The 72089-nt window shown below is 40.9% G+C and overlaps 4 protein-coding genes across 4 annotated transcripts in view; 3 read left to right on the top strand and 1 right to left on the bottom strand.

The window, feature by feature from the left end:
• The window catches only part of yipf6 (Yip1 domain family, member 6), a 4519-nt gene extending 1747 nt beyond the window's left edge, over nt 1-2772 (bottom strand). The window contains exons 1-2 of the mRNA XM_079215786.1: nt 2286-2772; nt 1-472 (exon numbers count right to left, since the gene is read on the bottom strand). The exon at nt 1-472 is cut by the window's left edge and continues 1747 nt beyond it. Of these exons, the coding sequence (XP_079071912.1) occupies nt 125-472; nt 2286-2633 (696 nt within the window). The 5' untranslated portion in view covers nt 2634-2772 and the 3' untranslated portion in view covers nt 1-124. The remainder of the gene's footprint in view (nt 473-2285) is intronic.
• A 381-nt stretch (nt 2773-3153) lies between these two features.
• snapc1b (small nuclear RNA activating complex, polypeptide 1b) lies at nt 3154-7743 on the top strand. The gene is made up of 10 exons (XM_079232716.1): nt 3154-3389; nt 3698-3857; nt 3947-4087; nt 5023-5127; nt 5219-5374; nt 5494-5547; nt 5680-5742; nt 6260-6398; nt 6509-6580; nt 6830-7743. Exons 1-10 carry the CDS (start codon nt 3259-3261, stop codon nt 6862-6864), a joined length of 1056 nt encoding a protein of 351 aa, XP_079088842.1. The 5' UTR covers nt 3154-3258; the 3' UTR covers nt 6865-7743.
• An 11848-nt stretch (nt 7744-19591) lies between these two features.
• On the top strand, nt 19592-47943 carry syt16 (synaptotagmin XVI; the record flags this gene model as incomplete). The annotated part of the gene is made up of 7 exons (XM_079223666.1): nt 19592-19997; nt 21081-21326; nt 36647-36871; nt 40158-40399; nt 46450-46914; nt 46988-47177; nt 47630-47943. The coding sequence occupies 7 exons, from the start codon at nt 19592-19594 to the stop codon at nt 47941-47943; spliced, it is 2088 nt and encodes a 695-aa protein (XP_079079792.1).
• Nucleotides 47944-66624: 18681 nt separating this feature from the next.
• sgpp1b (sphingosine-1-phosphate phosphatase 1b) overlaps nt 66625-72089 on the top strand; it is a 23378-nt gene continuing 17913 nt past the window's right edge. The window contains exon 1 of the mRNA XM_079225958.1: nt 66625-67055. Coding sequence (XP_079082084.1) covers nt 66762-67055 — 294 coding nt within the window. The 5' untranslated portion in view covers nt 66625-66761. The remainder of the gene's footprint in view (nt 67056-72089) is intronic.

Consider the following 72089-nt stretch of genomic DNA (forward strand, 5'->3'; position numbering starts at 1 on the left):
TTCGTCTTCGTTCCAAGGCAGAAACCGGTGTTTGTCTGAGTTCTTTCACTCCACAAAAACAAAACAAAAAGAAACCTCCCTCATCTTTTGTCCGTTGAACAAATACTTTCCTTTTGTTTCTCTTCTACTGTGACGGCGAGAACGTCAGGACCATCCACCCGATCACGAAGTAGAAGAGGAACACCGGGTACACCACCAGCGCCTTGCGGTTGGCCGGCTGGCTGTCGGCAAGGAAGGCCGTGGAGGCGAAGGTGGACCAGCCGAAGGATGCCGTCACCACCACCAGCCGCACGGCGAAACTGACGGCCCCTGAGCCGGCGACGAGGACGATCCGGCACACGGCCATGGCCGCCGTCAGAGGCAGGATGCAGTACCCCAACACACACAGGCTCTGGAAGAAGGAGATGGTGCCGCCCAGCAGCTTGGAGTTAAGGGTGATGATGATGGAGCCGAACCAGACGATGACGAAGACCTGCACGGAAAATACATTTATTTCGACATGTTAGTGAGGATTCAGAGGAGAGATTCATTTATATTTTATAAGAGATGTATGCAACAATTTAGACAATCAAATAATCGTTTCAATTTGCTTTTAAAGAGGAAATGCAAAACCTTCTTTGAATCCTGCTTCTTAACTGTCGAGGATTTTTCTTTTCTATATCTTATGCGATAATAAATCAGTAAACTATCGGACTTTGAGCTGTTGGTCGAATAAAAACCAGCAATCTGAAGATGTTATCTCCAGGTTTAGAAACTGTTTTAGTTTTCTGAATCTTTAAACCAAAGAGAGATTAATAATTATCAAGGAAAAATAGTCATGAGCTGGAAACACCTTAGTTCATCTTAGTGCTGTTACTGTCTGATGAAAATAAACAAACAAAACAAACATTGCCAGTGAATGTGGGAGAAATCTCAGGCACAAATATCTACTGAAGTATTTTAACCAGGTGGTGATCCAGTCTTATACTCTATAGCATATAGAACATAAAGTAGTTAAAATGACGTACTTACAATTAAGTATGGTTACCACACTGTGAGAATACTAAACTAGAAGTAAAACGTAGCCTACAATATTAACGTTGCCTCTGAGATTAGTTAGTGGAGTAGAAGTATAAAGTAGCATAGCATACTCATAAAGTACAAGTAAATTGTACTCAACTAAAGTACTTGAGTAAAGACATGTAGTTGCTTTCAACCACTGATAAATTATATATATATACACACACACACACATACTGTGATGCTAGTTATGTATAGGGTTGGGTACCGAGAACCAACACGTCCGGTACCTACCGGACCGAAAAGCAACGCAGATTTCGGTGCTTCCTTCCGGTGCCTGAGCCGATTTAAATACTTTTTTTTTACACTACTCTGTAAATTTACACGGTATATAGATACTAAAAAGGTAGCGCGGTGCCCGCACGCTAAAAACGATTATTAAAATAGCGCGGATCAGAGCACACTCGCTGCTCTGCTCTCTGTCTGCCTGCATGCAGAGCGGGGCTCGAGGGGGCGGGGCTTCCAGCGCTCACACACACAGTGCGCGCACACAGAGATCGCTGCAGACACGAGCACGAGCTTTTGAACGTCCGTCCTCGGCTTGATGGAACAAATCTCTCCAGTTGATATTAATGATGACGTGTAGTCCAGTAAAGCAGCAGTTTTAGGATCCAACAGTGTCTGAGTTCTGTTGCACACGGTCCCATCAGGCCACCTGATTGGATTGGTGTCTGTTCTTTTTTTAAATATATATGTTTATAGTTTTAAGTTAAAACGTTTGAAGCTGTAGTTTGAAGTCAAGTGTTTTGTATGTACTTATTTATTTGTATCTATAGTATACTTTAAACAGTTAATAATATTGTTCAATTTGAAGAAAAAAAATTGCCTTGGCAATAAAAAAGTATTGGTTCAGGCACCGGTATCGTTTTAAAAGTATCGGTTTAGCACTGGCATCGGAAAAAACCCAAACGATACCCATCCCTAGTTATGTATGCTTGTGTTATGTTTCTTATAGTCATGTAATCTTTTTATTTTTATTTTATTTTGTATTCAGTCTGTAGATTTAATTTTCTTCTTTACTGCTTTATTTTGTTTTTATTACTGTTTATTTATATTACTTGATTTTGATCTTTATTTACTTGTGAGCAATGCTGCTGTAATCCTGTAATTTCCCCACTGCGGGACTAATAAATGATTAGTCCCGCGGTGACTATATATATATATATATATATATATATATATATATATATATATATATATATATATATATATATATACATACATACCTCAGCAAACTGCGGGCCCCCCTGGTAGTCGCTGTCAGCCGCGCCGCCCTGCAGCAGCAGCGCCAGCGTCACGCAGAGCAGCAGCGGGCCCCACAGGTCCCAGTCCCGCAGCAGCGCGGTGCTCCGTTTCGGGTACAGGACGTGGACGAACTTCTTGCCCACCGCGCGCAGGTCCCGCAGGACGGTCTCCTTCACGGGCTCGTCCAGCGTGGAGAACTCGTCGTCCCGCCTGGCGGAGGGGCCGACGGGGACCGAGATGTCCCCCTCCACCGGGATGTCCTCCGAGATGGAGACGTCCGACAGCCCGGCGAACGGTCTGCTGGCCTCCTCCTCCGCTGCTGTCGCCATTTTGCTCTGGAGGCGTCGGTCTCTCAACGAGGGCCGTCAGTTAATCCCGGAAGTTCAGACGACACTGACAAGAGCCCATTTAATAAATACAGAAATATAGATAAATGTTCCCCTAAATCCAGCCGATTCGGTCCCAGTTGGTCCGGTTTCTCTGGCTGTTCGGTGACAGTCTGCAGCTCCACGTCAGCCGAGGCTTGTTTACTTCCGCCGGACGTGAGTCACGCATATCCGGTTGGTGCGTTCAGGTACCAGTATTTAGAATCAGATTTATGTAGATTTAGGAATTCTGAAAGAAAAAGAGAATTTGTTTCATCACTCAAACCAATCAAACAAACACACGTTGTTAAAAACTTGAACAACGTGTGTGTGGCTGTGTGTTTATGTGTGAGTGTGTGTATATAATAAAAATAATACCGTATGTCTTAAAATAGATTTATTTTCGGACGGTACATGGAGTTATCGAGAAGGGAGGCAAAGACGTCGGGTACTGATGACGAGCTAAACCGTCGACGGTCGTTTTTGAGTCGAGTGGCTTGTTTACATCAGGCATGCGTCCGTTCATTTAGTCGTTAATCGTACTTTTAATTGGTTGTAACGGCCGTTGGTTGAAGCACGCGGCCGTGAGATGGACTTCTGTCAGACGCAGGTGAAGGCGGACTGCGTGGAGCTGCTGAGCCGCTTCCAGATAACAGACTCCGTCCGCTTCCAGACTTTCTCCAAAATATGGCGAGAAATGCAGTTCTCACAGATTTACTAGTAAGTTTACTAATACAATATTACCTTTATTTTATTCATATAAGCAGTGGTGTAGTTAAAGCAACTAGGTGCATTTAATTTGTTTAAGTACTCTAAAAGTACAATTTTGAGGTATTTAGTATTTCCATGGCCCATTTCAGGATCATATCTAAATTATATTTTGGATTGTAATTATTGAGGCATTAATGTGTTATCACTTCAACGCAGTAGCTGGTAAAGCGTCTGTATATTTTCATCAGCAATGTATGGGTGTTGCTCAATTAGACATTTTCCTCATTAAACGCAGCGTGTCACATGTTGTTTTGCAGTGGCAGCGTGAACCACCGAGAGAGGCGAGCGTTCAGCCGTCTGATTCTGGACACGGCCTACAGCTTCTTCCTGCCTCCATACAGCTTCCAGATCCGAGTGGGAGGACTTTACCTGCTGTACAGCTTGTATCAGTGTCAGATCACCTCGCCCCCCGAGCAGGTCAGGGACACAGCACACGGTCTCCAGAGGGTCGGCCAGACATCCATTTGAAACCCAAGTGCAGTTTCTTGTTGTGTTTCCGGCTGCAGATCCGTCTGGCGCTGAAGGACTGGGAGGATGTGAAGAAGCTTGAGAAGGACGCGGTGAACGCTCAGCACCACGACGTGGTTTACATCCTCCGAAAGCTGATGTTTGACAAAGCTTTCAGCTTCACTGCCATGCCCACCATGGTGAGTCAGGAGCTGCCCACCTGACATCAACACACACGCTCACATTGGATATGCACTTTAAACCCTAAATATCTGGGTTGACCCAAGAATTGGAACCTCCAGTGGTTTTCCCCCAGTTTGAGGTCTCCTCACAGCATCCTGTTAGCTCAAGAGTGCTTTCCATTTGGATAACGTGCTTCCCCAACAGCGTTATGAAAAGATGGAGGAATCATGTTAGAAATAATAAATGACGGCTTTAATGCAAATACAGTCAAGCTAATTATCTTGTTTTTTTCCCGTTAGATTTGTGTTTTGAGAATAAATGTCAGACATGTCTGACTGATTTGTCCACAATTATTCTAAGAAAGGATTTTATACAATATAATATAACAGTGCTTAATGTAGACAGAAATACGTGTCAGTACAATTTATTCACATGTTGGTGGGTGAATCAGCCTTTATCAGTTACATTTAGATTTTCAACAGTGACAATATAAAGATTTTTTTAATACAATTTTGGAACATTATTATTAAGAAAGGTAACACCCCAAAAAAAGCTTCAACACAACGCTTTCTATTGTCGAATCATTATTTTATTCAACTAATATTACAGTTCAGAGCCTTCGTCTGAACATTCAGTTCTTAATTTTTAATGACAGTTCACTAAGTTTTATGCAAAACATTGTGCATTATGAATCACCCTGATAACTTGATGTGGAGAAGAAAGAAAATAGACCCAGCAGCTTGTGAGAAGTGGCGTTTCCGCTGTAATACAATACGTCTTTATTGTCCACTGCGGGCAAACAGATGGCAGCATGAAAAACAAACAGACACACAGTTAGTAAACACAAACAAATTGATGACATGGACGGGGCATTTAGCTTACAAATTCACTTAATCCCGTCTCTCCTCTTTGTGCTTTTCCTTTCTTCCTCCTCCTCTTCCCCTCCTGCCAGCTTGTCTTCAAGAAGAAGAGGAAGGTGGAGAGACCGGAGCTGTGTGAGGAGTTCATGGAGCGGCCGTCTCGCCCACAAGAGCTGATCAACATCGAGCTGCTGGAGATGATCAGAAAACACTCGACTCGGACACTAAAGTAGATTATTAAAAGTTTTAAGTTAAGCGTGTTGTGTTTGATGTTGCTGTTTGTTGCAGGAATTGTCTAACATTGACGAGCTCTACGGGAAGCTGAAGGCTTCCGTCTCTTCGGATTCGCAGCAGACGGATTCGTCCATCGACCTGGTCCAGAAAGACCTGGTCCCACAGCTGCGCAGCACGGTGGTGGATTTCTTCAAGTGGCAGCACAAGAAGGTAAGACTTGTTAAAAGGAAACTCCCAGTTTGGAGACAACAAGAAATAATGTGGGCATTTGTAATCATTACATTATGGTCTTTTTTTTCCACTGTTGATGCGATGACGTGTCTCGTCAGGATGGTGCTGATGAAGATGAAGACAGCGGTGAGGGCACGTCATCTCAGCAGGAGGTGAGTTACACGTCATTCGACTTCTATACTTCTGAAGAATATTTAATACTCAAACGTGACGTCCCTCAGCTGTAATAACGACTTCATCCAGAGGGCGGCGCTGTTGACTCACCGGCTGTTTTGTGTTCTCAGTGCTCCAAAAGAGCCCAGCTCGTCGCCTCCATCAAATCAAAGGCCTACGGAGAGGCAGCAGAGGTTTGTGTTCACATGTTCTTGTTATCCCGTTTTTTTTTTAAATATGTATGATTTTTTTGGGTGGAAAATGTGTATTAATGCTAAACGTCATCAATAGGCAAACATAAATCAGGGTCATGGAAAACCTGGAAAAGTCATGGAATTTTATTAAAATAGTTATTTCCAGGCCTTTTCCAAATCTTAAAAGTTTTGTAAAACTCATGGAAATTTGTTATATTCATATGTTCATGTCGTTCATTTACACTGAGTTTGAAATAATGAATATGCTTTTAAATGCTCTATCTATAAATGTTTATTCTTTTAATCAAACTCTCATTCATTTGTGTCATTTAAGGTATACCGTATGCTTTGTAATTCTTATTGTTAGTTTAAATACTACATTTTCTCACCTTTTCATGTATACACCGAGATTTCACAAAATGTTTGTTCATGGAAATTTGGTTTAAAGTCATGGAAATCCATTGGTCAGAATGTGTATGAACCCTGTAAATGTGTGTTTACCCGCCGCATCTCTCAGGCCTCCAAGTCACGGCGTCATCGTCAGGTGGAGGTGGACTTCACGAGCAACGTGGCTGGACCGCCCCACTCGTCAGGTTACACCAGAACCCACAAGCCATCACTCAAAGCCAGAACCTACCAGAGCGTTCGCATCTCAGGTAAATCCCTCCGACAATGTCCCTCCTCTTCCTCTCAATAAACTTGAGAGGAGAAGAAATGAAATATTAGAAGATGAAATCCTCACGTGCTGCAACTCTCTTCTCGTCAGGTGACTTGTGGGAAGAAGCTGCGACATCGTCTCGGATCAGGTGTCTCACCGAACTGGGCTTTGGCCCTAAAGGTGCACAGCAGAAAAACCTTTACTTTTACACTTTTACAGATGTTTGTAGCATGTTTTAAGCTCCACAGTGGACCATTAACATGCTGATATGAAATATGTATCTATTATTTTGGCAATGAAACATTTACCAGGATAATTTTTTGAAGCTCAAATGGCAATTTTCTCAGCATCCACCTTGTAAAAATCTAAATAATCTTATTTTGTAATGTTCAAATGTTGATTTTTATTTGACTCTTTTCGTCCATTCAGGAAAAAATAAAAAGAACAATAAGTTCAAGTGGTGACGACGCCATTCCAGAAGTCATCCTGCAATCTTGACCGGAACAACTGTTTGAAGTTTGTTTTAAAGTGTTGATACGGATTTGTTATTGTAATGAACTTCCTGTAATCTTAAATGTTCTGTATCATAGAAAAAGTGAATGTTTTTTTACATTTTAAAGTGTTTTAACTTGTTTTTTTAATGAGCAGAGCTTTTTTATGACTGAAACTAAAGAAAGAATCCTGTTCTTAAAGGCAGCGTTGTGTAAAATGTAAACGCCTTGAAAAGACTCCTTCAGAGCTGAAAAAAATGCAATTTTTCAGCCATCACTTGTTTAGAATGTACCTGTCGCTAGTTTTCTCTGTCAGATACGTTTATCCGAAGGCAGTAAAGAAAACATACTTTATATGTCTATAACATTTAAAAAATCTCTCTGAAATAGTTAAAACTGGATTTCTGATTTTAATGGTGTTTAAATATTTCATGAAGTTCCACTGTTTTATATAAAAGTTATTGTTTTAAAAATGTCTTTATTTTTGTCCCATCTCCTTCTTGTGTTTGATTCAGACTAAATCATCTGTGATCTTAAATCTTCATTTTAATCTGGTTTTAAAGCTCCACAACGATTTTCCCAGCGATTTATGTTCCCTGTTTTATAGTTTCAGTTATTTTCTTTCCTCCATATATTTTCTTTTCCTTTGAAAGCATTTGTTAAGCGTAATAAAACAGTTTCATTTTCCAACAACACAACTTTATATTGTGACATGGACCATAGATAAGACTTTAAATCGGTGTCTAGCATTTTTTTGATAACTACCTTGAAATGAATTGATAAATATAATTGAATTAGCTATATCATGCATTTAAATATTCTATTAAAAAGAACCTTGATTATACTAAATCATATCCTAGTGGACTTATTAATCTGTTTGTATTCCCTATGACTGTATTTAGAAAGCATTACTTATTTGGGATGGATGACATACTGTTAGTTTATTACAATGTACACATTTCAATGATTGAAGACTTCTAATGTTAGATGAATTCGCTAAAGCTAGACCAGCTAGTTTGCTGCATTTTGGTTTTAGCCTTTTTGTTTTACATTATACATATTATTAGATCATATAAAACGCGCAAACAAGTCAGCTTTTGCCTTCACTCATTTAAAAAAAAATGTATTACGTTATTTGGTGTTTCTCTTGTTTTAGGGCAGCACTGGTGGATGCTCAGTTCAAAGACAATGGGCAATATATATGTGAAAGGTAAATGTTCTCCTGTACTTTCCGTATTTGGATGAATTTGGGCAAATTATGGCATGACTTTAGGACAAGAATCACTAATTTAACGAGGGATGAAAATAAAATCGTAATTTTAAGGTCAACATGATCAAATGTAATAAACAATATGCGTGGAAACCCCGTTGATTGTGGATGTTTCCTACAGCACCTGAAGGCATCACCGTTCACCGCCGTGTGGCTGCAGATCTTTGCGGGTCTGGAGGACGGGGAGCTGCGGGGATGCTGCTGCCTCGGTTCCGCTGGTAGTCTGAGGGGGAAACACCGCAGTCATGGCCTCGGACAGTAAGTACGACCGTCTCTCACCTGTCAGGGCCGGAGGATGGATGCTGCTTTCAGGCTCTCCTCTTGTTTCTTTATGGTCTGGCTGGCTGATAGCGACCAGATGCGTAGGCCAATTGATTATCTTTTTCTTTTCTTTTTACCAAGCTGCATTTTATTTTATTTTATCATTGACATGTTTTGGCCTTTTTGTCAGCCTATCCATAAAGAAATACTGTGAATATTTCTGCAGTATTTCTTCCTGAAGCTCAGAGTGTGTTATTGCTCACTGGAGAGTTGGTAGTTGCCCCATCATGGCCACTTCAAGGAAGCCTATTTTTGTACCTCATGTTAAATCATAAGATATTCCGGGTTTGGATTGTTTATGCAATTCATCTCAGTGGTTATTATGACACACTGTCATTTTATCGTGTTGTCGTATTGTGTTTCATAATACAGGCCTGCGGTATATTTAACTGTGTGTTTTATTGTTATTATTAGTTATAATTCTGCTGTGATATTATACTTCATGTAATGTAGTAGTTATAGTGTAAGTGGATGCAAGTATAATTTTGAGATACCTTCACTTTAAGTATTTCCATCTAATTTATACTTAATAAATATTTGACAGTTATTTGACAAATGCAGTTACTGGTTACTTTACAGATTAAGATTTCACATAAAGAATGTTGCATTGTTGCAGATTAAACTACCAATATAAAGAATAGAAAGTAAAAATTCGCTGCACTAGCTGCAACTGCAGCTTACAATGAATAAAAAAATGTAAAACAATCATAGTTTAGTGATGCCACACGAAGTAAACTCATCAGAAATGTCAGGTGGCATCAAGAATATTGCTTGAACAGAAGTTAAAAGAGAATAAAAAGTGACATTCCTCTGGTTGTATAGAAGTCTATGCTTCATGTGTTAAAGCTGCATTCTCTCTACTGACCACCAGAGGGAGACTCCTCTGGTTGTATAGTCTATGGAAAAGGACTCTCTCTTGATTGATTCCCTCAGTAAACATTGTAAACATGAGTTTATGTCTCAATCTCTAGGTTCAAGTCTTCTTCAATACAGCATGATGTTCATTTAGTAAATTATGGTAATTTAGAGTCAAACAGACCATAAAGCAGGGGAGGCTACAAGGTGATTGACAGGTCGACACCAGCGATGTATACGGCGTCTCTACGTAACTCCTCCTCAGTCCAATATGGTCACTTCCTGTTCACTGGTTGCAAAACAGAGGTGACAGAGGAGGGTCACATAGGACCAAAAGTAAACACCACTCATACAGATGTCCCACTCGGTTTGACGAGGCTGATGTTCCACTCGGACACGACCTCCTAACCCGCTGCTGTGAACACGGGTGACAAGTGCTGTCGGGATTCAAAGCGGCATCAGAGCGCTCCATCAGGAGGAAGCAGTCGGCCGCGTGCGTCTGGTTATTGTGGCCTAGTTACAGGCTGCTTCCATGTCTAATTCATGTCTCTGGGAGAGGAGAGGAGCTCTCAGTCAGGACTCGGGGTGGTGTTTATTGCTGCTGACGGGAAATTGAATTCCTTGTTTGTTCCTGTTTGTTGGAAGCACTGGGATGTTGATGGGAAACCAGTCCGTTCCAGACGCGTTCTCCTGCAGCCAGCTTCACCTGCAACCTCGGACCTGCAGTTGGAGCTCCGGAGGGAGGAGGAGAGCTCAGCTCCCAGCAGCAGCAGCGTCTTTCTTCTTCTTCTTCTTCTTCTTCTTCTTCTTCTTCTTCTTCTTCTTCTTCTTAGCGTCTTTCTTCTTCTTCTTCTTCTTCTTCTTCTTCTTCTTCTTACTCCTCCTCCATGAGTGGAGCTTCTCCTCTTTGGGAACCGACACCATTCTTGGCCTTTGTTGCATTGGGAGATGAGATCGACCATAAACTCTCTTTGTCTTTTCACCATGATCTCCTCTACTTGGGAAACTCTTTATCTGTTTCACCCTAAAAGCTCTCTCAAGGGCTTTGTGTAAACACTTATTATTTCTCAGAAAACCAAAGTATCAAAGTATTTTCTTCTAATTTCTCCACGAGGAACCACTCTTTGCAGGAGTCTTTAATTGTCCCGCCAGCCCTCTTTTGCTCTGCAGCTTCCTCTCGCTTGTTGTGTCTTTGGAGTTCAGGAAGACGCCTCCGCCTCGCCCACTGGGAGGCAGGAAGCCAGCCCCGAGTGACGGCTCACACACGGGACGGCTGGGCAGCTCGGACTTCACCCAGAGGAAGAGGACGAGGAAGAGGAGGATTCCCAGGTCGGGTCTGTCCTCTTTTTTCTGGGGAGAAGACAGAAAGGAGAGAGGAGGAAAGAGGAAAGAGAAGGCAAAGACATGTCCAGCGAAGGAGGAACAAGTGAGGATGAAGGGAGTGAGTTTTGATTTGACCGTCTTCTTCCTGAAAACTATGATGATAGTGGTGATGATGATGATGAATATGATGACGATGGTGGTGATGATGGTGGTGGTGGTTGAGATGGTGGTTGAGATGGTTTAGTTTCACTTAGTTTCCAATATCTGTGATCATATTTAATCAATACGATCATTTAACGATAGATAAAAGTAAAAACAATGTGTCAGTTTAATCAATAAAATGTTAAAGTTGAAGTCAGAAGCAGAAGCAGAATCAGCTTTAATGGCCATGCAAGTTTGCACATACATGGGATTTAACTCCGGTTTCACTTTGCACTTCGTACTTTTACCCACACAATATACAGTAAACAAGATAAATATAAAAAAAAAGACATTAAAGACAGTAGTAAAAAAAAAGTGCAGATAGTGCAGATGGAAGAGTCTGATTAACTGTTCATCAGAGTGACGGCCAGTGGGAAGAAGCTGTTCCTGTGTCTGGTGGTTTTGGCGTACAGTGCTCTTTAGCGCCTACCAGAGGGGAGGAGTTGAAACAGCTGTCCAGGGTGTGAGGGGTCTGCAATGATCTTTCCAGCCCGCTTCCTGACTATGGAGGTGTACAAGTCCAGGATGGATGGCAGGCTGGAACCAATGGTTCTCTCTGCAGACCTGACGATCCGTTGTAGTCTGACTCTGTCCTGTTTGTTGGCCGATCCAAACCACACAGTGATTGAAGAGCAGAGGACAGACTGGATGATGGCGGAGTAAAACAGGATCAGCAGCTCCTGAGGCAGGTTGAACATTCTGAGCAAGCGCAGGAAGTACAGCCTCTGCTGGGCCTTTCTCCGGATGGTGTTGATGTTGGAGGCCCACTTCAGGTCCCGGGAGATTGTGGATCCCAAAAACTTGAAGGTCTCCGCCGCAGAAACAGTGCTGTTGTGAATGGGGAGGGGGGTAGTGTTGGCGGGCTCCTCCTGAAGTCCACTGTCATCTCTACAGTTTTGAGCTTGTTCAGCTCCAGGTTGTTCTCACCACACCAGAGGACAAGCTGTTCAACCTCCCGTCTGTACGCAGACTCATCACCGTTCCTGATGCGGCCGATGACCGTTGTGTCGTCTGCGAACTTCAGGAGTTTAACAGATGTGTCCCCTGAGGTGCAGTCGTTGGTGTAGAGGGAGAAAAGCAGTGGAGAGAGCACACATCCCTGGGGGGCGCCAGTGCTAATAGTCCGGGTGCTGGATGTGATTTTTCCAAGCCTCACCTGTTGCATCTGTCTGACAGGAAGTTTGTTATCCACTGTGAGGTGGGGGCTGGCACGGCGAGCTGGGTGAGTTTATGTTGAAGTACCTCCGGGATGATGCTGTTGAATGCAGAGCTGAAGTCCACAAACAGAATCCTTGCATATGACCCTGGGGAGTCGAGGTGTTGCAGTATATGGTGCAGTCCCATATGTATTGCCTCATCCACCGACCTATTTGCACGGTAAGCAAACTGCAGGAGGTCCAGCAGGGGCCCTGTGATGTCCTTCAGGTGGGTCAACACCAGTCTCTCAAATGATTTCATGACCACAGAAGTCAGGGTGACGGGTCTGTAGTCATTTCATCCTGTGATGGAGGATTTCTTGGTGACCGGGATGATTAAGGAGCGCTTGAAGCAGTAAGGGACTTCACACAGCTCCAAACACAGTTAAAGTATTCAAACTGTTCTACTATTAGATACGCTACAATTCAACTATTATGACTCAGTGAGAAATGGCGTCAGAATTGGTTTAGTCCAAACCTCAACATTGTTGCTAATGCATTCACATTATTACAATTATTACAAACATTTGTAACATTTTTACTCATATAATAACAGTGTTAACATTACTATTGATACATCAAATCACGTCATATTTAATGGACTAATTTATTAATGGACTAATTGTTTCAGCTGAACTTGTATGAACTTGGTGTTTGATTCGTAACAAAACATATATTTGTATTTGTTTTGTTCAAAAATCATAATTTGTAAAGCCGATGAATGTAGTAAAGTAAAAAGTTTAATGTTTCTGAAATGTAGTGGAGGAGAAACACTAGATAAACTTACATATTGCATCGTTAAGAGATAGATGAATGGTTCTCTGATACAAAACAAGAATATCATCATCTTTCAGAGTACAGAGATTTATTACAAATAAAGATAAAAGTGAACAAGAATAACCAATACAAATAACAGTAAACATACGAAACATATTTATTTAACATAATACATATATAACAACAACACTGTAGTCCGACCAATTTCAATAACTCAACTAATTAACAGGATGTTTGTCAGATATACACATAAATAATAAAGTTAAAAGTGAAAACATGCTGTTTAAAAAGAACAACTAGCAATAGATAATGAATCTAAAATCTATCTTTCTCCTCCAAAAAGTATGATATTATATTAATCTCTCTTTTGTCAAGTTTTATGAAATGTATTATTCTATTAGATGTTAAAATCTAAATGATAGATCCAGTTATTATTTATTTATTTGAGCTATATGGGTCATGTGGTCCAGGTGTCGTGCAGTTTGTAACCAGCAGGGGGCGCCTCAGCATCAGTGTAGTAAAGCTCAGTTTTCTGGCTCTGATGATCAATATTTCCAACATATGATCCTTAATGGTGCTTTCGTGCAAAAATACAAATACAAATAAATACAAAATGAAGATAATAATAATTATGAAAGAGCCTGATCACATCAAACATAAAAATGTGTTTTGTAAAGTTTAACTTGCAAACCAATATATAAAAGTTATATTTCATATGTTTTCACTCTATATATTTTTTTCATTCACTGCAGCTGTTGTGCAACAATTTCCCCTGGATGAATACAGTTCTAATTTATTTTACATAATTATATATTATGTTTTCTAATATCAGATTGAAAAAATGAAACATGCACTTTATTAATCCCCTTCTTCTCTGCATTTGACCCATTCCTGGTTGGGGGACAGTGGGCAGCCCTTTGGGGTGCCCAGGGAGCAGATGGGGGTTCGGTGTCTTGCTCGGGGACACTTCGACATATGAGCTATGGGGGGACTGGGGATCGAGCCGCGGTTTTCGGTACCTTGCGGTTTCGGGGCGACCACTCATCCACTCATCCCCTGAGCTACAGTCGCTGTTGACGTTTGCAGTCACACACTTCTGAGTCCAAAATTATGGAAGTTCTCCTTTTTAGTTTATTCGGTTTCAGATGGAAATATGAAGCTCTTTTGGATGAAAGCAATGAGATCAACGGTTGTTTTATATATTTCCAACATGGAAACATATTAATATATAAATAATATTATATGTTTCCAACATATAAAAGGGTATTCTGGTAACGAGAGTTGATTTTGAGGCGCCTCTCTCCACTTTGAACTTCTCTCCTTTTGACTTCTTCTTGCTCGCCGTCTCTTCATCTCTGCCCTGAGACGCTCTCGTCCTCTTCCTCCTAGGCCTCCTCGGCCAATTAGGACGAGCAGACAGGCGGCGCCATGGTAACGTGAGGCCGTCTTACACGTGGGTGGGAAAAGGCACACTCATTATACCTTAATAGAGCCACTGTGCTGTTTCCAGGGAAACTATGTTTTTCAGGTGTGTGTGTGTGTGTGTGTGTGTGTGTGTGTGTGTGTGTGTGTGTTTGTGTGTGTGTGTGTGTGTGTGTGTGTGTGTGTGTGTGTGTGTGTGTGTGTGTGTGTGTGTGTGTGTGTGTGTGTGTGTGTGCCTGGTGGCCACTGGGTCTAAGTCAGACTGAAAGACTCCGGTAAAGTTTTCACAGAAAGACAACGTGGGGAGGAGAGATGTTTCCGGATGTTTCCGGTGCCGACCCCGTATTGTAGTTATTGTACTCGATGGCGTCAGTAAAACGCTGCAGATAAGATGGACAAAAACTCAGGACACGAGTATAATGTTTGTGAAACTAGGCCTCTCTCACATCAGAGCTCCATCTCAATGTCACTGTTCTGGAGAAGCTTTGTTTTTCACACAGACGCACACACACACACACACACACACACACACACACACACACACACACACACACACACACACACGAGAGAGTGCCCGGATCAGAGAGGATAGAAGGGTGACATTCAAAATGAGCATGGATTTATTACGACAGAGTAATACTCTGACTAATAAGAATAATTTCAGAGTTCGTTAAGAGCGTTAAATTCTCCACATATGGAACAAAGCTTCGGGAGGATAGTTTGGTTTTAACGTTGATCTGGAATATGTGTTATTATTTTGTATTTCCAGCCAATCTCTAATGTGGGGTTCAAACACATTAGAGAGGCCGCCTCTGTTGACATGTTCATGCGTCACTTAATAACTTATTTTTTTAACGGCACTTTCCGTGCGTTCCACAGAGTCCCACCTCGGTTTTTATATCTAAACTATTTTATTTATTTAATTATTGTCTTCTTAAATATATAGTGTTTCCCGTTTTTTATTCTCCTGTGGACATTTTGCAAAGTGCACATTTTCTTTCTTTTTTAAATGTATTTTAAGAGGTTTTCTGTTTTTATTTATTTTTCAAATGTTACAACACTTTGAGCAACATCGTCTGTATGAAATGTGCTATACAAATAATATTTATTATTATTGTTATTAGCATCTAAAACCCCCAAAAGATGAAACTTCCATTTCATGGAAAACTTTTGGAAAAAAATAAAAGAATCTTGTTTTTTACATTTACATATATTTATATTATTGATACTTTTACTTCACTAAAACATCTGGATAGCTGAGGACGTAGCATTCAGCTGTGTGTTGTGTAGTAAGGACACACACACACACACACACACACACACAGTCCTACAATTAATTACCCACGTTAGTGACCTCACGATGAACTGAAAGAAACGCCCGGCACTCCGTTTTATTCATCGCTAGAAAAAGAAGAAAGAGAGAAAACTACAAAGCACTCGTTCTCTTTGTAGTTTCTCCTTAATGAGCGGTAACAATGTGGCCTTCACCTCCGCCACTGTCTTCTTCTTATTATTATTATTAATATGATCATCTAATATAAATATAATATAGTTATGATTCAATAAAACCAAAATGCAGATATTTTAAGATGTGAAGTTGTTTGTGTAGAATGTCTGTGTTGTGTGTGTGTGTGTGTGTGAGTGTGTGTGTGTGAGTGAGAGAGAGAGAGAGTGTGTGTGAGTGTGTGGGCGTGCGTGTGTTGAGTCCTGTATGTGCTTGCGTGCATGCATGCGTGTGTGTGTGTTAAGTCCTGTGTGTGTGTGTCTGTGTCTGTGTGTGTGTGAGTGTGTGTGTGTGTGTGTGTGTGTGTGTGTGTGTGTGTGCGTGCGTGCGTGTATGTGTGCGATTGTGTGTGATTGTGTGTGTGAGACGCACGTGCGTGTGTGTTAAGTCCAGTGTGTGTGTGTCTGTGTCTGTGATAGTGTGTGTGTCTGTGTGTGTGAGTGTGTGTGTGTGTTCAGTCCTGTGCGTGCGTGTGTGCGTGCGAGTGTGCGTGCGTGTGTGTGTGTGTGTGAGTCTGAGTGTGTGTGTGTGTGAGTGAGTGTGTGTGTGTGTGTGTGAGTGTGCGTGTGTGTGTGTGAGAAAGTGAAAGAGAGAGAGTTGAGTCCTGTGTGTGTGTGAGCAGCAGGTGTGAGGCCAGACTCTGACCCGGGTTTCTTCCTGTCCATCTGGATGCGGACAGTCGGAGACTCTCTCGGTCTCCAACACTGAGCTCAGTGTGTCTGGGACTGTCGGAGCAGCTGAGAGGGGGAAACTCCACTGTATGGCGGCACCTGAGCACACCGTCCAGACAGTTACTGTCACTTTGTGTTTGTTTAAGTTGTTTAACAAGTGTATTCACAGTCTGTTTTTAATGCCTTCGTTTCAAAGAGATCTTAGTCCTGAAAGATATATTATACCTTTGGGTTCAACTTGAATTGTTACAGCAGCAGAAGAGGGTCCAGAATGTTGTCTGTGTTTTAATCGGGAGATAAATACTGCATGTTTCATGTCAGAAAGTAGGCTGTTAGTTGAGCGCTTTGGAGATGTTATGGCCTCTTTCTCAGATTGCGTTATAAATGTTACAAAGGGCTCGTGGACGTTTTGGGCAGTTTTAACAATCTGATGCTCGACTTTTCAAGGTAACAGTTATTGTACCATATTTTATTGTATTGGTTTATTTGGCAGGGACAGAGCACATTATGAAACATTCCTGTAAATTAGGCAAGAAGCCATTTCTTCTTACAAAGTCATCCTACAAAAACAGAATATCAGATTAAAATGACAATTGTATGCATAATTCACCCCTTTATAAGCATGCAAAAACAATAAAAGAAGAGATAACATTAATATGAGTAGGAACCTCATTCAGGCTCATAAAACGACACATGCAAAGCGATAATTACGTTGAATACAAACATGGACGACAGAGACAAGATTGTGTTGCATTGTTAGACACTAACGATGCAGAGTATGTAAATATATATTTTCATGCCGTCTGTGAGGACGATCTCTGTTCTGAATCGGTAGAAGTTGCCCCAAAAATATCACACAGTATTTAAAGTTATTAAAATAAGCTCCACAGTTACATTAAAGTGATACATGCAATTATGATCCAATAATATAATATATATTACCCTGAAATGTACTAGACATTGATTAGTTTTGTTTTTCATGCTAATACTTCCAGTACTTTTACTTTTTGAACTTGAAGTAAATGTTCGTTCTTTTACGTAGGTTACACTTAGGACAGCACTTTTACTTGTATCATATTTTACTCTGAAATATCTACTTTTTCTTAAAGGTGCAGTGTGTGGATTTTTGTGGTGAGTTTTCAGATTGGAACCAACTGAAAACATGAACAGTCAAAGAGCTAGCTGGTTTGGGTTGTCCGTTCTGCTTTATGGCTGTAACTCGACTGATCGATTAGTTTACTTAATCAACAGATCCACAAAACTGAGTTTCTCCACGAAGAATCACACAAAAACACAATTTTTAACCTTGTGTTTACAACAATTCTTATTTTAAGGTGATTGAAACACTAAGGAAAAGATACTTATTGTATTAATTTAGATCCCCCTGAACGTTGCACGCTATGCCTTTTAAGTGAATAATCTGTACTTCTTCCACCACTGATGCAAATACTGCTGCATGTGGAAGGATGGATTAAACCAGCTGCTGTTGTTGCTCAATATTTCGCCACCACACACACCTACACACCCACACCCACACCCACACCCACACACACACACACACACACACACACACACACACACACACACTGTTGCTTGGCGATGTGAGTGGATGTATTTTTTGCGGCTGCAGATTGACGGTGCATCTGTACAGCGTGGGAGATTCAGTTTCTAAAAATGACGTGAAGAGAGAGAGAGAGAGAGAGAGAAAAAAAAAACACAAGGTTGTGTTTGAAATACATGAAAAACACATAATAGTACTACACACACACACACACACACACACACACACACACACACACACACACACACACACACACACACACACACACACGCCTACGCTGTCGAGTCCTTGCTTTGGCGTCGGCTCTCAGCAGGATGTGCACTTGTCTCCGCTTGCTCCCATTGATTCACTTCTCTGCTCTCTGAGGCGTTACCGTGGAAACGGGAGACAGCAGCGACCCCCCCTACACACACACACACACACACACACACACACACACACACACACACACACAGTTATACATTTGTTTTCTATTCATCCATGTTGAGTCTCCGCCGCCTCGTTGAGAGCAGAGTAGTACGCCTCGTCTCCTCTTCAGCGTCTCTCTTCCTGCTCTTGTTTGTTTACTCTTTCTCCGTTTGGTTTCTTCCCGTCTGGTTTTCAATCCGACTTTTCACTCCGCTTTTCAGTCTGTTTCGATCCAGATGTTTTTCTGCCTCTCCCAAATTTCTGACTTATCTCCTCACCTGCCATTCACGTTGATCTGTCTCCCATTTCTTCTTCCTCCTGCGCTCTATTTTCTGTCACTCTTTCTTCTCCTTTTATACTTTACTCTTCTTTACTCAACTGTCTTGTACAAAAGTTTAAAGCGTGACATTTTGTGTGTCTTTGCAGGGAAAAAAAGATTAAAATCATGAATTGACGTGTTTTGGTTCTGGACATATTGCCAGCATTAGTTTACCGAACCCGTTCCATGTAAAACCCTCGTAGCGTAGCAACCGTAGCTCGACACAACGTTAGCATGGGCATCTGTGCTCCTCGATCTTGGAAATAAAATAGATACAAATCATGATGTTAACTAGCAGCTCTTTATTTATCTGGAGAAGTTTATACTCAAGTTAGTCCTCATCCTCAAATCTATTTGTGAAACATAATGTTTGAAAATATAAAACATTTATCGGAAGTAAGCAATCAAACGGTTATGTTAAAAAGAACAGTCTGGCGTATTCTAAAATATTATGATGTATTCTAAAATATTAAATTATGTTCTTAGCCTAAAGGCCCATTTAAAAGATTACCATTGTTAACAGCGTCTCGTCTCTTCTGCCATTCTACCTGTCACCCACCTCATTAGCTTATTCTGTAAACCTGTTAGTCACACCCACCTCGTCAGCTCTAGCACTCTTACCTGCCCACTTTGCTGCACCTACTCCCTTTAGTATTTAAGCCCGAGCTTCACACACACTCACTGCCAGATCGGTCTCAGTGTTCTGCCAGACCATCCAGTACTTTTTCCCACCGACCGTTACCCCGGTACGACCCTGCCTGTTTGGACTTCTCTGCCCCAGTACGACTCTGCCGATTGAAACTTCTCCGCCTTGCCTCTGCCCCGGTACGATCCTACCTATTTGGACTTCTCCGCCTTGCCTCTACCCCGGTATGATCCTGCCATTTTGGTCTTCTTTGCCCCAGTACACCCCTGCCTATTGGAACTTCTCAGACTTGCCTCTGCCCCGGTACGATCCTACCTGTTTGGACTTCTCCGCCTTGCCTCTGCCCCAGTACAACCTTACCTGTTTGGACTTCTCCGCCTTGCCTCTTCCCCGGTACGATCCTACCTGTTTGGACTTCTCCGCCTTGCCTCTGCCCCAGTACAACCCTACCTGTTTGGACTTCTCCGCCTTGCCTCTTCCCCAGTACGATCCTACCTGTTTGGACTTCTCCGCCTTGCCTCTTCCCCAGTACGATCCTACCTGTTTGGACTTCTCCGCCTTGCCTCTGCCCCAGTACAACCCTACCTGTTTGGACTTCTCCGCCTTGCCTCTGCCCCGGTACGATCCTGTCTGTTTGGACTTCTCCGCCTTGCCTCTGCCACGGTAAATGCCAAAGCCTTCTGTCCCCAACCCCGGGATTCCTGCCTTCTTCTCTAACTGTTTCCTGTATGTTCTGAATAAAACTTTGCTTTCCACTCACTATTGCGTCTTGGTCCTTACCACAACCAGAATAGACTGAAATGGTAAAATTGTGGCTTCTGTGCCAAGAGGTAGTAATAATTTTACAGTTTTTAGAACTCTGATCTGTAAAACAGAGTGAACGATGGCGTCAATTACGCGCCAGAAATGACAACAGTGACAGTGAGTCAAGCCGATGCTTCATGTGTTAAAGCTGCATTCTCTCTACTGACCACCAGGGGGTGACTCCTCTGGTTGTATAGAAGTCTATATAAATAACTCTACTTCTCTCTTGATTTATTCCCTCAGTAAACATTGTAAACATGAGTTTATATCTCAATCTCTAGTTTCAAGTCTTCTTCAGTACAGCATGATGTTCATTTAGTAAATTATGGTAATTTAGAGTCAAACAGACCATAAAGCAGGGGATGCTTTAGGGTGGGGCTACAAGGTGATTGACAGGTCTCTACCAGAGACGTATACGTCACTCCTCCTCAGTCCAGATATGGTCGCTTCCTGTTCACTTGTTTTAAACAACCACATGGCGACGGCCGTATTCCAAGATGGCGTCAGCAGTAAGCCCCAGGATAGGCATATTGTAGACGTTGCCTTTATCGAGCGTTTGGGGTCGTTTTTGCATGCATGGAGAATATTTAATTAAAAAAATTGACCAATCACAGCTGAGCAACCGAAGCTTTTAACAGCAAGTTGTGTGGATTGAATGTAGACAGGGCCTTGGTTGAGGACGCTGTAAATAAAATAAAGACTAAAGGAAAAACTGAACAATACGTTCAGAAATATTTGTTTTCAGTTTTTGCTTGATAAAACTACCAGTGTGCTTTTGAGCAAGGCATCGAGGCTACCTCAAATACTAAAGTGTCACTCGTTCTGTCTGTGTGCATCACATGTACCATGCGTACTGTGTGTGTGTGTGTGTGTGTGTGTGTGTGTGTGTGTGTGTGTGTGTGTGTTTCCAGACTGCCTGTTTGTGTGGTCTGATCAGTGTATCATTGTGTGTCCCCTCTCCCTCTCCCTCCTCCTGCCAGTCCCCCCAGAGGCCATCGGCTTCCTGTCGGCGGTGGGCGTCTTCATCGTGGCGCTGGCCGTCCTCTTCCTCTTCATCAACAAGAAGCTGTGTTTCTCACGCGTCGGCGGCATGCCATGTCTGGAGCATCGTCACACCCACCGGAAGAAAACACGCCAGGGAATCCGCCAGGGGCTCGGTGAGTGAATGAATGTATTTTTATGCAGTTTTCGAAAGTTTTTTAAAACATTGATTAAGAGAAATAATAGTTTGTCACAATGTTAAACACTAACCATGTCATGTTGCTCATGAATATACCTATTATTATTATTATCATTATTATTATTATATAGCACATAGTATATTTGCCATGCAATGTATTTTTTCTCTTATCTGCATTTTCTCTCCAGCACATGTAGTCAAACAGATTCAGTCAAGTCTTTAAAGTATTTAAAGACTTGAAATTGAGCCTAATTTGAAAAATACAGGAAAGAACAGACTAACACAATGTTTGTTTTATTCATTCATCCTCTACTTAGGTGATTCATAATAACCTCAATAAAGATTGTTTTTCACTAAAAAAGTAAGCTCGCAAAAACAAACATGTGTGTTTGTGATGTAAATACATGATTTTAAGCGTTGGAAATCATAATATGGGATAATATTGTGAACTATTTCTTCTTGCAATATTCATATGTCGTCTCATGCCTGGCCTCCAGCTTTGAGTCCTTGCACAATGTGGCACCAAGTGTCGGGAAAATATCCCAATTCAAGGTTCATTAAGTGGCCATTCTGGAGCTTTCTGTCATGTCGCATGATCTTCGTCAGCAGATGGAGTTTGCTTCTTTATCGTGGAGCTGCAGACGAAAACATTTTCAAAAATGAAGTCTTTCAACATTTATTTTAATTTCGAAAAGTTTGGAAAGTTTCATGTAAAAAAAAAAAAAATTGTTTTTGACACGCTTGCATTGATATGCGTTGTTTTGCACGAGTACTCGTTTCCCCAAATCTCTACAACAGAGGAGGCGAGTGCAAACTCAGCAACAGAGCAACAGCTAGATGTGTTTTATTTCATTTACGGTGTAAATTTATGTACCTTTAACATATGTACACATCCATCTTCTCATCTCTGTCTCTCTCATAAAGACAGAAGGCAAGACTATTTCCTCAAATGTTTCTCGTCAAGGTTCAACCTTTTTACGTAACCTGAAACATCTCAGAGAATACGTGACTGCCGTTTGCATTGTGACTCCAATTAAACCCTTCAGTAACAGAAAGGTAACGTGGCTGAGTTTGTATTTGTGCAGCGTTTTTTGTTGGCGAGCGTGCACGTGTGTGTGCATGAGAGAGAGAGTTGAGTGAGTCAGCAGCAGCTCACAAGTAAAACGTTAACATTATAAAAACCTTGAAGAAGAAGAAAAGTACAGTCACCCAGTAAAACTCTTTTCTTTCCTCCCACTTGTCAAACACTGTGAACACCCAGAGCACAGGTTATAAAGGTGAACAAGAAGCCCTAATTCACTGTGTTAATAGTTTTTCTGTGTGACATTAAATAACGCACAACAAGCGCCTGTTTTGTTACCTAATCTTGAAACCCTGTTTGTCAATTTAATAATTCTGAAGCTGCCGGTATCGAGTTAAAACAAATCCTGTTTGAAGAAGCAGTACGGAGCTGGACAGTTTATTTAATCTTTCCAGAATTAGAGCCCACTGTATGAAAATGGCTCAAGCTACAACGATAGCTTCCCCCCACTTTTGACCTCACACAAGTGAACCCTACGCACCTCAGTTTGTACTGTAAGCATCGTCAGGCGTCGCCATGTTGAGAGCCGTTAAGAGGCAATCGAAACGCTCTCAATTTCGCATTTTTGGACCTATAATACAATGAAGATTATGAGTAAAGTCTCACAACAAAATATGACAGTAAAGCTTGTAAAATATAGCGATAACCCGACGTTGTTAAAGTGAGAGCTTCCTCCATTTTTTTTTTTTTTTTGCAGAAATAAAAAACGGTTTTGGTCCTTTATAATTAGAGCAAAAATGGAAAAAGAAGAAGAAATAAAAAACCAGCAGCATGTTTGAATCCAGGTGAGACTGAGTCAGAAAGCAAACACTGAGTTTGTTGACTCTCAACTGCCGCAGGTGGAGTCTCTGGTATTTCCAGTTGGTTTCCTGAACAAACAGCACATCCTGTTGGGACTCAAACGGACTGTTCAGTTATGTTTTAGTCAAACTTTATGTAAAAATGTAGTTCAAACTCGATTCAAATAGCTTTACTTAAGCAGAGAACAAGTGGAACTCAAGTATTCAAGTACTGCATCGACAAACTACTTCTACTATTTATTTTCATTTCTACTTCCTTTCTACGAAGAGGTAAATATTGCACTTTTTTTTTTTACAACAAATAACAGATATAGTTAAACATTTTGCTGATCAAGTACTTGATTTATAAAAACAATTTTTAAAACATTTACAAAGTTCTTTGGCAAGACAAACTAAGGAAACATTTAATCACTGATTAAACAGAACAGAAGATACTGACAGACAAATAAATACAAATAAAATAAAATGATTAACTATAAAAAAATTAAAAAAATAAAAGTATAATAAAAATAAAAGCAGGAAAAAGAAGACGTCACATAGACTGTTACTGTTTTACTACATTTAGCTGATAATACGTTTACTTCAATTATGGTTCCAATGCAGTACTTTGACTGTAGTAGTAGAGTATTTTCAGCGTGGTATTATTACTTTTACTGTAGTAAAGGATCTGAATTCTTCTTCCACCACTTGAATCGGAGTAAAGTAGATACTGACACAATAAAAAAACTAATAAAAATGCAATAAGATAAAATATCGAATGATTGAATAATAAAATAAAATAAAGAACTAGAAAATTTCACAAGAAATTTTGAAAGTGTGGCTACTACTGCCGTAAGACGTCGCAATATGTATACATTACCGGTAGTGAGATGTGTTATTGAGGTAACACATCTCTCAATAACACAATAACCTCAATAACCTCTGCCACCTTCAGAATTATCAGATCAAATGACTTTCTTTGAGAGGGTGAAAAACGTAGTTTTTTACACAATGAAAAAAAAAATCCTTAACCGAAAGCCAAATAAAAAAGAGCCAATCAGACTTCTTCTATGGGAGGAGCCTAATCGGATTCTTTGTGTTGTCCATTTTTCCCCAGCAACAACAGACTCATTGGGTGAAAGGTCGATCCAAGTTGTATCTCCTCACTCACCAACTTTCTGGGGTCAAAAAACGTGCGCGCACACACACACGGGCGCACATAGACACACACAGTCAATCATTTTGTGATAATTCTGTGTGTGTGTCTAAGTCTAATGTATGATATATAAGAATGTGTGTGAAATGTTTTTTGTAGAGTTTAAAATAGATTTCAGAAATTTCTAAATTTCGGTTAGGGTGTTGTCTGAGATGTGTGTGTTTGTGTGTTAATGGGAGGTTATTAAGGGGTTAAACCCGTATATTCAGGCTTAACGAGAATTATACCGAAGAAAGATAAGGGGTAAAGTACCTGTAGTGGATTTCTATGTTCCTGAACTTGAATAAAAGCCAAGGGGATTGAATAAGTTCAAGGATTTAGAGATTAGTTTATATTTAACATTAATTAGAATAGGAGGAGGGGAGAGGAGCTCTTTGCAGGTGTCTGGGTGAAAGTCTCTGTGGGTGCAGCTCATTTGCATAAGGCGGGAAAACCGTGGGTGTGGCTCATGAGCGTCTGACAGAGGACGTTATTAATGGTCTAAAATGTCTATTTGTGTGCCTTATTGGTAATATTAGGATGTTTAAACCGTGTCTATGAGTCTTAAGCTTGTTTAAGTGTTTAATAAGAGGAAGCATATGGAAGAAAAGAAGTTAAGAGGCGTTTATTTGTGTCTTGAGACCGGTGTAAGTGTAGGTAATGAAGATGGGCCATAATTCGAGGTAGGGCGCAGAATTGAGTAGGGAGGTGTGGTTACACCAAGAAATAATACTATTGTATTTGACAGACAAACATGAATCCCATCCCATCACGAAAATAATGAAATCATGAGAAGCACAAACAGTCAAGTGTCAGCTGACCAACTGACAGTTCCTCCTGCGCATGTGTGTGTGCGCGTGTGTGTCACCGTTGCCATGGTGTTCACTGAGAGAGAGACAGGAGAGTTGATTTAATGAAAAAACTAACTTTCAAACTACTGTATTTGACAGACAACCATGGATCCCATCACGAAAATAATGACATCATGAGAAGCACAAGACTTCTGAGAACGTTTCCGTCTACTTAAATATTTGTAAGGATTTATAAATGAGGGCGTAAATTCAGTTTGTAAAGTGCTCACGTTTCCGTCATGAGAGAAAATTGTGGTCCGATTTAACATGGAGGTTAATGGAGCAGTTGGCCGGTCTTCATGTCGCTTTCAGGCTTGCTGACAAAACAGTATACATTTGTTGGATTCCACGACGCATGTGTACCACCGGCACAATATTTCCAACGTTTTCATATATAAATTATGCCTCAAAAGTCAATATTGTGGAGTGAATGGCAAAATACAAATACAAAAAGGTTGTTTAGGACACAGCTCCTCGTGCTCTAGCGATGACATCACAGCTCTAACCTTCCCCACACACACCCATTGTAAACTCTGAAATGGTTCCCACATTTTCCTAAACTTGAACAATAATTACATGAAAACTGTGCTAGCTATCAGAGAGAGAGAGAGAGAGAGAGGCAGGAGGAGAGAGAGAGAGAGAGAGAGAGAGAGAGGCAGGAGGAGAGAGAGAGAGAGAGAGAGAGAGAGAGAGAGGGGCAGGAGGAGAGAGAGAGAGAGAGAGGCAGGAGGAGAGAGAGAGAGAGAGAGAGAGGCAGGAGGAGAGAGAGAGAGAGAGAGAGAGAGAGAGAGAGAGAGAGAGAGAGAGAGAGAGAAATCAGATTAACTAATATCATGTCAGCCACGGAAAGTGGGGGGCCAGACAGAGTTAGACAGACAGGGGGCGGTATATAGATCGAATGGCGGGAAAAAAATAGCACTCAAACACTCATGCGAAAAGCCCATTGGGAGGGGCAGAAGAGGGAGAAGACCTTAAAACAATCATGTCAGCCATCAATTAACCAGAGCTGCTCAATGTAAAAAAGTACAACTTTGCCTCTCTCCTACCCAAGACTTCAATTGGTTTGTTTAAATAAAATGAAATGAATAACCATGTTTAAATCCATGAGTCAGTCACAACAGATATGAATAAAAGCAATGAAATCATGAGAAGCACAAACAGTCAGGATGTCAGCTGACCAACTGACAGTTCCTCCTGCGCGTGTGTGCGTGTGTGTCACCGTTGCCATGGTGTTCACTGAGAGAGAGACAGGATAGTTGATTTAATGAAAAAACTAACTTTCAAACTATTGTATTTGACAGACAACCATGGATCCCATCACGAAAATAATGACATCATGAGAAGCACAAGACTTCTGAGAACGTTTCCGTCTACTTAAATATTTGTAAGGATTTATAAATGAGGGCGTAAATTCAGTTTGTAAAGTGCTCACGTTTCCGTCATGAGAGAAAATTGTGGTCCGATTTAACATGGAGGTTAATGGAGCAGTTGGCCGGACTTCATGTCGCTTTCAGGCTTGCTGACAAAACAGTATACATTTGTTGGATTCCACGACGCATGTGTAGCACCGGCACAATATTTCCAACGTTTTCATATATAAATTATGCCTCAAAAGTCAATATTGTGGAGTGAATGGCAAAATACAAATACAAAAAGGTTGTTTAGGACACAGCTCCTCGTGCTCTAGCGATGACATCACAGCTCTAACCTTCCCCACACACACCCATTGTAAACTCTGAAATGGTTCCCACATTTTCCTAAACTTGAACAATAATTACATGAAAACTGTGCTAGCTATCAAAAAATGCCCAATTGGGCAAATAAACTCCAGACTTTTGTCAACGTTTTAAACTTTAAATCATTTCTCTACGATACATTATGGCGAGTCACTGTGGGCACAAAGATGTATGTTTTTTTGCTCTCTTCAGTCCGAAACCCCAGTCAAGTGAATGGGACAATTTCTCGCCGTTTTTCGCACTTTTCGGGAAAATGGCTGGTCGAATCTCTTAGAAAAGTCATAGCTCACGATTCCCGATCGGGCCGCACGTTTTGATGTATTTTTTACGCATGTGCGGGCAACGCTGTGGGAGAAGATACGGTCCAAAGTTTGGCGGAATAAGAAGAATAATAATAAGTAATAATAATAACTAGAAAATTTCACAAGAAATTTTGAAAGTGTGGCTACTACTGCCGTAAGACGTCGCAATATGTATACATTACCGGTAGTGAGATGTGTTATTGAGGTAACACATCTCTCAATAACACAATAACCTCTGCCACCTTCAGAATTATCAGATCAAATGACTTTCTTTGAGAGGGTGAAAAACGTAGTTTTTTACACAATGAAAAAAAAAATCCTTAACCGAAAGCCAAATAAAAAAGAGCAAATCAGACTTCTTCTATGGGAGGAGCCTAATCGGATTTGTTGTGTTGTCCATTTTTCCCCCAGCAACAACAGACTCATTGGGTGAAAGGTCGATCCAAGTTGTATCTCCTCACTCACCAACTTTCTGGGGTCAAAAAACGTGCGCGCACACACACGCGGGCGCACATAGACACACACAGTCAATCGTTTTGTGATAATTCTGTGTGTGTGTGTGTCTAAGTCTAATGTATGATATATAAGAATGTGTGTGAAACGTTTTTTGTAGAGTTTAAAATAGAGTGTCTTGGATGTCAGCTGACCAACGTCAGTTGGCTCCTCCTGCGTTTGTATCACCGGTTGTCGTGGTGACAGCCCTGATTGGCTAACTTAAAACAGGTGTGACACTGTCACAGAGCAGGAGACTGGACTGTGGATTTAATGAGAAAACAACCTTTCAAACTAGTGTATTTGACAGACAACCGTGAATCCCATCACGAAAATAATGACATCATGAGAAGCACAAGACTTCTGAGAACGTTTCCGTCTACTTAAATATTTGTAAGGATTTATAAATGAGAGCGTAAATTCAGTTTGTAAAGTGCTCACGTTTCCGTCATGAGAGAAAATTGTGGTCCGATTTAACATGGAGGTTAATGGAGCAGTTGGCCGGTCTTCATGTCGCTTTCAGGCTTGCTGACAAAACAGTATACATTTGTTGGATTCCACGACGCATGTGTACCACCGGCACAATATTTCCAACGTTTTCATATATAAATTATGCCTCAAAAGTCAATATTGTGGAGTGAATGGCAAAATACAAATACAAAAAGGTTGTTTAGGACACAGCTCCTCGTGCTCTAGCGATGACATCACAGCTCTAACCTTCCCCACACACACCCATTGTAAACTCTGAAATGGTTCCCACATTTTCCTAAACTTGAACAATAATTACATGAAAACTGTGCTAGCTATCAGAGAGAGAGAGAGAGAGAGAGAGAGAGAGGCAGGAGGAGAGAGGCAGGAGGAGAGAGAGAGAGAGAGAGAGAGAGAGAGAGAGAGAGAGAGGCAGGAGGAGAGAGAGAGAGAGAGAGAGAGAGAGAGAGGCAGGAGGAGAGAGAGAGAGAGAGAGAGAGAGAGAGAGAGAGAGAAATCAGATTAACTAATATCATGTCAGCCACGGAAAGGGGGGGGCCAGACAGAGTTAGACAGACAGGGGGCGGTATATAGATCGAATGGCGGGAAAAAAATAGCACTCAAACACTCATGCGAAAAGCCCATTGGGAGGGGCAGAAGAGGGAGAAGACCTTGAAACAATCATGTCAGCCATCAATTAACCAGAGCTGCTCAATGTAAAAAAGTACAACTTTGCCTCTCTCCTACCCAAGACTTCAGTTGGTTTGTTTAAATAAAATGAAATGAATAACCATGTTTAAATCCATGAGTCAGTCACAACAGATATGAATAAAAGCAATGAAATCATGAGAAGCACAAACAGTCAGGATGTCAGCTGACCAACTGACAGTTCCTCCTGCGCGTGTGTGCGCGTGTGTGTCACCGTTGCCATGGTGTTCACTGAGAGAGAGACAGGAGAGTTGATTTAATGAAAAAACTAACTTTCAAACTAGTGTATTTGACAGACAACCATGGATCCCATCACGAAAATAATGACATCATGAGAAGCACAAGACTTCTGAGAACGTTTCCGTCTACTTAAATATTTGTAAGGATTTATAAATGAGAGCGTAAATTCAGTTTGTAAAGTGCTCACGTTTCCGTCATGAGAGAAAATTGTGGTCCGATTTAACATGGAGGTTGATGTAGCAGTTGGCCGGACTTCATGTCGCTTTCAGGCTTGCTGACAAAACAGTATACATTTGTTGGATTCCACGACGCATGTGTACCACCGGCACAATATTTCCAACGTTTTCATATATAAATTATGCCTCAAAAGTCAATATTGTGGAGTGAATGGCAAAATACAAATACAAAAAGGTTGTTTAGGACACAGCTCTGTAGTGGATTTCTATGTTCCTGAACTTGAATAAAAGCCAAGGGGATTGAATAAGTTCAAGGATTTAGAGATTAGTTTATATTTAACATTAATTAGAATAGGAGGAGGGGAGAGGAGCTCTTTGCAGGGGTCTGGGTGAAAGTCTCTGTGGGTGCAGCTCATTTGCATAAGGCGGGAAAACCGTGGGTATGGCTCATCAGCGTCTGACAGAGGACGTTATTAATGGTCTAAAATGTCTATTTGTGTGCCTTATTGGTAATATTAGGATGTTTAAACCGTGTCTATGAGTCTTAAGCTTGTTTAAGTGTTTAATAAGAGGAAGCATATGGAAGAAAAGAAGTTAAGAGGCGTTTATTTGTGTCTTGAGACCGGTGTAAGTGTAGGTAATGAAGATGGGCCATTATTCGAGGTAGGGCGCAGAATTGAGTAGGGAGGTGTGGTTACACCAAGAAATAATACTATTGTATTTGACAGACAACCATGAATCCCATCCCATCACGAAAATAATGAAATCATGAGAAGCACAAACAGTCAAGTGTCAGCTGACCAACTGACAGTTCCTCCTGCGCGTGTGTGTGTGCGTGTGTGTCACCGTTGCCATGGTGTTCACTGAGAGAGAGACAGGAGAGTTGATTTAATGAAAAAACTAACTTTCAAACTAGTGTATTTGACAGACAACCATGGATCCCATCACGAAAATAATGACATCATGAGAAGCACAAGACTTCTGCGAACGTTTCCGTCTACTTAAATATTTGCAAGGATTTAGAAATGAGAGCGTAAATTCAGTTTGAAAAGTGCTCACGTTTCCGTCATGAGAGAAAATTGTGGTCCGATTTAACATGGAGGTTAATGGAGCACTTGGCCGGTCTTCATGTCGCTTTCAGGCTTGCTGACAAAACAGTATACATTTGTTGGATTCCACGACTCATGTGTACCACCGGCACAATATTTCCAACGTTTTCATATATAAATTATGCCTCAAAAGTCAATATTGTGGAGTGAATGGCAAAATACAAATACAAAAAGGTTGTTTAGGACACAGCTCCTCGTGCTCTAGCGATGACATCACAGCTCTAACCTTCCCCACACACACCCATTGTAAACTCTGAAATGGTTCCCACATTTTCCTAAACTTGAACAATAATTACATGAAAACTGTGCTAGCTATCAAAAAATGCCCAATTGGGCAAATAAACTCCAGACTTTTGTCAACGTTTTAAACTTTAAATCATTTCTCTACGATACATTATGGCGAGTCACTGTGGGCACAAAGATGTATGTTTTTTTGCTCTCTTCAGTCCGAAACCCCAGTCAAGTGAATGGGACAATTTCTCGCCGTTTTTCGCACTTTTCGGGAAAATGGCTGGTCGAATCTCTTAGAAAAGTCATAGCTCACGATTCCCGATCGGGCCGCACGTTTTGATGTATTTTTTACGCATGTGCGGGCAACGCTGTGGGAGAAGATACGGTCCAAAGTTTGGCGGAATAAGAAGAATAATAATAACTAGAAAATTTCACAAGAAATTTTGAAAGTGTGGCTACTACTGCCGTAAGACGTCGCAATATGTATACATTACCGGTAGTGAGATGTGTTATTGAGGTAACACATCTCTCAATAACACAATAACCTCAATAACCTCTGCCACCTTCAGAATTATCAGATCAAATGACTTTCTTTGAGAGGGTGAAAAACGTAGTTTTTTACACAATGAAAAAAAAAATCCTTAACCGAAAGCCAAATAAAAAAGAGCCAATCAGACTTCTTCTATGGGAGGAGCCTAATCGGATTCGTTGTGTTGTCCATTTTTCCCCAGCAACAACAGACTCATTGGGTGAAAGGTCGATCCAAGTTGTATCTCCTCACTCACCAACTTTCTGGGGTCAAAAAACGTGCGCGCACACACACGCGGGCGCACATAGACACACACAGTCAATCGTTTTGTGATAATTCTGTGTGTGTGTGTGTGTCTAAGTCTAATGTATGATATATAAGAATGTGTGTGAAACGTTTTTTGTAGAGTTTAAAATAGAGTGTCTTGGATGTCAGCTGACCAACGTCAGTTGGCTCCTCCTGCGTTTGTATCACCGTTGTCGTGGTGACAGCCCTGATTGGCTAACTTAAAACAGGTGTGACACTGTCACAGAGCGGGAGACTGAACTGTGGATTTAATGAGAAAACAACCTTTCAAACTATTGTATTTGACAGACAACCGTGAATCCCATTACGAAAATAATGACATCATGAGAAGCACAAGACTTCTGAGAACGTTTCCGTCTACTTAAATATTTGTAAGGATTTATAAATGAGAGCGTAAATTCAGTTTGTAAAGTGCTCACGTTTCCGTCATGAGAGAAAATTGTGGTCCGATTTAACATGGAGGTTAATGGAGCAGTTGGCCGGTCTTCATGTCGCTTTCAGGCTTGCTGACAAAACAGTATACATTTGTTGGATTCCACGACGCATGTGTACCACCGGCACAATATTTCCAACGTTTTCATATATAAATTATGCCTCAAAAGTCAATATTGTGGAGTGAATGGCAAAATACAAATACAAAAAGGTTGTTTAGGACACAGCTCTGTAGTGGATTTCTATGTTCCTGAACTTGAATAAAAGCCAAGGGGATTGAATAAGTTCAAGGATTTAGAGATTAGTTTATATTTAACATTAATTAGAATAGGAGGAGGGGAGAGGAGCTCTTTGCAGGGGTCTGGGTGAAAGTCTCTGTGGGTGCAGCTCATTTGCATAAGGCGGGAAAACCGTGGATGTGGCTCATTAGCGTCTGACAGAGGACGTTATTAATGGTCTAAAATGTCTATTTGTGTGCCTTATTGGTAATATTAGGATGTTTAAACCGTGTCTATGAGTCTTAAGCTTGTTTAAGTGTTTAATAAGAGGAAGCATATGGAAGAAAAGAAGTTAAGAGGCGTTTATTTGTGTCTTGAGACCGGTGTAAGTGTAGGTAATGAAGATGGGCCATTATTCGAGGTAGGGCGCAGAATTGAGTAGGGAGGTGTGGTTACACCAAGAAATAATACTATTGTACTTGACAGACAACCATGAATCCCATCCCATCACGAAAATAATGAAATCATGAGAAGCACAAACAGTTAGGATGTCAGCTGACCAACTGACAGTTCCTCCTGCACGTGTGTGCGTGTGTGTCACCGTTGCCATGGTGTTCACTGAGAGAGAGACAGGAGAGTTGATTTAATGAAAAAACTAACTTTCAAACTACTGTATTTGACAGACAACCATGGATCCCATCACGAAAATAATGACATCATGAGAAGCACAAGACTTCTGAGAACGTTTCCGTCTACTTAAATATTTGTAAGGATTTATAAATGAGGGCGTAAATTCAGTTTGTAAAGTGCTCACGTTTCCGTCATGAGAGAAAATTGTGGTCCGATTTAACATGGAGGTTAATGGAGCAGTTGGCCGGTCTTCATGTCGCTTTCAGGCTTGCTGACAAAACAGTATACATTTGTTGGATTCCACGACGCATGTGTACCACCGGCACAATATTTCCAACGTTTTCATATATAAATTATGCCTCAAAAGTCAATATTGTGGAGTGAATGGCAAAATACAAATACAAAAAGGTTGTTTAGGACACAGCTCCTCGTGCTCTAGCGATGACATCACAGCTCTAACCTTCCCCACACACACCCATTGTAAACTCTGAAATGGTTCCCACATTTTCCTAAACTTGAACAATAATTACATGAAAACTGTGCTAGCTATCAGAGAGAGAGAGAGAGAGGCAGGAGGAGAGAGAGAAAGAGAGAGAGGCAGGAGGAGAGAGAGAGAGAGAGAGAGGCAGGAGGAGAGAGAGAGAGAGAGAGAGGCAGGAGGAGAGAGAGAGAGAGAGAGAGGCAGGAGGAGAGAGAGAGAGAGAGAGACAGGCAGGAGGAGAGAGAGAGAGAGAGACAGGCAGGAGGAGAGAGAGAGAGAGAGAGAGAGAGAAATCAGATTAACTAATATCATGTCAGCCACGGAAAGGGGGGGGCCAGACAGAGTTAGACAGACAGGGGGCGGAATATAGATCGAATGGCGGGAAAAAAATAGCACTCAAACACTCATGCGAAAAGCCCATTGGGAGGGGCAGAAGAGGGAGAAGACCTTGAAACAATCATGTCAGCCATCAATTAACCAGAGCTGCTCAATGTAAAAAAGTACAACTTTGCCTCTCTCCTACCCAAGACTTCAGTTGGTTTGTTTAAATAAAATGAAATGAATAACCATGTTTAAATCCATGAGTCAGTCACAACAGATATGAATAAAAGCAATGAAATCATGAGAAGCACAAACAGTCAGGATGTCAGCTGACTAACTGACAGTTCCTCCTGCGCGTGTGTGCGTGTGTGTCACCGTTGCCATGGTGTTCACTGAGAGAGAGAGACAGGAGAGTTGATTTAATGAAAAAACTAACTTTCAAACTATTGTATTTGACAGACAACCATGGATCCCATCACGAAAATAATGACATCATGAGAAGCACAAGACTTCTGAGAACGTTTCCGTCTACTTAAATATTTGTAAGGATTTATAAATGAGGGCGTAAATTCAGTTTGTAAAGTGCTCACGTTTCCGTCATGAGAGAAAATTGTGGTCCGATTTAACATGGAGGTTAATGGAGCAGTTGGCCGGACTTCATGTCGCTTTCAGGCTTGCTGACAAAACAGTATACATTTGTTGGATTCCACGACGCATGTGTAGCACCGGCACAATATTTCCAACGTTTTCATATATAAATTATGCCTCAAAAGTCAATATTGTGGAGTGAATGGCAAAATACAAATACAAAAAGGTTGTTTAGGACACAGCTCCTCGTGCTCTAGCGATGACATCACAGCTCTAACCTTCCCCACACACACCCATTGTAAACTCTGAAATGGTTCCCACATTTTCCTAAACTTGAACAATAATTACATGAAAACTGTGCTAGCTATCAAAAAATGCCCAATTGGGCAAATAAACTCCAGACTTTTGTCAACGTTTTAAACTTTAAATCATTTCTCTACGATACATTATGGCGAGTCACTGTGGGCACAAAGATGTATGTTTTTTTGCTCTCTTCAGTCCGAAACCCCAGTCAAGTGAATGGGACAATTTCTCGCCGTTTTTCGCACTTTTCGGGAAAATGGCTGGTCGAATCTCTTAGAAAAGTCATAGCTCACGATTCCCGATCGGGCCGCACGTTTTGATGTATTTTTTACGCATGTGCGGGCAACGCTGTGGGAGAAGATACGGTCCAAAGTTTGGCGGAATAAGAAGAATAATAATAAGTAATAATAATAATAAGCCCGAGCAATAATATAAAGTGCGCTTTGCTATAGGGGTCTATGACCCCTCTAGCTGAAGCCACACTTAATAAGCCCGAGCAATAATATAAAGTGCGCTTTGCTATAGGGGTCTATGACCCCTCTAGCTGAAGCCACACTTAATAAGCCCGAGCAATAATATAAAGTGCGCTTTGCTATAGGGGTCTATGACCCCTCTAGCTGAAGCCACACTTAATTATGATTAAAAAAAAAAAAAAAAAAAAATTAAAGCAGTAAAAAGACAACAACATTCTGTTTGAATCGGCGAACGTTGTGATTACGTGGACAACTTACTATTTACTTTTGATACTTTGACATGAATGTACTTGTGAACGTGTATAATTAAGTTTTTTTTAATCATTGGTTTTAAGAAAATGTGTATAACTCTTCGTGTCCAAGCGTATGTGTGTGTGTGTTTATCTTTGTATGGGTGTGTGTGTGTGTCTTTGTTTATGCATAATCATGTGTGTGTGTTTGTGTGTGTGTGTGTGTGTGTGTGTGTGTGTGTGTGTGTGTGTGTGTGTGTGTGCGTTGCATGTTGCATGCGATCTCTGAGCCACATTACTCCAGAGGACACAAAGTTAACAGGGCCATCAGCCCGTTGGCTCCGAGGCGGTAACCATGGCGACCGGCTCAGGTATAGCTGGAGGGGGAGGGGCCTGTCACCACCACGTCACTCATTCAGCTGTTGCTATCCGATAATGGTCAAATTATGATGCTAGTGTGGACAGGTTTTATTTATTTCACCAGAGAGAGCGACTAGTGAACAGGAAGTGACATATATGGACTGAGGACGAGTGACATTGAGACGCCGTATACGTCTGTGCTAGAGACCTGTCAATCACCTTGTAGACCCGCCCTAAAGCATCCCCTGCTTTATGGTCTGTTTGACTCTAAATGACCATCATTTACTAAATGAACATCATGCTGTATTGAAGAAGACTTGAAACTAGAGACATAAACTCATGTTTACAATGTTTACTGACGGAATAAATCAAGAGAGAAGTAGAGTCATTTATATAGATTTCTATACAACCAGAGGAGTCGCCCCCTGGTGGTCAGGAGAGAGAATGCATCTTTAACACATGAAGCATAGACTTCTATACAACCAGAGGAGCCACCCCCTGGTGGTCAGTAGTTTAGTTTTTTTCTATGAAAAACTGCCAAGCAAAGAGAAAAACACAATTGAAGAACTCGTCTGACTTTATTAACCAAAGGTTTTAAAACGTTGTTTCAGGAGAAAAATACTTAAAAATAAACTGTTTAGTTGAAACAAACTCTGCTTTCCTCCTCTCCTTTCTTCCTTGTTTCCTTCTCTGCTCTCTTTTATTCTTTTCTGCTTCTCTCCTCTCTCCTCCTCTCTTGTTTCCTCCTTTCCTCCTCTCCTCTTCTTTTTTCCTTTCCTCCTCCTCTCTCATTTCCTCCTCTCCTCTTCTTTGTCTCCTCTCCCCTCCTCTCCTCTCCCCCTCTCCTCTCCTCCTCTCCTCTCTCCTCTTCTTTCTTCCTTGTTTCCTCCTCTCCTCTTCTTTTTCCTTTCCTCTTCTCCTCTCCTCTTCTTTGTCTCCTCTCCTCTTCTTTCATCCTCTCTCCTCCTCTCTCCTCTTCTCTTCTCCTCTCCTCCTCTCGTCTCCAAGCTTCTCCTCTTCCTCACCCCCTGTGTCTCCCTGTGTTTATCGCCCTTCAGTGAGCAGTTTTGGTGAAGATGACGAAGACGAAGGCGGCAGCTCCTCTGACAGTGAAGACGAGGTCCTGAAGCAGTTCGAGATCTCGGTGTCGCGGTCGCAGAGTTTTCGTACGGCGGCGGCGGCGACGAACGTCAGCGAGCCGCAGACTTCGCTCGGCCGACGCCACAAATTCAACCGCCTGTCGGACCAAGAGGAAGGAAGCACCGAGCCGTCGGACTGTGAAGGTTAAAACACTTTACCATATAAAATATGGTAAAAAGAATATATATAAATATATTTTTATAAAATATATATATATATATATATATATTTTATTATTTATTTTATTATATATATATACACTGAAGAAAAACATATTTTACATTTTACACTTTTAGTAAATTAGATTAGATTAAATAAAATAAAAATATATATACAATTTAAATAAATATAAAATATAATAATGTATATATTCTTGTCTGTAATAATAATAATAATACATATATTTATGTAGCTCTTTACTTAAAGGCACTTTATGTGGTAAAAACTAAAACAGTAAAAGCAATAACAACAAAAACAAAGAAAATAAATGCAATTTTGACAATGACATTACATAACTCTGCATCACAGGTTAATATGGGAGCCAGTTGAGGTTTTGATGGACTGGGAAGATGTAATCTTTTAAATTATTTTTATTTTTTACTATGTTTCTGTTTCAAGACAAACCCAGTGTTTTGCCTCCAGGTTTTCGCTCCCACACGTTAGAGAAACATGTTTGTTAAATTGAAATTTGTAAAATATAATTAAGAAAAGTAGAAAACGTTCTTCTTCTGGCCACCTTGTGATTGTCAGACCAACGTTTAAAGAATGTTTCCGAACCAGTTTCGATCCCTCGGCTGCTTAAAACTAGAAACTTCTAAGAACAGAAAAAAACAGTCGATCCAACTAATCCGTCCCGGTGTCGACGAGCCAAAAGGCCCCAAAATTACATATTTACTGCAGATTAGAGCTGTGGAACTCAGTGAGCATCAATTGGGAATTAGGACGCTCGTTAGTCGTCGGCTGGTTTCTGGAGTTATTTTAAGAGGGGAAAGAAGCAGAAAGCTTTCATTAATCTCTCTTTTGTTGGATTAACTTTTTCTAGACAAGACATAAAACATTTGCGTGCTATTTATGTAATTTTTCGGGGCGTCGGACTTTTTTTGTGTTGTGATAAAAAATAAAAAAGGACCTTTATTCAGTTGCATGTCATCAAATAATCATCATTTTCAGTCGTTAAGTATTAAACATGTAGATTGACAAAAGTTTAAGTAATGTGGTTCCTAAAATGCTCTTCCTAAAAAATTGTGATTAATGATAATCCATCCAAACATAATCTGGATTATTGTTTGAGCCGGAAGGAATCAGGCAGCGGCGTCTTATCTGGTGGAGAAATGTATGTATTCACACGCTGACCTGCAGGAACGTGAATGAATGAAAGGAAGAAAAAAAGACGGAGACAGATTTACAACAATGATTTAAAAAAATACTTTAGTTCCTCTGAAGATAAAACAGTATGAATCGTTTTCTCATTTCTTTCCTTCACTCCAATCTCTCCTGTCTTCCTTGTTTCCTTCTCTCTTTTCTTTCCTTCACTCTCACCTCTCCTTTAGTCCTTGTTTCCTCCTCTCCTCTCTTCCCTCTTTCTTCCTTGTTTCTTCCTCTCTTCCTTGTTTCCTCCTCTCCATTCGTCCTTGTTTCTTCTCCTTTCGTCCTTGTTTCTTTTCCTTTCTTCCTTGTTTCTTTCTCTCCTCTCCTGCCTATTACCTCATCTTCTTTCGTCCTTGTTTCCTCCTCTCCTCTCCTCTCTTCATTGTTTCTTCCTCTTTGTTATTCCTTGTTTCTTTCTCTCCTCTCTTCCTTGTTTCTTCTCCTTTCTTCTTTGTTTCCTCCTCTCCTTTCGTCCCTGTTTCTTCCTCTCCTTTCTTCATTGTTTCCTCCTCTCCTCTCTTTTTTTCTCTCCTCCCTGTTTCCTCCTCTCCTCTCTTCCTTGTTTCCTCCTCTCATTTCTTTCCTTTACTCTCACCTTCCTTTTCTTCCTGGTTTCCTCCTCTCCTCTCCATTCCCTGTTTCCTCTTCTCCTTCCCTGTCTTTTTCTTCTCTTCTCTCCTTTATTCATGTTTCTTCCTCTACTTTCTTCCTTGTTTCCTCTTCTCCACACTTCTCCTTTCTTCCTTTCTTCCTTGCTTCCTCCTCTCCATTCCCCTGTTTCCTCTTCTTCTTTCCTGTCTTTTTGTCCTCTCTTCCTTGTATCCTCGGTGGAAAAAAAGGTTTATTTTCCCGCCGCTTTGTTGTTCATATTTTATAAACTAAACGATAAAAACACTGTCACTGTTCACTTCTTGAGGGGTTTGATTGAGTCACAGAAGCAGAAGTTAATTAACGAGCTTCTCTTCAGAGCGAGGAGCTCACGTGCTAACCAAACAGCATCACGCTAATTATCGTTGCGTCTTTTAAAACGAGCAGCTGCTTGTTGGTGACATTGTTCGGTTGGGGTCACTCCGTCTCAACTGGTATTTATATTCTGTCACACACACACACACACGCACGCGATGACTCATCTCAGCCTCTTCCTGTGGTCGACACCCTGTGCAGCCGTTGATGTAACAGTCAGACCGACCTTAACGACGGTGAATTGGAGGTAACGGCTATTGATTGGTCCGAGGTACGGCCTGTTCCCCGATAGTCTCCGTCTCGGGGGGAAAAGGCCACGGTTTGACGGATCGCTCGATATCGCCTCCGCTAACGCCCAACGCTCACCACCGAGGTGCACGTAGACTCAGTTAGAATGTTCACCAGAGGACGCAATCGTCAGCAATTTTAGATTTGAATGTTTTTTGCTAATGTAAAGCGTAGTAGTCAAACACAGTTCATTGCATTTGCCATTGATTTGATAACTTAAATTAGTCCCCCAGGATTCGGTGCTTGGTCCTCTTCTGTTCATCCTCTACCTGCTCCCTCTTGGAAATATGTTAGTTTAAAGTCTCAGTCACCACAACACCTGAATCCATTCTCCATGTGTTCATTGGTCCTACGCTATTAGAGGCGGAGTCATTTCTTCAGCCGATGCCAAAATAAAGTTCCGGTTTGGCGTAATCAGTCCGCGCAACCGAAGTTCTACTCCTGATGTCCCAGTGTCTCACTCCACCCCCTCCCAACTGAATGAGGGAACTACTTTTTCTTCTTAAAGAGACATTCCTAACAAAGGCAATAACAATTTGTTTTAAAACTCCACTCACTCCTGAAGATTATACAGTAATAAAAACATACAGTGACCTTCATATGCATACAATTACACATTCTTCATAATATCCCTCATTAATTATCATATCCCTCTTGTGCATTGTAATGTACACATTTAATATTTCATTTTTATACATGTGCAGTCAAATTTAGACAAACTAAACTATTACAACTCTACAAACCCTCCTCACACCCGACCACCACAGGAGCCTCATGCTGACTTTCCTCCATCTTGCCTTCTTCCTGCAGACATGGAGGCTCAGAGCCAGCAGCGGAGGTTCACGGACCCGCTCTCTGCCACCGTGGAGGAGGGCGAGAGGGCGGCGGCGGTCTCTCTGGACAAAACTGTTGCCCTCGGGACGCCGGGCGCCAGGGGCAGTCCTGCCCCGAGCACAAACCGGCAGGCCGCAGACGGCAGCGAGGAGATGGAGAAGGCCGCGGATTGCGACAAAAATGACGCCACGGACAGCTCCCCCACCTGGACCCCTGAGGTACTGCAGGCACTCTGACACTCCTTGTTTTGTTCTTTAAAGGCTAAAAGGATCAAACTTTCTCACGTAAACTTGTCCTGTCAATCACCTTGTAGCCCCGCCCTAAAGCATCCCCTGCTTTATGGTCTGTTTGACTCTAAATGACCATCATTTACTAAATGAACATGCTGTATTGAAGAAGACTTGAAACTAGAGATTGATGCATACACTCATGTTGACAATGTTTACTGAGGGAATAAATCAAGAGAGAAGTCATTATCATTTTCTATAGACTTCTATACAACCAGAGGAGTCGCCCCCTGATGGTCAGGAGAGAAAATGCAGCTTTAACACATGAAGCATATACTTTTATACAACCGGAGGAGTCGCCCCCCTGGTGGCCATTAGAGATAATGCAGCTTTAACACATGAAGCATATACTCCTATACAACCAGAGGAGTTGCCCCCTGGTGGTCAGGAGAGAGAATGCAGCTTTAACACATTGAGCATATACTTCAAAACAACCAGAGGAGTCGCCCCCTGGTGGCCAGTAGAGAGAATGTAGCATTAATATTTAACATTTTCTTTCATGTTCTACCTCCACATTTCCAGTCTGTTCTGACTGTCATGTCATCGAGTATAATAAAATAAGTATAATTAAAAACCTGGATCCAAACAAATCTTCCCTCTCTTGTGCGTTCAAGTGGATGTGGGGCAAAGTTTAGGCCACGTTGACCCTTGTTTTCATGTGGAGCCACAATGTTTAATGTTACTGCAGCAAGAAAACTCTCCTGACCAGACTGACTAATATCAGAAAACCATTCACTTCAAAAGGTAAAAATAGGCCACATGGAAGTACACAGGAGGAAAATAGTGGTTGTTTTTATAAGATCAATTTGCTGACTATTGAAGCTTTACATGCTCTCAGTTCCTGGAAAGAAAAAAGAGCTTTAAAACTGGGAGCCTTGAATGATTGCAGATGTAGTTAAGAAGTGAAAATATTTTGTAGTTGAATACCAGATTACAAGTGAATCTGTTCATAGATAAAGTTGGTTTAAATCTGTTCTAAAACTACTTTGAGATGAAATACTGAAAGTTAAAGTCAGAGAAACTAAGAAGAGTAGAAATAAGGTTTGTTTGATACAGATTTGACAGAAGCATCTTATTGTCGCCGGTTACACAGACTGACTTTACATTGTTATGCTTTTATTTGTTCTCTATACCTTATTTCTCAGTTATGTATTGATTTTGTTTTGCCCAAACCGATCAGTATTGATTGATGTATCTATACCAAGCTTTGCCCCAAGCAAAAGAGGAGCCTCTTCCTTATTTTGGGAAAAAAGTGCTTGATCCCATTTGAACTGTTCCACGAATTACACATATGATGTTTATCAGTATAGAAGCTAGTTTTCTCGTAGCATCATTAAGTTTTGTGCGAAACAAATCGGTTATCTTTGCTTGCTCGTCGGCTTCAAGTGGACATTTTAGGAACAGTGGGTCGGCCAAAACTGCTTTGAATGTTTTTCAGAGATTCATAAGATGATATTTATGTATAGCAACCTACAACAACCTGTCCAGCTGCGTCCATTTCATCCGCACTTGTTGCCATTTTTCTGTCACTATATTGTTTTGAATGGATTTAGCCTAAAAAGAGGTGGTACTCTTTCTTAACCTCGGCCACAGAGCTCCGTTAGTTTGGTAGCGACTCCGGATAAATGTGAATTGCCAGACAATTCAGAGACGTTTGTGACAATTCAAAGGTCTGAATCAAAGCTATCCCCATTGGCAACAACAAGCAGACAACTGTAAATTTAAATTAATGAGTGAAAATATTAACTTTTCCCTGCAATTTCTACTTTAAGCCAGTGAGGAGTGTGTTCATGTGGCACTCCCTCTAATATACCAGTATAACCACTAAGAAGGGGATGGAAAGGACACTTTTTCAGGGCCTTTAGGAGGTGATTTGCAGTCATTCTATTTATATTTTTATTCAACATATCACATCACGAGACTGAGGCCTCACGATCCTAAAGACACATCTTGAGAAAACCTCAACAACATTTCTCAATTTCTCCGCTCCAAAAATAAATAACCACGGAATAAATGACTTATCGGCGTCAGTGAGCTGCTTGGCAGAGGTATCATCATCATCATCATTATCATCATCATCATCATCACTCAGCTGTGAGAGGATTACCACTCTGCCATGTTATCCTCTCAGGTTCATATTGGAAGAAACAAACCAAACACGGCTCCCCGAGGCCGAGATTTCGAATATGGTCGAGATTTTGTATAAATAGTTCATATTTCCTACTAGCGTTGGCTAACACACAGAAGCTCATGAATAATAATCACTGTGTGTGTGTGTGTGTGTGTGTGTGTGTGTGTGTGTGTGTGTGTGTGTGTGTGTGTGTGTGTGTGTGTGTACATAAATATGTGCATACATCATGCATCTGTGTGTGTGTGTGTGTTGGTTCATGTAGGAGAGTGGGAATGTAGAACCTAACAACCTCTCAGTCACCAAATCACACTTTGAAATATGGGACACACACACACACACACACACACACACACACACAGGGTGACACTGACATCTAGAAACTCTTCAGAAATAGCGAGCAGGTTTTGGATCAGTGGAGCTGCAGAGAGCTGTGTTGTAGTTTATTTACACAGTTGTACAACAGTGCTGAAGCTAGTACTACTAATAATACTACTATCACTTAATTTTAGATAATCACTTGAACCCCAGAGTTTTATTCAAGGTCATAGACTCTGTCATAAACCCCTCCCCCTGTCAATTTACTGAGGCCTCACAAGAGGTGTGTGAGGAGTTCTTAAATTATTTTATTGATAAAGTAAAGGAAATAAGACAACAAATTACCCCCTCCCCAACTCGTGTTTTACATGCCGGTAGGGACATACAAAGCTATTTTAGTAATGTTGAACCTGTATTGCTGTCCTCTTTATCGGAAATCATATCGCACATGAAATCAACCACGTGCAGCCTTGATTTTATTCCCGCTAAATTTCTTAAAGAGGTTATTGGCACTGTAGGGCCTAGTATTTTACTGATTATTAATAGCTCCCCATTACATGGCACCAACCCATCTATTTTTAAACATGCTATGGTCCAACCTCTTTTAAAGAAACCTGCTCAATCCCTCAATTTTAACAAATTTTAGGCCAATTTCTAAACTTTCATTTTTATCAAAAGTTTTAGAAAAAGTGGTTTCAACCCAACTATTAGCTTTTATGAACCACAACAACATCTTTGAAACATTTCAGTCAGGTTTTAGAGCACTACATAGCACAGAAACTGCCCTCCTCAAGGTAACTAACAACCTCCTTTTAACAGCAGACAGGGGGGAGAGCGCAGTTTTATTCTTTTAGACCTAAGTGCAGCGTTTACACCGTAGATCACGCCATTTGAATCGATCGCCTCAAAACCTGGGTTGGCATCAAGGACACTGCACAATAACACTAGCCTCATTCAGAGTGAACTTGGTCTCCTGTCTGCCTATATAAAACCTATTGCAAGAAACCTGGGAGTAATGTTCGACACTCAACTAAACTTCGAAACACAGATTAAAAAAAACGTCCAGTCCTGCTTTTTTCAATTACGAACCATCTCCAGAATCAAACCCATACTGTCACACTCTGATCTGGAAAAAGTCATCCATGTACTCATTTTCTCAAGACTAGATTACTGCAACTCATTCCTCTCCGGCATTACCCAAAAATCCATCTCCCGCCTCCAACTAGTCCAGAATGCAGCAGCGAGACTTCTTACTGGTTTTAAAAGACGACATCACATTACTCCAGTTCTGGCGTGTCTGCACTGGCTCCCGGTTGGTTTTAGAATTGATTTAAAGATTTTATTGATCACTTTTAAGGCCCACCTAAGTCTGGCCCCGAGCTACATCATCGACATGCTAACTCCATACGAGCTGACTCGCAGCCTTAGATCCTCCGGTGGGGCCCTCCTGGCCCTTCTGGCCGTTCCGAAGTCGAGGCTTATATCAAAGGGTGACCGTGTTTTTGCCATCAGGGCCCCTCGACTTTGGAACAACCTACCGGAGGAAATAAGGCTGGCAGAATCAATAACTTCTTTTAAATCACTTAAAACCCATTTTAATAGAATTGCTTTTAAGTGATGTCATCCTTGTATGTTCTTTTATGATCTATTATGCTGTTCTTTTGGTCCCCTGGTTTTGTTTGTATATTTTATTTATTTGTCTGTTTTGATTATTGTAGTATTCATTGCCTATGATCCTTTGTGTTTACCGATATTTAAGTTATGTCTTCTTTGCTTCTATGTAGAGCACTTTGTGAACTTTGTTTTTAAAGGTGCTATATAAATAAAGTTATTATTATTATATTATTATTTATCAACGAGAGCGCTTCTTTAATTACAAGTACTGCTACTGCAGACTAAGATGAGTATAAATACGAATCAGTCAAATAACCCATTTATTTCTTTTTTTTAAACTTGTTTTGAGCGTCGTTGGTTATATTTTTCTTATTTCTTTCATCACTCCTGCAGCAGATCACAGTTAACAAATACACATATGTTATACGTATAGTGAAACAACTATAAATGTATTTCAGAGCAAATACTGCAAGTAAACTTCCAGTTAGATCGTTTACTACAAAGTTTAAACATTTTTGTTTCTTTTCATTCTAAAGTTGATTTCAAATAACCACCACGCTGTCATCTCAAGAATATTTTATTGTCATAGAATGTTATAATGATGCAACAAACAGGGAGTATATCAATATTTAGTAATAAAAGTAGAATATAGGCAACAAAATAGAACAAAGTAACACTAAAGGAAAAAAAGGAAGACTAAATTATATTTAATAAACTTGTATTAGCAGATACTTCTTCTAGTAAACATCTGTCAGGTGTTTTTGTATTTTTGTATGTTTACTTGGTCTGCATATATAAAATAGAGAAATCAAAAGAAAGTATGTAAAATATGTCCGTTACATTACAATATTCATCGTTCAGACAGCAATAAATATGGGAAAAAAGAATATGTATACTACACTATATGACATAAAACAGTGTAAATAATAATAATACTGAACATTTTTGATATATGATATAGTTAGTTGAAATGCAAGAATTTACAAGCAACATTTTTCAATATTTCTTTATAGAATTGAGTGTCACGTTTTTCTTATTTCTGGTGCAGAAACCTGCATTATTTATTCATGTGATGAGTCCTTAAAAGAGGAAAGCAAATTAATAAAATAATAGTAATAATAGTAATAATACCAATAATAGTAGTTGTAAAGAACCTTTTATACATAACATGCAGCACAAAGTGCTTTACGGCATGAAATGTTTTTTGTTTTTTTTAAATACATGAGAAGAAAAGATCTCATGGCAATAAAAGAAAACAGTTGTAGAAAAATATTAAGTGGATTCTGCTGCAGGAAACTTTCTACAAACACTTTTTCTTAAAAAGAAAAAAGTGTGTTAAAGTCACATTTAAAATCTAAAAAAAACATCAATGTCTTTGGGTTTATTTACTGGGTCCTGAAGAAGAGCGTGGATCCGTTTGGTTCATCTGATCAGATTATCGTCCTGTTCCGGGATCAATGCCGCTCTTCTTCCTCTTCCTCCTCTTCCTCCTCTGTCGCTTTTCTAATCGTATCTCAGCTGATTGTAAATAAACTGCAGCAGCGAGGCCAAGAACAGAGAGACATCCGGATAAAAGAGCCGTTCAGCGACACTCTTGCTTCAATTGATCAATTCATTTAACTCTTTCTTCATTCACAATCTGTCCTCACCATCACTGAACAGGCTTCAGTCACATGACACTGGACATGTAGCTGAGTTTAGTGGGTTTTTGTCTTTTTATTTTAGGATTTTTAAGGGAAGATGATTATTCGCTGTAACCTTCTCGTTGATCGTTGGCTTCGTATCTCATATTATAGAAACGACAATTTGCTGTTTATTCACGGAGGATTATGTACCGAACAGTTTTAATGGACGGGAGCAGTGACTTCTTGATAAATGATACGTTTTCCTTTACCTTATTTTCCCCATTCCACCTTCTCAGCAAGAGCAGCCTACCCAGGACGAGGTCTCGTCTCAGCCGGTGACCTCTTCCCTCCGAGCCCCGATCTCCAAATGCGGAGACCTGGTCCTCTCCCTGGAGTATCGCGCTGACGCGGAGAAGCTGCTGGTCTCGGTGATCTCGGCGCGGGACATCCCCGACAAGGCCCGCAGCGGCATGGACTCCTGGCAGGTGCACATGGTCCTGCTGCCCGCCAAGAAGCAGCGCCACCGGACGCTAGTGCAGAAGGGCTCGCTGCCGCACTTCAACGAGACGTTCCGCTTCTCGCGCCTGGAGCCGTCGGAGCTGCACGCGTCGGCCGTCCGGTTCCGGCTGTACGCGCTCGGGGCGTCCCGGATGTCTCGCGAGAGGATGATGGGCGAGAAGGTGCTGCGTCTGAGTGGGCTGGACCCGGACGGGGGCACGATGGAGGCCACGCTGGTCCTGGAGCCTCGCAGCAACCTCAAGGTGAGGTTTCATTTCAGTCTTTGTGCTGAATTCACCTGGGAAGTGATTCTCACAGGTTTTTTGTCCCCGTCAGAGCTTGGACTCCCAGCTGAGCCTGTCCGGCGTGTCTCAGAGCGACAGCGCCTCGTCCACTCAGTCTCTGACGCACGGCGGCGTCCCCGAGCTGCTGGTGGGCCTCACCTACAACGCCACCACGGGACGCATGTCTGTGGAGCTCATCAAGGGGAGCCACTTCAGGAACCTGGCCCTCAACAGACCGCCAGGTCTTCTGTTTTATATCTTGCATCATAATAACACACTTATGGATCATTTATACAGAAGTCTGTGGATGAAACTATTTTAAAAGTTACTTTTAAATTTCTTCTCAGTCAACAATACTAGTTCACATTCTGTTTAAACCCAGTTTGGAGCACCCAGAGAGTCCAAAAGTAAAATATATCAGCACTCCACCAGTCTCTAGTCCTTGTCCTCTATAGACCTTAGTGTAGTCCTGTTCCTAATTTAAGATGTTCAATCACTTTAATTAAATTGAGGGTTTTCTTGAGGGTGTGGCTCAGCTTTTGTTAGATACAAGTAAGGGTTAATCAATAAAGTTGTTCTTATATACACATATAGGAAAACTATGTTTATATTAGATGGCTAACATGACAGAAAAAAGTTAATGTTTATTTGTTTTTCCTCCTCTTCCTCCCTCTCTTCTTCCCCTCTGGTCTAGACACCTACGGGCGTCTGACTCTGCTGAACTCAGTCGGTCAGGAGATCTCTCGATGCAAGACGTCGGTGCGCCGCGGCCAACCCAACCCGGTCTACAAGGAGACCTTCATCTTCCAGGTGGCGCTGTTCCAGCTGTCGGACGTCACGCTGCTGGTCTCCATCTACAACCGCCGCAGCATGAAGCGCAAGGAGATGGTGGGCTGGATCGCTCTGGGCCAGAACAGCAGCGGCGAGGAGGAGCAGCTCCACTGGCAGGACATGAAGGAGGGTCGAGGACAGCAGGTCTGCCGCTGGCACTTCCTGCTGGAGGCCTAACGCCACCCGAGGTTTAGGCTTTTTTGAGAGGAAAGGGAGTTCATTCTTTTACGCCAGAGGAAGGATTTGACCTGCATGCGGCTTCGGAGGGCCGATGGATTCAAGGACTACTCGGAGCACCGCTCCACCATCGTCGCATTAACAACAAAAGCTGGTTATCGTCTGTCAAACTCATCCTGCTTTTGGAGGCTGAAACAAGTTTTCAAGTTGTGAAGAAATGAAAGAAGAAAAGCCTTCAGTAAGTGTTTCTTTGCTGTGTTAAAACCTTGATGGATCCAAAGGTTTTTCGTCTTTGCAGAAGATCCGTCGGCCTGAGAAAACGTCCCACATTTAGAGCTTTTTGTTTGGTTGAAGCAGCTCAGCTGGGAGACGAGGGAGCTGCAGTTTAGTTGTTCTAGTGAAATGCTGTGTTAGAAAGTGCACACAAATTAGAGGCGTCTGTGTGTGTGTGCGTGACTTGTTATTTCTAAATCTTGCTGTTCTTTCACTGGCTGGCAAATCAAAGGAGATTTCTGAATGAATGCGAGCAGGAAACGGTGTGGTCACGTCCTCTTTGGAAAAGCAACAAAACAAGATTTTATACGACGATGTCAGTAACAATCAAACGGTGATAATCAATGAGTCATTGAGTCAACGTGACATTGCGTTCACATGCATTCGCCAGATTTTTCATTCATTGCAAAGTATTAAATCATTGACACCTCCTCACTTTATTTTCTCCTCCACAGCTCTAATTCGGGCTTCAGTTAACAAACTAGTGATTAGTCTATCATGCATTGTTCAAATTAAGTCACTTGTCGGGAATAGGTCATATTTATCTTCATGCCAACTCAAGTAGTTCATCTGGATTTTAGAAGAAATAATCAGAAATGTCTACTATTCTGATTTATAAATGGCACAAACTGAAAGTTTTTCCATCATTTAAAGAAGCAGTGCTTGGGATTTAGGGACATTTATTGGGAAGAATGTAATATCATTATCATAACTATGTTTTTATTAATGTATAATCACCTGAAACTAAGAAAGGTTGTGTTTTTATTACCTTAAAATGAGAGCCTCACGTCTGCATAGGGAGCAGGTTTGTTTCACAGAGTCCGCCATGTTTCTACAGGATCCAAGAAGGGACAAACCAAACACTGGATCTCATGCCGTTACCTGAAGGCCACCGTAGTTCTCCAACGCTCTTGGAGCAATCTGCAACCTCACCACTAGATGTCACTAAATTGTTCCCACTGCTTCTTTAATTTGAACGTGACCCTGAAACACAGATGTTTTCTCCTTCCAAACAGCTGCGTAAACCTACAAAATACAGAAACAAGCGAGTCACGGTTAAATGTGTCTCCACAAAGTAAGAAAACAGGTATCCAATCTGAGATGAGAGTGTGCAAATTGTATGTAAAGTGATTTTGCATTAAAAAAATAAATAAAAACTGAGTGCAAACAGCAAAAATCAAGGACGATGAAAAGCAAAATGTGACGAAGTGCAATGGAAAAAGACTTAAGGGGTTTGGAAATAGACCGTAATCTTCCTCACATTAATACATAAAACAAACAGCGCGGTCATATTTACAACACGTCATCTCGTCCTCTTCTTCTGCAATCGTTTTAATGGCGCCCGACGTTTAATCTGCTCCTCCCGCTTCTCTCCATGAAGTAATATTCTCATTGCAGAAGTGGACGGTAAAAACATGCAATAATTAGCAATTTTCTTTAAAGCGATTTTCTTTCAAATTTGGAAACCTCACCCTGAAAATACTGAAACAAACACAAGAGCAGGAGTGAAGATGTTTTTTTTCCCTCTCTCTCAAATGGAGCAAGAAGGCGTCTCATTCATATTCAGCGGCGTCTCATTCATATTCTTCCCCCCGATTCGTGCGCTGCTACTACAGGCAGGAAGCGACCGGCAGCTGGAGGCTCTCCACTGGCCTCCTCCCCGCCGATGCCGAAGCTCATCTCCACGGCCTCATCGACGCTGAGCTGAAAAGAGGCTTTAAATATCTCGCTGCAGCTGTTAATAACATTGTGCGATGAATTACCCTGGTAGTGTGTTGTTTTGTATTTCCCCCTCCCACACACACACACACACATACACACACACGCACACACACACACACACACACACACACACACACAAACACAAACACACACGCTCTCTGGTAATTGATAGTTTTCTGCTGTAGAATCGTACAGTGTGATGATGGCATCGCTGCTGATAATGCTCATCCTCATTGAAACAGCAGTTGAGTCCGGAGGGAGGTGGGGGTGATTATATTTGTTTGTGTAGATACTGTAGCTCCAAACCCCTCGGGGGTTGGGGGGTTCACACACACCGAGATTTGGTTTGTTTTCTTCATGCAAGTGACAACAAAGCTCCCTTTAGAAACCGATGCATTGCCGCTCGCTTTAAAGAAAAAAAAATGCAAGAAAGATGCCCTGAAATAGAAGATTTGACGTGTTTAGGAGACGACGGGCTGTAAAGACTTTTAGGAAGTGAAGCACGGGCAAATTGCACGGGTCAGTTCACCCAAATCACAAAAGAAACCCCCGCCACACACATGCAGGCATTGAGCCATCCTGAGATTTGTGCAAGGAGGAAGAAGTCTATGATCGACCACACACACGCGTCTATAAGTCAGACGGTTTCTGGAGGTTCAAATGTTAAGTTGGTGAGAAACATCTGCAGATAAACCGTAAACCTGATTAAAAACCAACCCTGTCTCCTAAAAATGACATTCCCCCAGAACTAATACGCATTCCCAATTACGTCTGATCAGAAACGTATCTCCTCTCTGATTATGTTTGTGTTTGACGTATTACACATACGTTGATTATACATGTATACGTTGATTAAACACGTATTTTTGTTTTATTGTTTTTATGTTTGTGTTTGACGTATTACAAATACGTTTATAATTGTTTGTTTGTGTTATTGTTTTCTTGCTTTATTTAAGCATATTTTAATTTCTAAACTAAAAAAAAAAAGGATTCCCTCAGTAGCGGCAAGCGAAGAGGGGCGGGGTGAGGCCGGGAACAGAGCCGCTTGTTTCTCCGCAGAGTTTAGAAATTAAAATATGCTTAAATAAAGCAAGAAAACAAAAACACAAACACACAATTGTAAAAGTATTTGTAATACGTCAAACACAAACATAAAAACAATAAAACAAAAATATGTGTATAATCAACATACGTGTTTAATCAACGTATACGTGTTTAATCAACGTATGTGTAATACGTCAAACACAAACATAATCAGGGAGGAGATACGTTTCTGATCAAACGTAATTGGGAATGCGTATTAGTTCTGGGGGAACGTCATTTTTAGGAGACAGAGTTGTTAAAAACATGACTCTCAGCGGCTTGTCTTCACTGGCAAACCCACCACCTTCATCATCATCATCATCATCATTACACATTTCAATTAGTCTCCATTTACCAACAAACGTTTCCTTCCATACCTCTGACTGACGAGTTTGTGAAGCAGGTGTTTGACAAACAAAATGATCAGAACAACCTCTCTGCGAACGACGAGAACGCAACGAGTTGTTTATTTCATTCTTGTGAGGCGAAGACTGAAAACAAAGATCTTTAAAGAAGAGTGGAGGAGCACAAATCAATGGACGCATTCTTTGTCTGTTTAACGCAGGAAGTGAGCCGTAAAATGACGACTGTCTTCTGTTTGAACTGCAGATATGTGATGATGAAGACTACTTCAGGTATAGATGAAGCATCGGGAGAAGAATAGGAGTGCTGAGACTGGATTGTTTATATTTTGATTGATAGTTATTTTTTTTATAAACACTCTTCAAAGACCAGAATAACGGGTCAATTTTAGTTAGACCAGCTTGTTTGACAGTGTTTCTTTTAGTTTTCTCAGTGGCTGTTTTTATTTTATAGTAAACGGGTATTTAACCGCTGCACTGGTATATATATATATATATATGTATATATATATATATATATATATATATATATATATATATATATATATAGCATCGCTAGGTTACTACTGTATGTATTACGCTAGTTAGCGGGCCTGCTAACGTTAGCATCTTGCTTTAATCCCTGACAGTTTAGGTTTTTTTGTTTTGGAAAGTAGAGAAAATAATCACCATTAAATCCCAAAAGCTGCTAAAATATAATTTGACAATAACTGTTTGGTAAAAAGGGTTAAGATAATGGTCAGTTGTTAAATTTGAAATTCAAATTGATCATTTAGCTAGCTAGCGAGCAGATAACTTTTGGGCTTTGCCTATCATTTTTTAATATTAGTTTTGTGAAAAAGCCAAAGCACAGACATTTTATATCGTAGCACAACAAACTGTGCTTAGACTTTTTTTTCCCCCAAAAAGTACAGCATATTACAAAACAGTATTCCAGTTATTTATTGCCAATAACTCACCTAAACACGGGTCTAAATCAATTACTATTACATTTTGATATCAGCACTCCTATTCTACATGCAGGCTTCATACATGATAGTGTGAATAGTGAGAGGAGTTTACTGCACCGACTGATATATTTTATGCATGTCAAGTTGTTGTACAGAATCTATAATATCTAATATATATTTTATAAAATCATAAATGTTTAATGTTCTTATTATTATTTATACTTGTATTTACACGTCTGCATGCTCAGTTTGAGATCCCAGGTTGTATTTTATAGAAGTGAGACAACCAGCTTGTGTTGCAGATGTGATGCTGTTGTAATACTCTAATGATGAAGTGCCTGTAACATTTTTGAGATGAAACATATCCACCATGATAAAAAAAGAAAAGAAAAGATGATCCAAATTTGCATGAAGCCTTCTTGTTGTTTCCCTGTAAATTGCTGCTGTAGGACTGCATGCATGGAAGGTGGCTGCAGGCCCAGAGGTCCCAAGACCTGGACCAGGACTGAGGTTCAAGTCCAAGTCAGACCAGATTCAGTCAGGTTCAAGTCCACAGCAGGTCAAAGCAAAGTCAAGCAAACAAAGCATCTTAAGTTTGTTCAAAGTATTTTTTTCTTTTGACAAATTACCAAATACTTTTGTTTTTACAAATATAGCAATTTAGTCAATTATCCCAAATATCCCAATGTTTAAAGGAATAGTTGTTGGCAAACACGCTTATTCGCTTTCTTGTCACGAGGGCAGAACTTAGCTTAGCTTAGCATAAAGACTGGAAGCAGGGTCAAACAGCTAGCCTGCCTCTGTCTATTATTCAAACCCCTCTAAAGTTTACTAAATAACACTTTTTATCTGGTTTGTTCAAGAAACATTTGCCAGAAGTAACTCCTCGTAAGAAAACACAGAAAAACTGTCATCTTAACATTTCAGTTTTTGTACAGATTTCTTTTTAAACAGACGTGTTAATAATCAGTGAGCTCTAGAGGCATGAGAAGCGCCAGGCTAGCAGTTACCCCCTGCTGCCAGTGTTTATGCTAAGCTACGGTAATCACCTCCTGGTTCTGGTTCAGTACTTAGCGCACACATGTGAGAATATTATGTTAGATTTACTAAACCTCAAACCTTCAAAATATAATTTAACCATATTCAGAAGAGAATTTATTCAGTCTGCATATCTTTTGGTATTTAGATTTTCCTTTTAGAAACAGAAATTAAAGATAAGCGATTATAATCTTCAACCAATCAATACTGTTTAATCCATTGTCAACACAAAAAAAGAGAGTTATTTTTCTCCCTTATAAATAATACAAATAATACAATTACAATTACAATTATTTTATTTTTTGAAAATTGTGTCGTCTTAGATCTTCATTGACATCCAATGTGGAACCTTCCTGTGGAACCTGTAACTGTTCTACAGAGAACAACACTTGACATCCTGCAGTCAGTCCTGCAGTCCTGGTCTGTTCTGGTGTGTTCTGGTCTGGTCTGGTCTGGTCTGGGTCGTGCATGCTGAACTGCCACGGCACCCAGAAAGCACTTTTTGTACCAAGTTCTGTCGTTGCCAATAAAACCCAGAAGAACCCGCTGTGGGAATGTCTGCCCGCCATCTGCTTCCTTGAGTCTTTGTGTTGTTTAGAGGTCTTTATTCTGAGAATGAGGCTTTTCTAACCAGTTAACAACAAAAACACTCTTCATCCCGCTGTGATTGGTAGTAGAGATTTCCAGTTTCACTCAGGGAAATCACACAGAGTGGATTATAGATTAGGTTTTTTTGTTTGGGAAAGTTTAATCTTTGGCAGCAGATGCTTTGGATTTTAGATTTAGCAACAAACATGCAGCATATTTATGTTGCTGTTTATTAGCTGTATAATATAATAGTGTTCAGTTCACCTTTATTCTTTCTCAAAAGTAATATTATTCTTTATTTTTCTCTCTCAAATATTTTTAACATGACACAAGAACCGGTTTGATGATTGTCATTGGGTCACTATATAAGCTACAATGTATTTTTCTAATTTACTGCACAAGGACATTTGATAGCCAAGGAACTGTCAAATCTATATATATATATATATATATATATATATATATATATATATATATATATATATATATATATATATATATATATATATATTGTTTTAATTAAAGATCTTGAAAAATATGTTCTAATTGATTATTATTAATAATATTATAAAGAATATAAGCTCATAAAGGGGTCAAAAGCTTACATCCTTATTGTCACTATATAAGCTACAATGTATTTTTCTAATTTACTGTACAAGGACATTTGATAGCCAAGGAACTGTCAAATCTCTCTCTCTCTCTCTCTCTCTCTCTCTCTCTCTCTCTCTCTCTCTATATATATATATATATATATATATATATATATATATATATATATATATATATATATATATATATATATATATATATATATGTGAAACAAACAGTTAAAAATAATACAAACAGAATAAAAATAAAAATAGTACAGTCAGATACCTAGTGCCGTTAAGGGCTAGTATATATACATATATATATGATGCAGTTCAACCAAAAAGCAAAGGAAAAAGTCAAGTGATTAATGTCCTGAGGTGCGCCTTTAATTGTTTTTTAAATGACAGATTATTATCAGTATGAGTAATATGAGGAGGTAGTGAATTCCAAGCAGTAATTGCACGGAAAATTGCGTTTGAGGAGGTTTGTTCTTGGGATTGGAGGTATCAAATGACCTATAGCGTTCCTTGTGAGATGGTTATGTCTGTTAAATGTATATTGTAACTGATTGAAGAAATATTCAGGTGTCTGATTGAATACTAACTTCCTGAAAAACGTGAGAAGGCTATAGTGAAGTAGAGTTTCCACTGAGAACCATGACAGGCGAGAGTGCATATATGCTGTGTTAGTTCTTATTGAACACTGGAGTGCTAATCTGGCAGCTCAGTTTTGAACCATTTGTAGTTTGTTTATGTCCTTCTTAGCAGCTACTGACCATATGGATGGACAGTATAGCAGGTGCCAAAAGACCAGGGAGTGTAACACCTGACAAACAATAGAGAGTGTTAAATAAGCAAAGCACTTTCTGGTCATAGCTATGCCCCTTCCCATTTTAGTGACAATGCCATCAATGTGCTCAGACCACAACAACTGTTCGTCCAACACAACACCCAGTAGTTTGGCCTTCTTGACCTGTTCTATTGCTGAACCTGACATTTACAAGTGAAGCTGTGTGTCACCATTAAGTGTGTTCCTTAAACCAAACACAATACATTTAGTTTTTGAAATGTTCAGAGCCAGTTTGTTTACTTTCACCCAATCAGACACTCTTTCCAGATCCTGATTCAGAATGGTTGCAAGCTCTAGTTTGTTTGAAGCATGGATGTACAGTGTTGTGTAATCAGCATACATTACCATGTTGGAATTCTTACAAAGGGAGATCGTTTGTAAAAATGGAAAAGAGTAAAGGGCCTAAGCAACTTCCTTGTGGAACTCCACAGCTAACGTGTCTACAGTCTGATAAACTACCATTATAAAAGACTCTTTGCGATCTCTCAGAAAGATAACTGACTACCCAAGAGAGTGCTATAATGCTGAATCCATAACTTTCAAGTTTGGTAATCATGATTTCATGATCAATAACATCAAACGCAGCATTAAAGTCAAGCAAGACTGTGCCGACCATTTTCTTGTTGTCCATCTGTCTCAGCCAGTCATCAGTTAGCTGGGCAAGGACAGTTGCTGTTGAGTGAGTCGGCCTGTATGCATGCTGGGAGCTAGTAATGAGGTTATTCACAATAAAATAATCCTGTATTTGTTTGAAAACAATTTTCTCCAACAATTTGCTCAAAATGGGGAGAATACTAATTGGATGGCTATTTATGTGAAGGCTGATTTCTTGTCCTTTGGTATAGGAATCACATTCGCCACTTTCCAGACCTTTGGGCATACACCGTACATTAAGCACTTGTTGAAGATGTGACGTATTGGAATAGATACGTAAACAGAAGCAAATCGCAATAGTATACCATCTAGATGGTCTATACCAGCCATTTTATCAGTAGGCAGAGACAACAACATTCTCTCAATGTCAGGGGAAGTAACCTGCACAAAATCAAATTGGCAGTTTGTATCCTTCATCATATAATCCTCAAGTAGTGTGAATGAGGAGGAGCCATCAGTGGGTATCAAGTTCTTTCTAAGATTATCAACTTTACTCATGAAGCAATTATTTAAGTGCATTGGCAATCTCTACTGGTTTTGTGAGGAAAGTGCCATTATTTATTATGTTAGGCATTGCCTGATGTAAGGACCTACCCATTATATCATTCATAGTTCTCCAGAATTTTTTTCTATCATTCTTTGAGTCGTCAATCTTACTCTGATAATACTCTCTCTTTTCCCCTCCATTCAGTTACATGATTTCTTAATTTACAGTACATTTTCCTATCAGACAGTAAGCCAGATGTTTCAGCCACTATGTTTGCGTCATTCCATTGCATCATAAGTGTCTTTAAATCACTGACCCATGGGGCACATTTTGCCCTTAAATTATTTTTTTTTCAATGGTGCATGTTTATCAGCAATGTTCATAAATAATTTCTGGTTTTTGTAGGGGGTGCTGCGGGAGTATGGGGTGCCGGACCCGTTGGCACGGGCCATCCGGTCTCTGTACGCCTGCAGTAGGAGCTGTGTTCGTATCCTTGGTAGTAAGTCAGACACATTTCCGGGTGGGTGTTGGCCTCCGCCAGGGCTGCCCTTTATCCTGTTGGTGATTTTCAAGGACAGGATATCTAGGCGCAGCCAGGGGGCAGAGAGGATCCGGTTCGGGAGTCTCGGGATCACCTCTCTGCTGTTCGCGGATGATGTGGTCCTGTTTACGTCCTTGGACCGTGACCTCCAGCATTCACTGGGGCGTTTTGCAGCCGAGTGTGAAGCAGCAGGGATGAGAGTTAGCGCCTCCAAATCTGAGGCCATGGTGCTCTGCCGGAAACCGGTGGATTGCTCCCTCCAGGTGGGGACAAACTGCCTACCCCAAGCGAAGGAGTTCAAGTATCTCGGGGTCTTGTTCACGAGTGAGGGTCAGGTGGAGCGGGAGATCGACAGGCGGATCGGTGCGGCTGCAGCAGTAAAACAGGCGCTGAAACAGTCCGTCATGGTGAAGAGGGAGCTGAGCCGGAAGGCAAAGCTCTCCATTTACTGGTCGATCTACGTTCCAACCCTCACCTATGGTCACGAACTCTGGATTGTGACCGAAAGAACGAGGTCTCGGAAATAAGCGGCCGAAATGAACTTCCTCCGTAGGGATAGGGTAAGGAGCTCGGACATCAGGAGGGAGCTTGGAGTCGAGTCGCTGCTCCTTTGTGTCGAAAGGAGTCAGCTGAGGTGGTTCGGGCATCTAGTCAGGATGCCTCCTGGACGCCTCCCATTAGAGGTTTTCCAGGCACGTCCAACTGGTAGGAGACCCCGGGGAAGACCCAGGACACGCTGGAGGGATTATATCTCCCGGCTGGCCTTGGAACGCCTCGGGGTCCCCCAGAATGAGCTGGAAAGTGTTGCGGGTGAGAGGGAAGCCTGGATCGGTCTGCTGAACCTGCTGCCACCGCGACCCGACCCCGGATAAGCGGCTGATAATGGATGGATGGATGGACATCCTCAATAAAAGATTCCTCTTGGAAGTGCTTGTATAACCTTTTGTGTGTAATCCTACAGGCTGCTTTCGAGATTTTAGTTTTCCTTTTAAGTGCTATTAAGTTGTGATCGCTGAAACCAAGAACTACTGACACTGCTTTAGAGCAGTGTTCAGGGGTATTAGTGAAGAAGTGATCAATACATTTAGATGATTTTAGCCTGGTAACAATATTTTATGTGCTGGTGAGGAAATATGTTAGATTTTGTCTCGGATAAAGTCTGATTTCTAGTATTTAATATAGATATATCAAAGTGCTGATTAAAAATAAACCATACAAATATTTTAATCTTTACAAGAAATAGTGATCATTTTTTAAATGTGTATGAATCATAAACAAAATTGGGAAAACCAAAGAGGCCAATACAAAAAACAAGAGAGTGCAACAGAGTGTTTTGTACATTTTCCACACATTTATCATTCAGCTTTAGTTACATTTACAAGTTTGAGAACAACAAACCAAAATAATGATATTTCTGACAAAAAGAAAAATCTAAATGAATAGAAAAACCAAACAAAATCAAATTAAATAATAATATATGTTTAATCGCTTTTTTAAAATATCAATCGTTGAAGTAGCCTGCATGAGCCTACACTTTATTAGTGTACAGTATGTGTGTGTACAGACACAACTTTGTGCCTCGTGTCAAACAAAACAACAGATGATATTTCCCTGGCTCTGTGTTCAACATACACGCATATGCACACGCACGCACACACAACGCTGGATGCGGGGAAGACGACGCGTCATCAGCGCGCTCCCAGTCGCCCAGCAACAGGAAACATCTGCCTACGCGAGGACCAATGGGTGCGCTTGGGGAGCGGAGCGCGTTGTCTCGTGGTGCCGTGAACGGGATATTTTAGGAGGCTGGAGAGCAGCGAGCGTCTCACCGCCGGAGGAGCTGGAGCTGCCTGCCTGTCTGTCTGCCTGTCTTTCTGTCCGCCGGCACGAGCCCTCGGGAGCCTCTGACTTTCAGGCCGAGCTGCAGCGTCGCTGAGTCGGTGTGAGGACGCTGATGCGGCGCCGAGGAGCTCCAGGTGGGATTGTATGACCTGCTGCTGCTGGACGGAAGTATTTACAGGTAAGAAGCTTGCGTGTGCGTGTACGTGTGTGTGTGTGTGTGTGTGTGTGTGTGTGTGTGTGTGTGTGTGTGTGTGTGTGTGTGTGTGTGTGTGTGTGTGTGTGCGTGTGTGTGTGTGTGCAGATTTAAAGGTGGTGGGTTTGCATTTAAAACAGCAGCTGTGCACGTTTCTAAACATTGGGCGAGTTCATTTGTGCAGCACCTTTTTAAACAGGTGAGGAAATAATTCAACATTTATAACACACAATAAAAAAGGAGGATAAAATAAAATGATAAGATAAAATACAATGCAGAATTGATATAATGCATATACTATTTATTTTAACCAATATCTATCTCAACTTAAAACACATATACAACATATATTTATGCCTAGTGAAAATCTGTACTCCAAATCAGATTATTGTACATCTTAATCTTTCTATTAAAGTAAAGGATTACTTGATGGGTTAATCAAATAATCCTTATGCTCCTAAAAATACAATATATAATAATATAATGGATTTTATAAACATGTCATCACCGGAAAAGTTGATATTTGGTGAAAGTAAACGTCTTGAATCAAAGTCCTGTTAGTTTAGTTAGTTTATGCACATTTTCCACCAAATCTTAATAAAGATAAATGTGGTTTTAAGTGAGGAAACATCCTCATGCACACATACTTCTGCTTTTGGTGTAAAACATTTGCTGTAAAAAAAAAAAGTGTCGCATCCACATGCACATACACACCTCCCACGCAGCCTCTCTCTCTCTCTCTCTCTCTCTCTCTCTCTCTCTCTCTCCATCATCGTGCATCATTCTCCCACAGATTAAATAATCGGCTGCAGTTAGATGTCAAAGAAACTGTGTGAGTCACTGCAGCAGTTACAGGGGAGTTGGCGTGAATGTGTTCACCGATAAAGCTTCCCACTCTGTGTTCATGATTGATTTGTGGCATTTAGAATAACACACACACACACACACACACACACACACACACACACACACACACACACACACACACACACACACACACACACACACACACACAAGCGCATGTCGCCCTCTTATCTCTCCTCCTCCTCTTTCTTGAATTTAAATGAGCTTCCAAGGACAGCAGATTTTCTGAAAAGACGGCTCTATAAATATTATGCAAAGATATGATAAACATTAAAGAGGTTGAATCAGGACATCATTCAGTCTGTGAGTACTTTTAATGTGGAAATATGTCCAAATCTGTCAAAATAAAATGCAGATGTTCATTTATACATCACTTTTCATGTACAAATATGTTATTTTGTTCCCTTTTCATCATGTTTTATATAACAATTTTTTATATTTTTCTCGCCTTTATTTTCGTGGTTAATCTGTCATTTATTTCATTTATTTTTTTATTTTATTTAATCTTTTATGTTTAGTTGTTTTCTGGCTGTTGTACCTGCTGGCAGGTGTATAAAGCTGGTGATGAGATGTTCCTACAGTCATGTAAACTCTGATTCAGACTTTATATCAAAACATGTCAGTATTTCTGTCAGAAGTTGAAAATAGAAATTATATATTCAAAAGTAATTCAATTGTTTTCATGTTCTGATGTTGTGATCCTGTCTTTCCTCCTCCTCCTCCCCCTCGTTCTCCTCTTTGTCCTCCTCCTCCTTCTATTCCTCCTCCTCCCCCTCGTCCTCCTCTTTGTCCTCCTCCCCTCCTCCTCCTTCTCCTTCTCTTCCTCCTTCTCATTCTCTTCCTCCTTCTCATTCTCTTCCTCCTTCTTGTCCTCCTCCTCACCCTTCTACTCCTCCTCCTTCTCTTCCTCCTCCTCCCCCTCCTCTTTGTCCTCCTCCTTCTCTCCCTTCTCCTCCTTCTCATCCTCCTCCTTCTCTTCCTCCTCTTGCTCCTCCTCCTGCTCCGCCTTCTCTTCCTCCTCCTCCTTCTCTTTCTCCTCCCCCCCTTGTCCTCCTCTTTGTCCTCCTCCTCCTCCTTTCTCTTCCTCTTTCTCTTCCTCCTTCTCTTCCTCCGTCTCTTCCTTCTCCTCCTCCTTCTCTTCCTCCTCCTCCTCCTTCTCTTCTTCTTCCTCCTTTCCCCCCTCTTCCTCCTGCTCCTCCTCCTCCTCCTCACCTGTCTGCAGGAGTCTGAGGGCGATGTGGAGGCTCAGATCAGCTCTGATTCAGTGAGCAGAGCACCAGCTGTGGAGCGTCAGCGGCCGGTAACCTCACATCTGGTGTCACATGACGGCTTTCATTTACAGTTCAGAGGATGATTTAGGGGCACTTTTGTAACTTTTGAACCTGCAGACATTACTATATTTAGCCACTTGGGGCAGTGCAACAAGCGTTTTTTGACAACGCAACTTGCATTAATGGATTACAGCATCTTTTATGGTCCAGGAAAGCTAAATTGACTTTATTTCACTGCAGACATTTTAATGTTCAAAATGCTGTTCAAATTAAAATCGTAACTTATTTCTTAAAGGAAGACTATACAGCATTTTTTAGAATTGAAATAATGAAGGCGCGTGGAAGTGTGAACCATACTTTGGTGTCTCATTATTACTTTTTGTTTTTGTTTAATTGCTCAGAATACTGAATTTAGGACTGTATGACTGAATAAAAAGTTGATTGAAAGGGAAATGGACTTTAAATATAACGCATTCAAAACTGATGAATCTTTGAATTTAGAAGAACACTGAAAGTAAAACCTGGATGATACTCTTTGAGTTCACAATGTTTTGAAAATCTCCTTGATCAAGTAAAAAAACAAAACATCCAGGTGAGTCTTTAAAACAAAAGCTTTTACAACAGTGTGTAGGGTGAGAAAAACAAAATCAGTTTCCCAGAATTCCCTCTATCAGATTTGTCGTGTAATATTTAGCTTTGTTCGCTCCGGCAGCATCTTCCTCGTGAGAGAGACCAAACCATTCAACAACGTCGAAAGTTGCTTACTTCAAGAGGAAATATGCGGAGGAGGAGGATTTACACGGAAGCCTACATGGATATCTTCAAAAAGTAAGAACCTCGTCTTTCTTTTCGTGTTGAGAAACCCTGACCCCTTTCTGCTGCTTATTGGGCTTTGCATTGCATAGATTTCTTCACATATTTCTGTGCGTTGACATTTTTGCTTCATTCTTGACCTTTCTCTTACAGCAGTTCTTGTTTCTCATCTCATTCATTTCTCTCTTGTTGTCCTTTGGCTTCAATCGCTGCATTCAAAAGAGGCAATAACGCTCTTTAACGTGCTTCTTTGCAGATGAAACCATCATATTCATAACATAATTCACTTCACATTGAAATACAGATCAGATGTTAACCACTAAGCCACTGGGTAATTTTATGAACAAGGTCTGCAATTTTTCTCTCACCTTATTGGATAGTTCCACTTTTGGAGAAACAAAAAAGCTATAAAATAAATATAAGTTTAACATGTTCACAGTCTCTTTTCTTTTGTAAAATTGACATCTTCAGCGAATAACTACGTGAATGTTTTAGTTATTTTGAGGGACTTTTATCTGTTTGTATGAGCTAATCTAAGCTTTTTCCTCCAATATTCTTGAATGCATTGTAAAAACTTAATGTCGCAATAAATATAGATTTGTACCTTGAGATGATAGTTTATGTCAATGTTTTGTCTGATTAAAATTTAATAAATGAAAAAAAGAACAAATAAATGTAATTATAATAAAAAATATATAATAATGAAAACAAATAATTAAATTCAAATTCAAAAGCTAATTCAGGTAGTTGGCTGCAAATGTTGCCTTTCCTGGGACCCTTTTCCAAGATGAAGGCAAAAAAAGGTTGTGTGTGTGTATCTTTCCATGTTTCCATGTCCTTATCCGGTTGAGATAAACATCATTTACACCCTAAAAAGCCGGTTGCTTTCGATCAAATCCGCTACAACAGAAGTGCATTCTTGTGTCTGCTTTTTCTGATTATCTGTTAACAAGAACAAATAAGTGAATCACATCAACATGTTAGCTGCTGAGACTTTAATCTGCATGAGTGAGTCCTTCTGATATCCTCCGTCTAACCTGCTGGTGGTAAACATTGCATAAAGTAATGTGATGCTCCTGCTTGTCGTCTGCAGCACCTGATCCTGCAGGAGGACCGGAGCTGCATCCTGAAGCTGTCCCTGGAGAAGATGAGGTTCCTGGAGGACCCGGAGGCCTACTTGCGGCGCTCAGTCCTCATCAACAACCTGCTGAGGAAGATCCACCATGAGGAGGAGGAGCTGGAGGCTGAAGAGGAGGAAGAAGAGGAGGAGGAAGAAGATGAAGTAGAAGAAAAGGAAGAGGAAGAGGAGGAGGAGATTGTGGGAGAGAGAGGCCAGAGGAGGCTCCTGTACCCAGACAGGAAGCGGCTGAAGGTGCTTGTGATGGACTGCTGCTCCCCGACGTGCGGCCTGGAGGAGCTGCAGCACTACCGGCTGGTGCCCTGCTACCCGTCAGCCGGGTGCCTGTACAGCCTGGGGTCCTGCCCGCCGGACCCCCGGGTCCTCCTGTACAACCTGGATGACAACGGCTGACGGACCAATTTGACTCTCGTCAAAAATCTGGGAAATGCAACACGTCACGGTCACGTGGACGCGTTCTGTTTGGTCAAAAGTAACCGGAACGGAAAGCTGCCTCTTCAAAACAACAACAACAACAACAGCCTTTAAAGGAACTTGTTGGTTTTTCAGGGTGTCGCCTCCTCTCGTCTCCTTGCTCGGAGGCAGCGGAGGATATGAGAAAAAACAACAACCCTGATCAGCAGGGTCTCTGATGTCGCAGCGTTCGCTGCCATTTTACTTTTTTGCAGAGCGTGCGAGACTTGAAGCAGGCTGTCGATGTCGTGTTATTGGGTTTTATTTTGTATTGTTATCGTTGCTCATGTGAACCGTGAGCGTATTCAGGGATTTACAGACGGCAGGCTACTTTTTTCGATGCACCTTTGGCTTGCTGATGTGCTTCTGTTATCTTTTTATGCTACCGTGTGATTTGTGAAATATCCTGTGCAGCATTCCCTGATGTGTGAATGAGGATCTCTGAGGTGCGTTCACTGCCTGTGGGAAGACCGGTGCTTTCTCTGTTTGATGTCCTGTGTTTTGCATCACTTTGCTGCCCTCTGCTGGTGGAATTATTCATCTCAACGCCATTTTTAGTGGCCGATATGTTAATGTCTCGAATGATTGATAAGAAAGTGCCCCAATTTAGCATTTATAAACATTCATGAATGCTTTATAACACACCATAATGCAGGTATGTGAAAGTGTGTATTTATGTAACTCCTTCACATAATGAAGTACAATGAAGTAAAATAAAGATATGATGGTAAACTATGTCTTCATAGGAGAAGCTATAGTTGTATAACAAATACTGGGCATTGTGTCTGCATAAAACTACATTATGGTGTGTTATAAACAATGTATTAAATGTTTATATAGTGCTTATGATACTAAATAGTTGGAGGTAAACTAATGTTTTACTGAAAGTGATAATACTCTTTCATTACTTTTTCCATTTTTAGTTACAAAGTGAAAGAAGTCATGTTTACTGGTTTAAAAAAGGAACATTTTACTTTCTGCGACCAAACTTTTAAAGATACATTTCAGGGAGCAGAATATCTTAAAATTGATATTATATTCCATATTTTCTAACTATCAGTTTTGGTTGTAACAGCAGCTGAAATGTTTTCACATCAAATTGTCAAAAACATTGTATTATTATTTAATGTGGCACAACGTGTGCTTTATAACAAGGTGATGAATGATTCATCCTTTTCCAGTGTCCCATTCTGTGTTTTGAGTGTCCGGTCCCATCACTTCATCTTAATAACAATCACTACAATGGAAAACAACTACAAAAAAACATGCAGGCAACTATAAAAGAGAAGCTTGATATTTTAAAACAAGAATTTATATTTTGATGAAAATGCATATTCCATATTTAAGATAAACTATTTTGAAAAAGGACCAGTTAATAGTTGATTGTCAAATAAAGTATGCAAGGTGCCAATGTTTTGATGCATATTTGTGTTGCAAGTAGAGTATAATAGATGCATTTACAATATCTATCTATTATCCATCCATTCATCCATCCACTAAGTGCAGTCACATTACATCATGACGTCTTCACCACATATGTTGTACGTGCGTGCCGGAACTACTGTTGCCCTCAAGTGCTCCTAGCAACCTCAAACTTTAGAGGCACAAGTAATTATCCAGATATAAATATATTTTATAACGTTCCTCCTTCTTTATTGTAAGATATTATCAATATACCATGTTTATTAATATTTAGTTGTTTTCTTGAATCTTCACATTCAAAAGTGTATGGTAAAAACAGGAATTAAAAAGTTATCAAACAAAGCATAGCTTTATTTAAATGCAGTAGTACTGATGTCATGAGTCCAAGTTCCCACAATCAATGCACCGCCTCTAAAAGTTTTGTATTATACTGATTTGTTTGTATATCTATTCAGTTAATTGTCAGATTATAATGTCTGTAAATCAAATTGGACAACATGAAGGTGTTTCTTGGGTTTTGGGCTGGTTTACTATTATATATTTTCTTATTTAAGAAAGGAGACTTTTCTAACTTCACAGTTTGGTATAACTTAATTAATATGTATATTTGTGTTCCCCTAAAAGGTGTAAATGTGAAAATATAATCTAAACTTTGTGGAATCCGTTTATAAAATAATCACGATGTGTCTGCTTTTTAAATTCTAGGTTGTAAAGTTAAAGTTATTTACTGGATTAGGCACAACAATTACACAGAAGCATCCATTGGCAATGGAAATTAACATATCGTGATACAACATAAAATAATATGCGTCTTTTTACGTCACTGAAAGAATTGTGAAAAAATCCGACGGCACCGGAACGCACCACGGAAGGCGCGCTCCCACTGCGCGCGCTCCCTGGATCTGTCAGTTGCAGGCTCAGATAGCGGGTCGCCGGAAGCATCCGGACGCCGTCGAACAAGAACCGGACCCGCTTGGTTCTGTCTAAAACAAATTATATCCTTTCTTTCTTTCTTTCTTTCTTTCTTGTATATGTATTTATATTTCCTTTTTTTCTTTAGTATTTCCCGCCGTTATAATAAATTGGTGTAGTTTAAAAAAAACGGTTCGGGGTTTACTCTGCCATAATGCACGGGTTAGCGAGCTGACGTACGTCACAGGGGAGCTGACGTACCGAAGGCGGGAGGAGAGGGTTCTTCTATCAACCTGGTGTTGGCGGTCCGTGACCCGTAGTAAACATGGAGAAAAGTAACCGCTTTGTAGAGCTGTATCACTATCTACAAGACCCCCACCTCGTAGCGCGCTTCCAGCGCTTCTGTGGAGTACGCGAGACGTTTTCGAGAACTGGCACCACCCCCGGCACCGGCAAGGAGGCAGACCGGGCTCACTCGCACAACAACGGGGCTTGCCATCACCACATCGCCGGGGAAAATGAGAGAGGAATCTCGGCCGTTATCGGCGCCGGGGAAGGGGAAGGGGAGAAAACACAAACGGGGTCGCCGACGCGTGTTCTCAGGAGGGTCGCCGAAGCGAGCGTCGCGACGAACAGAGGGGAGAAAAGTGAAACGCCACCCCGGAACGGGGCGCTCGTGTCCGGGGGTGAGACTGTGAAGCCGCTCCGCAGGAACTCTCTGACGGGCGACGTCGGGAAGGAGTTCCTCATCGAGAACCGGTTCCTGTACTACATGTTCACCTTTGGCACCGAGCTTGGCAACGAGCTCTTCTACATCACCTTCTTCCCCTTCGTCACGTGGAACGTGGACGCCTTCGTGGGCCGGCGGCTCATCATGGTCTGGGTCTGGGTCATGTACCTCGGGCAGTGCACCAAGGACGTCATCGGCTGGTCCCGGCCCGCCTCGCCGCCGGTGGTCAAGGTGGAGATGTTCTACAACTCCGAGTACAGCATGCCGTCCACGCACGCCATGTCCGGCACGGCCATCCCCATCTCTCTGTTCTTCCTGACCTACGGCCGTTGGGAGGTACATGTGCACGTAGTCTTAAAAAAGTAGTGGAATAAAAAAGTAGTAGAATAAAATATCTTAAATGTATAAAATGCAGCAGGAGCAGCAGGAGGAGAGAAGAGGAAGAAGAAGTGTGCAGGAGCTTACTTCCTCCTTATTTAAAGGAAGGACACTGAGAAAGTTCCTGTTTCGGTGTTTCATAACAGGTGAACTATAGAGAGGCTGGTACTTTTTATTTTTTTATTTTTATTTATTTATTTTTTAAATTCATATTTGAGTAAAACACAATATATTTTGGCCCATTGCCACTTTTATATAGAAATACACAACAGGCAAATATTCTTTAAAAGGAGCCCTGACATTCATACGTTGCTTTAAAGATCCAAGAGCATAAGAAATAAAACCAACATATACTGGATATATATTATGAACAATTGTTGCATTAACTGAATTTAAACAAAATGTAAACTAGAAGTAATTTAAACTGTTCTGTATTGATTGTATACACAGTGAAACAATAATTAATATTTACCATACGTCTATGCAAACTCTCCCACGTCTAACGGCACAATATATTGACTTAATGCGAATTACCCTGCATTGTAATGTCCCGCTTGCAACAATTCAGTTTAATGCAACGACAATAACAACAACACAAGATGACAACATCTGCCAAGTGGCAGCTCTTGATACAGGATCTTTGTATTTGCCCTATCGAGCTGCAGCATTAAGTATTAATGTGGTCAAACCAGCGGGATACGGTGACGGGCGCTGCTAAGCACATTTGTTGACTCTTTTACTGCTTGTAAACAAGCTCATTGTGGGCGCAACTCGGCTAAAAGTATGCGGTTCTTCAGCCAACTGACGGCCCCGTGACGCTCATGTTTTTCATTACACAGCAGAAAAAATATTAGATGGATGAAAAAATGTAGAGGCCAGATCGACAGGAAGTTCAGTAACAATTTTAAATGATAAAATCAGTCAATCAGGTCATATTTTATCACAGTTAATTAGATCGAGCTACTCAAATGTGAATTTTGGTGATTTTTCTTGAATTGCAAGATGAATATCTTTTTAATTTTGTAGTTTTTAGGCAAAACAAGCTGATTTTTTGTGCACATTTCTCCACTATTCTCTGACATTTCGCAGGTCAAAAGATCGTGGACTAACAGTCGAAATAGACATTATAAAACATTTTGTTGCCCTCCGTTTTGCTTTGCTTCGTACGCCGTCCATCGAGTTAAATTCTTACACATGTTGTCTTGTACCATGGTGAGCACGTAATCGGCCCAGTAAGTAGTACTGGTCAGCATTCAAACCAACTCTCTCCCACTCCTCATCTTTTTCTCCATGTGAATAACACGCTCACAGGAGTTTCCAGTGATAAAGAAACCACTTCTCTGTTGTTCTTTTCTTCATCTCTTGCGATTCACTATGGAGGAACAGCCCTCCATTGTGTCCGGTCTGTTAACGCCAACAGAAACTCTGTGTAGTCCGCTCCCATTAGGCTCGTTCGAGATGAGCCAGTTCTGCGCTGAATCGATTGGCGGCGATCGGCGAGCAATGCATGCCGGTTAGATTTGTGTCCGACTTGCTCCCGACTTGCTCTGTCGTAATGCACACGTGGTGAACGATACTCTCACGAGACCAAGCCGGCTGTCGATTTCAGAGTCAGGCGCCGCAGTTGCTCTCCAACGACTGCTTGGCCCAGTGCATGATGGGAAACGCCTGGCTCTCGCCACATCAGATAGCTGATTGGCTTTTAGATCTGATAGCAAACACCACGTGTTGAAGAAAATCCTTATTTTATGTGTAGTTGTAATACTTAACGCTGGATTGTTGACTATTCGTCTCATGTTTAATCTTAAAACATAACTTGTGTGGTTGATAATACAAAATCGTATTTATATAACACATATCTAAATGAGTAATGTATTTCACAGGCAGACATAAAAAGAGAAAAGGATGCAGCTACACATACATTTCTATATAAATATCTATTTGCAAACGCATATTAATAAATCCAAACGTGATCTGTAAACTACAAGTAGACAAAAGTTTGGAACTAACAGGAAGTCATTTTTTTCTGTGACTTCCTGTGTATACTTTGAAGGCAGCTGAAAACTGTTCGACTTGATCGCAGTTTTTTGTCAACGCCTCCTGCTGCGGCCGCCTGCTCTCGTCTGGATTCCAGGCGAGGCGCAGCTCTAACGAATGAGCCTATTGTCTCACTGGGAATCCACATCGTGAGGGATGTGATCGACAAACTGCAGGAAGTCCGTTTGATTCTCATGGGATTGAGACCAGAACCTTCAGGCTTCATGGCAGATTTATGGAACAATAAGTTGATTTATCGCAACTGATTCTCCTTCAGGGATTGTTCTTGCAAAGATTCCCAAACATTTGACCCGCTAAAATATAAGTATTTGCTTTTGGCTATTCTATTATTGTAAATTCATTATTTTTGGTTTCGTTGGACTAAAATACACAATTTGAAGATGAACTCAAGAGAAACGTCTGACATTTTATTGCCAAAACAATTCATTTATTTTTGTCCCAGCGTGTTTGTTTCGGCCAGAGGCTGCACTGACTACCAATTCTTGTGAACTACGATTCCCATGATGCCTCGTCATCGTGTACAACTCGTTGCTTAATGCTCAACAGTCATTACTTTGGTGTGTGTTTGGGAAAACAGCCCTAGAGGTTTCCAAAGAAACGTGAGGTCTGAATCACAGCGGACGAGACGAGAGCCGGGGTGAAATTGATATCCGACTCTGTGTCTCCCTGTCTGTCTGCCACAGTGCGAGATAGGAGGGTTGACCCCGATAACAGTGATTGAGAGTCTGCAATGCTCTTTTTTTTTTTGTCTCAAGGCTTTTTCTACTTGTTTGAAAACACATGACAGTGTGACATTTCAGTAAAGCTCTCTTATCAATCAACAATCTCTGTTCAAGGTCTTAAAACACTGTCACATAAGACTGTCTCCCTTTCTTGGTCCAGGTTTCTCACTGATCCTTAAAAAAGTCTGAAAAGGCAATGAATTAATTTAGCTAAAAGTAAAGCCTTAATTGGTATTGAAATGTCTAAAATCTATCTTTAAAAAATCCTAAAAATACAGAGACGTTGAAAGATCGTTTTTTTTCTGACATCGTAATTTAAAATCTAAACATAGTTGCTAATATCTATTCATTTAATAACTTACCTTACTTTGAATGATCTCAGGTCATATAACAAGTATATTTATTCAGACTTCCCCTCTAAGTGACTGAGTAGGTTTGTTTTGGTCTTGGTTCTTTGTTTTAGTCGCTCAGCTGTTTTAATGCTGAATTGCTTATTATAAGAAACTAATGAGATGGCGCATTTGTGTGATTCTTTCATAGAGAAACTTTTACAGTGTGAGTGGAACATCTTTGGCAGAGTACAGCCTGAATATTACCAAACAAACTCTGGCTTTTGTTACCAAATGACCAGCGTTTACAGCTCGCCCAGATTGAGGGATAACTCTTCACAGAAGGACGTCCTTCATGTCCCTTGCTGTTTGCCGTAGTCGCTCTGTGAGCTTTCCTGCTGTCAGCTGGCTTGTCTCAGCGAAGCAGGAATGCTTGGATTTGGACGGGTCACAGTGAGACTGTCCTCCTTCACTCAGACATTAACCAGAACCAGATGTCTCTCGCCCTGTGGAAGATGTCGGAAATGAATGTAATAAGACGGGGAACAGAGCAGAAAAGAGCGGAAGGTAGTGAGGGAGGATTAGACCGTCGTGAGAAGAGAGGAGATAGATATAAGTGAGCGAGAGGAAGACTTTTAGTAGAGGATGAGAGTTGATGCAGATCAGACCAGCAAAGGGATGAGGAGATAAAGGCGTCGCTACGTGGGTTTAGCGCATTGAGTCGTATGAAATGTCCAGTCGAGCCAGAGCAGAAAACATGACGTCATGACGGCCAGCACCCTTTTGTGTGACACTTCCTCTCCCGGGAGCAGGGACATTAGCTGGGAACGGTCCAGTTTCCTCCTGCAATTGTGAATGAGGTTAACGTTATCGAAAACTCCCTCCCTCAGTTTTACATTGTGTTAGCCGCTCAATTCTGTTGAATTCTGTTGATTTTCTTTTTTTACGACGTGTGTGTGTCTCTCTCTCTCTGTCTCTGTCTCTCATATATATCAGAACAATTTATTATTGCCACGTATGTTTTCACATACAAGGAATTTGTCATGGCGGGTTGTGCATAACATTAAACAATAAAAAACTGTGCAATAGATAGGAGCATGTTAAATTTAAAATTACATTTACATATATACAATTAAAATAAAGTGCACAGAAAAACAGATTGCAGTACTTTAAACAAGTAAAATGTAAGTGTAGCGTGAAGGTGACGAGTGTATGTGAGGGAGCACTGAGGCTAACAGTCAATAAGCAGTGTGTGCCTAGAGAACCACAAGCCACACACACACACACCGTGTCCATAAAACCTTGCACGAGGTGAACCGCCATGGTCACCAGCGCGAGGCCAGAGCGAGTTTACACATAAAGACACACGTTTCTCAACCAACTTCAACAACTTCTGCACTGACGGCATTTAAAAAGTGCTTGACGCTTTGAGGCGAAGCCCGTTGGTTAGAGAGCCACCTGTCGAGAGGAGAGTCTGTCACCAGACAGCAGCTTGTGTCCTTGAGTGAAACATCTGAGTCTAAACAGATAACATGTAAATACTGAATTATTGTGGAGAATATGAGAAATAACATCTGTACCTCCTCATATGCTGCTGGAAATAAGTTCAGGGATGTGATTGAACATGGAAAAAAACTCCTTATTGTTAAAAGCTTTCAGCTATTTATTTCTATAGTCATGACTTTTACACTGCTTTATTTTTTCTATGTTAAATTCAGAGACTTTTCACTTGAGAACAACTTTGCACATAAAAGAACAAAAGATAAATGCTCTAATCTCCAGATACACGGTTTGATAACTGTGTGGATCAATTATATGTCAGTCAAATATGTGCATAAATCCCATTGGTTTTTATCTACTTTTCCATTACAAGCTTGAAAACC

This window comes from Taurulus bubalis (assembly GCF_910589615.1).
Source record: "Taurulus bubalis genome assembly, chromosome: 1".
NCBI lineage: Eukaryota > Metazoa > Chordata > Actinopteri > Perciformes > Cottidae > Taurulus > Taurulus bubalis.

Excerpts from the sequence above, each read along its gene's own strand:
- snapc1b (XM_079232716.1), top strand. The coding sequence starts at position 3,259 with ATGGACTTCTGTCAGACGCAGGTGAAGGCGGACTGCGTGGAGCTGCTG. Across the intron at positions 3,390-3,697 it reads CAGTTCTCACAGATTTACTA|TGGCAGCGTGAACCACCGAG; the intron begins GTAAGTTTACTA and ends GTTGTTTTGCAG. Across the intron at positions 6,399-6,508 it reads CCAGAGCGTTCGCATCTCAG|GTGACTTGTGGGAAGAAGCT; the intron begins GTAAATCCCTCC and ends TCTTCTCGTCAG.